Source organism: Adiantum capillus-veneris, chromosome 21 (genome assembly GCF_014529385.1).
Source record: "Adiantum capillus-veneris isolate H3 chromosome 21, ASM1452938v2, whole genome shotgun sequence".
In the NCBI taxonomy this organism is placed as follows: domain Eukaryota; kingdom Viridiplantae; phylum Streptophyta; class Polypodiopsida; order Polypodiales; family Pteridaceae; genus Adiantum; species Adiantum capillus-veneris.
The window spans coordinates 2150694-2222782 of NC_140951.1; the positions used below are offsets into that span (position 1 = coordinate 2150694).

The following is a 72089-nucleotide window of genomic DNA, read 5'->3' on the forward strand; positions in this document are numbered from 1 at the left end:
ATCTCTTCACATAGCACTAATATTAGCATAGCTTAGCTTAGTAATTAGCATGGTAGAGGAGATGAGCATGCATTGAAGGTTGGCTCTTGGTTGGATTTGCATCTCAAAGCCAAGAGTTGTTGGTGTAGTTCTTCCTTCTCACAAGCTTGGAGTAGGTGATAAGCTTTCGATTAAAGCTTGAGAAGGAGAGAGAGCCTTCTTACTCCACACATGAGCTAGTGTAAGTGTGTAGTGATAATGCCTTTGAAAAATCAGCCCCTTCTCTCTCTTGGTCGACCCCTCTTGCTATTTGATCTTGCTAGCATCCTATTGGACCTCCCCAGGCTTAGCCTTCTGACATGTGTCCCCCTTTCCCCTTTTGTGAGAGCTTTAGGTAATTAATAAATGCAACTAAACTCTCATTGGACCCCTTTTCCTCCTGGCCAAAAAGAATCAGGCAAGCCATTGGGCTACTGAATGCTCATTGGACCCCTTGGGAGACAGTCCAACAGTCTACTAGAGAGCTTAATTCTTATTGGTTCTTTTATTAAGTGTTTTTAAATTAATTAAACTAGATTTACTCTAGCCTAATTCTCATTGGTCCACCTCCAAAGCCATCCAATAGAATTGGGGTACACCTTGTGGGCATCTGGGCTAGGGAGCTGACATGCGTCTCTCATTCCCTTTGTGTAAAGGGAGCTTGTGTGTGTGTGTGTGTGTATGTGTGTGTGTGTGAGAGAGAGAGAGAGAGAGAGAGAGTTTCTCTCTCATCCCCTACTTGCAAGGCTCGACCCTCCTATGTAGGGATGGATGAAGACTTTTGGGGAACACACAAAGCATCCAATTTCCCTAATGTTTGACCTTTGGACACAACCTTTGAATTTTGGAACCTTAGCATTTTGGAAGTTTTAACGGGCTGAACTTCAGGGTCTTTTAAGCCCATTGGTGCACATAGCTCTTCTGCAGATAGCCCCCCCTTTGGATCCCTATTTTCCCTCTTTTGGATCCCTACTGTGATCGGTCTGCTAACTTAACCAATATTCTAGCTTTTTCTCCCTTGGCACTTGCCCATATTAAATGATCAGTTTAACATAAGAAAATCATTTAGGAGAATTAGATATTGATTATATATATATATATATTGTGGACGCTCTATTATGTGCTCTGGGTTAATTGTTATTTGGATGACTCGAAAGAAGAAAGGGAGGCGGGGGGACGGGGGGGTTAACTCGAAAACAAAACAGTTACCCCCTCCTCGTGAGGTCCCCTCATATTGCAACTTCCATTGTTTTGAGTTATTAGGCCTCCCCAATCTCAAAAAATTAAGAACCTTTCAAAACATCTTAAGTGCATAAGTGAAGGGTGAGTTCAAGAAATGAAGACACATGAAGGTGGAAAATCAAAAAGACTTTTTATGAGGCACTCGAGTTCACATTGATACAATTGTGTTTTTCTTATTCTTTAATTTTTCCTTTAGTGTTTACTTGCACTATGTCACTTCGAAAAAAAAAATTGAAGCCATTAGGAATAATACCTTGCGTTTAGAATTTTAAAAAAAAATTATTTATCATATCTTCTCCTCCTTTAACTAGTTTGAGCCCTTCATATCGAGTTCACATAAATCATAATTTGTGTACGCGGACGGGTGTACGAGTGAGCTCATTGTTGCAAGAGGTTCGAAAGTCCAAGAGTCGTCTTTTGAAAGCACCATCTCTGAGTCGTCTCTCTGTGGAATGGAAGTCACCATCTCTCAAAGGTACTATTATTTTCTGTGCAAGCGCATATCCACACGAAACAAATGCGAGTAAGAATCCAGCGTTGTCATTTGAGCAATTACATAAGAACTGCCATCATAAGAAATGCATGACACCACAAAGAAACGTAGAGTTTCACATCATTTCGGATGACTTCCTGTCTAGGGCTCCATTTACAAATTCCAAGGCATCTTTATACAAGCAAAATTCTTATCTCGTGTGATCTCTGAACACAATTGTCGAATGTGAGGGCGCAGCATCTCAAAACTGATGTCATACTCATGGCAGTGGTGCGAAACACCTTACAACCTATGGGAAGGATCCATTAACACACACAAGGTCGTTTGTTTTGACACTGAAATTGCACAATAAATACAAGACAGATGCATAGCAGCAACTACAAGGTCGTTTGTTTTGACACTGAAATTGCACAATAAATACAAGACAGATGCGTAGCAGCAACAATGGCGAGTCACGAGCAATATCAAGCAAAGAAAGAATGAATGTATTCAACAAAGAGCCAGTGACATCAAAAATTTCTTTTCCTCGAACCCAAAAATTAGCAGTAAACACCGACTCGCAGCAGTATTCACTGATACCTTGTGGCATAGAGACCTTCCGACCAGTACTTCTTAATGTACAAAAATTGGGATGTGTATCAACCTCTGCCTTTTCTGTACAACTCGAGGTTAAATTTTACTTATACAAAATATTGGGGTGTGATTCCACTAACTCATAAACACCCAATTGGCCTTTTTATGGCTAGAGCTCTACATCCAGCCATGGCTGCATCATTGGTGCCAGCCACTAAAAATACAATAATGACTCTGCATGCGAAACACATGGCATGGGTATTGGGTTCATCATCATGTATCTTTCAGTACCGATGCTTCGCTTAGGATCGGCTTCCCCTTCGGCAGCGTACCCACAGGGACATAGGCATAACCTTTCGGAAGCCTTTGATTCTGTACAGATGCCTCTGTTGGTGTCATAACCACTTCAGTATGTAAAGTTTCCGCCTGGCAATAGACGAACAAGGCAATTCAGTCGCAAGCTAAAAGAGGTGTTTTTGGTCGAAGAAATGATTTTTACCTTCTGATGCTTTCCCAGCCTCTTCTGTTCACAGTTCTTTGCCACCGCGCCGACAAACATGTTGAGTCTACCTTGTGCGTGAAAAGCATCAGTCAGCTGTGACCTAGCGGGAGTCTCCCTCGATGGCTCTGAACAGCTGATTTGCGTTTGATACACTGAATCACCAGATAATGAATCTTGGTACTTAATCCCTTCTCCCGCAACACTGTTCCAGCTGAGGGACTCGCTCTCAAGGCCATGATGATGAGGTCTTTCCGCCAGCGAATCGCTGTGTGGAGTATGCAAAGCCGACATCTTTCGAATCGCCACAGTGGTACCAAAGGTATTGGAAGTTGAAGAGAGATCGTTGGAGGCCATGGCTGAGGAAGACAGAGATGATAAATGTGCTGTGTATAGATCCAACGTGCAGAAAAGCCTGTCACGCTACGAAAACCAACACTCAAATGTTAGGAGAATTTTCATGGGAAAGTAGCACTAACCCTCGGACATTTAACAATACGACTCAAAGTTCAAACTACTTATAGAAGTCTGCTTTAAGATGTTAGGGAAAGGCACCAAGACTAAAGACGAGGGGTCCAGACACATTAGGCAGGTTGATTGCTCAAAGAAATAAAGCCGATCCTTATCCCAAGCGAAATGAGTAATACACAGAAAACCGAATTCCATAGCATAGTAATCCATACTTTCAAAGCTCAGTCACTAGTGTCTGGGCAATGAGGCAGCCAATAATGCAGAATCATCTTCCTTGCTAAAAGCTCCAGAAAATCAAGCCCAGCTACCAGATTTAAGTAGCGAATTCCTCCCAGATAATGCTACAATCTCACAATTAATACGTCCATTAGCTTACCAAGAGGCATGCCAAGGACAAGTGCTCGCAAAGGAATGCTTACACCATTTTTTTGTTTGGCGGAAAATTGCACGTCTTAAAGCTTCTAAATGTAGGTAAGCTCACAAGCAATTTCAGCCAAGTATCCTCACTGGGGCTCATGCCAAAGTGATTCCTAACAGCAATATCATTCTTTCTATACTTAGGTAAGCTCAAAAGAAATTTGAGGGAAGTACACCAGAGTGATCCCTAACATCGAACCTTCACGACACATCTTTCTGGTGAATGCTAGCTCACTGGGCACTATTTTATTATAATTTGCAGCCATTTTTTCTTTTGGTCAACTCCAAAGAGCATCGTGACCGGGTATCTATCAAAACTGATGTTAGGATTTTTGCCGTGTAACGACACTTGCAGTTAGCCCACACAAATAAACCACATATTGAAACCCAGATCAATGAAATAATCATAACAAAAGGTTGTATTCACAATAGCACATGAGAGCGAACCTTTAGACGTTCACGCTTGCAAACACGCTCACACAGAATTCGCACTCTCTCTAGCTCAGCCTGGGAGCACCAAAAACACGGGGCATCACAACATGTGACTTTTGATTGATAAAAATGTTGTACAGAACACAAAGCTCTTTACCCGCATTTGCAATAGGACATTTAACTCATCAGAACTTCCATATATCCTGGATGCTGCCTGTTAAAATCAAGGGAGAAAAAATGTAAGAGTTATCCTTTAAGACAAAGATATTTGATAACAACAGAGGAAGCAATATGGCAGTTCTTGTAGTCCTTTTCTAAAGATCTGGAAAGCCTCTATTTAATCCTGATGACTAATTTATTGTAACAAAACTGCGAGACGAGTTCAAAATAATAGATGCAACATGTACCTTTTGCCTTTGCTGAGCACTATGTTTTTCACAATACGCTCGATGCTGAATCCGTCCTCCACTACTTCGTTTTACACTCATGTATAGACCTGAATCTCGAGCACAGAGTGGGTGAAAAGTGCCGTGGCAATGCCCAAAACTGCACTGCAAGAAGTAGAGGGAAATGACAAACAAAGTTCAGGAACAGAAACCACCAGGTAAAGACAATATTAGCAACGAATTGACACCAGGTAATCTACAAATATACCCTCAAACGAGCCCCCTGCTTCATATGACAAACACTGCATTCTTGTACAATCTTCTCCTGTGCTGCGATTTTCTGCAAGGCACACAGACCAATGATGAGAATTTTTAAGCTCCAGTGAGCAAAATTGGCATAATAAAAATCAGGCAATGGTTTCCCAATCAATTATAGAATCGACATCACACTTCGACCCAGGCACCAAGAAGGAAATGCTTCTAGACTATTAACCATCACCTACAGCAATCAAAACAAATGCGTGTGTCACAAACATCCTCTTACTCAGAGATAGCCCAGGCAGAAGGACATATGTGAGAAGCACTTCAAACTCAAAAAGACCCTAATGTGGCAGCCCCGCTATACATTGTGAAGCAACAGACTGGGCGGTACTGGTATGGAAGACACTAATGTCAAAAGCTGAATGACCTGAACATACAGAAACCTTTCTCACAAGCTCTAACAACTTGAGTGACGCGCCCAGAATCATTTCTCAAAATTTCCCCAGACAAGATGAAGAACTCCATTTTGCAACTTCAAGCTGATTGAAGACTTCACATTTTTTTGTTGTACATAGCACACACATAAAGAACTATTAGCAAGCTATACGCACTCTCAAAAAACCCTGTGTTTTTTTGTGAGCACTAACAGGCCTTTGTACTTCTGCATACAACCATCGCCCTGATGTTTCCTATCAGCTATCGAAACTTCTGCCAGAAGCACTCCGGTCAGGACCCAGTTAAAATCTACCGTAAACTCTCACAGTGATTCTCCATCATCTCTGTAAAGCATGTTACTTAAGACACTATCTTTTACTATGTACTTGAACCTTACAACATCCTCTTTTTATGTCTGAAAAAGACAAAATTGAGCTTCCATTGAATAGCTTTTCATTTGCGAGTAAGTGTGCTTCCTTGTTATGAGTTCTCACAATGTATTGTACCTGTGTTGCTTTAAAACCCTTCATCAAAGCTCTTACACTACTAAGACACTCAAACAATGTACGATTCTTGCACCTCCAAGTCCCTTGGATTTGCCTGACCACTAGCAAAGAATCACCTTTTATAATAAGTCTTTGTATGCCTAATTCTTTGCATTCTTCTAACCCAAGGGTTAGAGCAGCATACTCAGCCTCATTGTTAGAGTGAACACTGGGTAGAGTGATACCTTTTCTAACCATTACCTCCTTTTGTGGGTTCAAAATGATGATCCCCCCTGCTGCTTTGTCTTGCTGGCATTGATAAGCTCCGTCAAAGCATAAAGTATGGACATTCTCAATCTCCTTCACTTTGAACTGTTTTGAGCCTTCCTCTCTTTGTAGTCGTGATCCTTCCCTTTCTCTCACTTTGTAGGTGAGAATGTCTGCAAGTCCTGCTCTTATGCTATCTTCTACAAGGAAAGTGTATTCAAATTCTTGGAGTTCAAGCACCCACTTTGCTATTCTAGATGAGAGGCTCATGTGTTGTACTACATATGGTAGATTGTGCTCTAAGGTGAGAAAAACAAAAGGCACAGGAAGAAGATACGATCGAAACTTCCTTACCGCAAACAAGATTGCAAAGACCACTTTCTCCATTTTAGTGTATCCCTTCTCTGCCGGAGTCATCACCTTGCTTGCAAAATAGATCGGCCTCATGTATGATGTTTTAGGATTTTTTGCATCAAAACAACACCAATTGCTTCGAAACCTACACTTGGAGTGACATAGTAGGTCTCCTTTCGATTTGGTGGCATTAGGATTGGGAGAGAGCTAAGAATGCCCTTCAAATCAAGGAAGGTAGGTCTCACTGCTAATACAGTCTACTTCATGTGTGAATACATGTGGGTCCTATCATACTAGGACTGACGCTAGATTGTAGCAAAAGCTTGTCCACGTGGCGCAAGTGTAGTGCGCACGTGACGGGTTCTTAGCCAGCTGCTGAAATTTTCCATGCAGCTAAATAGTTGAGCTTTGAACAGCCTGTCCTCTTCTTGAAGAGTTGTAGGAACTTTCTTTGTGCCATGTGAGGAAGATCCCTATTCAATTATCTCGTCTCTCATCTTTGCCCATAATGGTATGCTCTGTGTTGCTTTCACCCACAACAATCCACGCTGCACTCTTTGAAGAAAAAGTGACTTTCCCATCGATGGAATCATTGAACCGGCCAATACACAGTAGAGGGGGGGTCAGAAAATAACCTGTTAATTTTCACACAGAGGATTGAGAAGAAGGAGAGAGCACGGATGCGTCCAACAACTAGAATGTCACTGCGCACACGAAGACCGACACCCAGACTTGGCGCCCCTTTCAATATTTCTTTATTCAATTGAACAAACATTCTGGACACTTAGACCAACGGCTGTCCAAAACTTTCAAGGGCTGAAATTGCAAGTTTTCGACCCAATTTCAACAACGTTACCGCGCCAAAATCTCTGTGGGTCAAAAGTACAAGTCTATGACGGATTCCCTTGCATTTTAGAAGTTTTCCAATGAGCTGTACATGAATTTCAGCATGCTGCAATTTTCTGTTTTGGTCACTAACAGGTGTTCAAACTCTTGTATAACCACCCCAAGGCTTTCTTGAGGCTTCCCTAGTGTATCTTGCAATTTAGGTGCAAAACGCTAAACCTACAAATAAAAGAAGCAAGCTGTTATTCTATGTTTTGGATCGTTTTGAGCAGAGCAAACACATCTATGCGTGTCTCACTGAGTTTTCACGAGAGAAAATTCTCATATTTTGCCATCTGTTGCAATGGAGCTATGCGTACCTTTGGGGGATTAGCAATTAGCTGATCCAGTTCCTATTCAGAAGGCTCTTGCCTTGGCAAACGTGCATAAAAACCCACAAGAATATACATTGTCATTTGAAGGGCCCAGCTAGTAGGGCATTACCATATGTGTAAGGGGGAGAGAGATGCACGTGAGTGGAATCATCGCGCTACATGAGACAAGGGAGACGGCAAGCTTCCCATTAAAGCTATGAACCTAAAAATCCACTAACAAAATGAAAATCAGCCCCCACTCTCATTTGGGTTCCCCCAAGCTTGGCTTGAGCTTCTAGTGTGTGTTGACCAGCAGTTTGATCTCCTACTAACATGTGTCCACTATGCCACTTATGGTTCAATTTCCTAACCCCTCCCAACTTATAAAGTTGTTCAGTGACTTGCCGCAACAAGCCAAAATTCTATTTAGGCGCACACATGCTTCCACACTCATCAAAATTCAATGCTAACTCGCTCAACCACTCCCCAACTGACCGACCTAGAGTCCCAATGTGAGAAACCCATTTGGCTGCAGCCGTTTCACACTCGCCATGCAATGTACACTTGCACCTTTTCAAGGATTTCAGGGAAAACAAGTAAAAATATGTAATACATATTTACAGAAAGCAACAGGAAAAATACCTCCTGGTGATAGGTGATGGTTCAGCTTTCATGTTGCATGCAGGTTGCCGGAAAAACATTGAGAACAGAACAATTCGAAAAAAACAGAATAGCTTCACAATTGAATTGTGGAGACCAGGGGAATTCCCCTTCACAAAATGTTGGCCCCCAAATAGGTGGCCTTGGTAGTATTCTTTTATCAGGCAACATTTGGTGCAACCGTCAAGTGAGACCACTCACCATACAATTGGCACCCTTGCCATGAATTTTATGGACTCTTGGGCCCAAAATGCAGCTAGAAGATTTTGATATTTATAGCTAAGCTTCAAAAAGCATCTGGAACTTACAAATCGATCCAAAAAGAGATTGGGTTCAATAATCCTTGCTGGAAATTGCTAAAGAGATCCTCTTGTTGTACTAATGACAAAGTTCGAGGTGAACTTTCCGCTCTTGTTTCTGATCAGATCGTAGAAGTTAGGAGATCAAGGACGCCTGATGGTTTATCCCATATTTGTACCCTCTAGATAGTTCTGATAGAGATGAGATTCCTTGCTTTATTGATAGCACAATACAAGGATTTATCTTGGGAAATGTGCCCTCAAGATGTTTGATTAATAGAAGATATTTCTCTTTTTTCTTTTGAAAAAGAGTAACTTAGAAATCTTCCACTGAGCTTAACTGTTCACAAATTCAAACATCTACCAGGAAGGAAGTCCTCGCATTATCATTCATGTCTGAGAGGGGTATACTGAGCTCTTAAAAACTTTCAATCTTCGACTCCAGTAATACAATAATCACAATGTTATTGATGAACAAATGGTAAAAAAGAGACAGCTCCATGCTTTGTATAAGACTGCGTGGAAAATGAAATTACCGTAGAGTCGTGTAGACCCGCCTCATCTTTATCAGAAAATTCAGGGAACCACTGCAGTAAACACTCAAAAAATCAGTTCACCTGCATTACAACTAAACCTCCTCCTGATGCTGACAGTTGGCAAGAGAATAGCAGGCTTTGGTCCAAAAACAAAAGTTCAAATTTTGCTGCACAGAGCAAACACTAATCATTTAAGGAAGAGATAGCATCAAGCATTAAAGCCTACATATTTTCCCATTCACGGCTCTAAAACGAACCTCCCTATTATAAAATAGCTCCAGAGATATATGAAGTACATGCAAGCAGTTACAAGGAACTCTGCTTTCTTCTTAACGAGAAAAATCACTTTTTAAATAAAATTACTGGACATCTTCATTCAGGGATATACCTGAACACAAAAGACATGTGCCCATTTGCCCTCCACAGACCTCTTGAAAGCTCCTGACAGCCCAAAACACAAGAAACAAAGTATGCCATGTCCTGGAGAAGCCCGCTCAATAGCATCCGGGGCATTCAAGCCTTGAGACTGGTGTATAATTTCCAGACAGGGCTGGCAAAGCCAATCACTTGTCAGAACTGAATTCAGACCGTAACACTGTTGGTGGACAACAACCTGCAAAGCATCCCAGAATGCAGCATTGGAATACTTCAAAAAGTTCAATGCAGTGACCTTCATAAAAATGTTGGATTCATGAACGCCTACCTTGCACCTTTGGCAAATGGTGGTAGGACTCGGAACGGAAGAATCTTTGCAAATGTCGCAAAGAACAAGCTCTTCCCTTGATTCTCCAGAATTAAATTCAACAGCATGGTTTGTAGAGTCAAAAGCCTTGATGTCCTGATCAAGTGAGCTGGCCTTCCCACAAGAAGATGTTTGTGACGAAGTTGTCCAGCCATAACTTGTAGGTTTGCGCAAGGTTGATCGCACTGTATTATATCCACCCAAAGATTGTGAAGTTTCAGTTGTTGGGATACGGAACGAATCCCTTGCTGCTAAGCTATGTTTCTCATCATTGATAGCTGGAGCATCTTTTCTCACAGCACCTAGTCTTGATGATGCAGCTGCAACAGCAGCTGCAGCAGCCAAGTTCGCTTGAGCCTCCTTGCTCCTCCTCTCCTTTCTACCTTGCTTCTTAGCTTCTCGCAACATGCTCAGGTATTGACTTACTAAAGCCAAATCCCTGGATTTTTTCCACGAAGCCCTTAATTCCTTTGATAAGTTGGGGATTATCTTAAGGACCAGTTGCTCTGTTCAGAATGACAAAAGGTTAGCCATATACGATATCATTTTACTGTGAACTCCAAAAAAATAGCACCGACCAAACAACGCTCTACATACCGCACTGATGACGATTTCTTTGAGCCTGTACGACAAGGTTCAACTGCGCCGCAAGAATTGCTTCCTCGAGATCATTCTCTGGTGCCATATCTAGTACCCCAATCTTTTTTGCACACTCTAACTGTTTTAGCTGAGCCTCAAAAGACTCGCCTGAAACATTCTTCGCAGACTTTGATGTTGGGCTTCGCTTATGAGTAGAACTTTGAGATTGGCACCGCTTGCTTCGAGAAACTTTTACTTGAGGCCCTTCTACATGGAGGGACACAGAACCTAGGCCATCAGGGAACGAAGACAAATCTGTCGTTTTCCCAGTTTCAATTTCAGAATCTCTTACAGCAATGCTGCTCTGAACATTAAGTAGTCTTGTTAACAAGAATGGATGTATTTTTGCTCGATCCTCTAGTCTGTTCAAAAGTAACTCGTCATTGTTAACAACAGCAGCCTTACTCCAAATTTGAAGTGTAAAACAGAAACAAGTATTTACCTACAAGCCTTTCCCTCCAACACAGAGATGGGCCCTATATCTCCTTGATCCTGCATAGAAATACCAATACACAATTTGAGAATAGAATGGCTGCAGAATCAAAACTACTGAGTAAAGAGAAGCTATGACAACCAGGAAAAATAAAAAGGATCATTCAGCTGTCAATTTCAACAATAATAAAGGTTGACAATAAGAAAGTGGGTAAAAATTGTGATCCAAAGGAGATTGCAACAATTCCTTGATGATGATCCAAAAGAAATTCCTTGATGCTGTGATATTCAGAGCACAAAGTTCGGAAATAGGGTATACAAACATCGATTGAAGGCATTGATGAAACTCTTCAGTTGAGGAGGCTGAATGAAAATTACGTAGTTCAAACAAATAAAATCCAGTCGGCTTATGCCATGCAGAACGGGCAATAGGCAACCGTTGCCACATCTCAATATCGAACTCCCACGGAATGGCACAATAGCGTTCTATGTCAAATACTCAAGCCCACTATTTGAGAAGGTAGCTCGCTTGTTCTTCTTTTATTTTCACTTCTTTTCATTGTGTACATGCACACGTGCACACGCATGTGTTAGTGAGAGCTTTACAATATCCTTCGTTACAAGAGATGCATATACGATTTTCCCGCTCTATCTAAAAGGGTAAGGAAGCACTCATTTGTGCAATAGCTCCTATGCCTACTAACAAGGGGTTCCCACAGGGTGTGTGACTACCCTATGATGCAACTTGAAATTAGTTCTAACCAAGTACTAGACACCCAGGGGCAAGCTGAATCTTTTCAAGTCCATGTTTAGAAGCGTTATGATGAAACGAGTTATGATGGACAAAAGGCTTGTGCATCTTCACTGGGCAAGCTGAGTCTTCTTAAGTCCATGTTAAGGAGCATTATGATGAAATGACTAATGATGGACAAAAGGCTATGTATCTTTGGCAAGTGCTCATTGCCACAAACTGAACAGCTTAACACATTGCCAGAGACCAGTCGCAAGGTACAGCTAAGACACAAAAGGACGGCCATGAAAATTAGTGACCTCATCATTTATGCACACTACCACTAGTAGGTAGCATATGTCATGCAGAACTGTAGGAGTGTGCTTACTGCTGGTGCATATCAACAAATTGCGGATACATCCATACCAACCAATGTCCAAGTCGTTGTCCAAAAGCCATACCTCTATTATCCACATCCCAATGTTTTACAACTTTGGGGGGGATTTAAATATAGGCAAGTAAGCAACCTCTTTATGGTCTTCATCGGCCAACCTCGCTCTGGAGTCATCTTGATTTGTCTGTCCAACAAGGAATACGTTTATAAGGACATATTTTTCAAAGCTTGTGTGCAAAAGATAGCACTTTCCACTGTCAAGCTCCCCTATGTTTCAGCTAAGGGGTTGCTATCCTGCAGCTCCCTCAGCAAACTACAGAAATAAAACATTGAAAGTAGGCCAGCTTGTCATCAGCTTGACCAAGCTTTACACAGTGCATCCCATTACAACTGCTGCTGCTCACTGGGTGACAGAAGAGGAATGAACTTAATGAAATTTCTGGCGTTCCCATGATTCAAGCAGCAATCAAATATGTAACCACTTCAGAATTACAGTCGTGCAAGCAACCGGCCATATGTAAGCCAGAGGCCACACAACAAGTTGTACTTTCTGCTCACACTTTACCTTATGAGCATTCAGCAGTTTATGAAGCTGTGCAGTCCTTTGAGATGTAAAAACATGGTCTTGGCTGGTACTTGCCTCCCCATTGATCCCTCTCAGACGCCGGTCCTCGTCATTATTTGACCCCTCCTCAACGTACTGATCCCACGGCATGCTTATTGTAGGCTGCTAAATGAAAATCAATGTTAATCCTTGCCAAACAATAGTAAAGGCAGACAAAAAAAAGCAGACTGACCTGCAAGTACTCATTTCCAAGTCTGCCAGGAGAATCACATTGAGTTTCTGTATGTTCAACCGGGCTGCTTCTCAGGCTGTCATTGTCAGGAACTTCAGCATCCTGCTCCAACCGCATCTGAGACATGAGAGCTTGCTGCTCCAACCTGCGCCTCTTGTTGCGATATGATCTACATGAACTCTCTTTCCTATTACTAAGATTGCTTTCCTTTCGCTCATCATCAGAGGACTTCATGGCATTTTTTCCCATTAGAGGAGGTGTTAGTTTTTGTAGGTTTGGAAAGCAGCTCAGACCAGGATTCTGGTCGTGCACTCTCTCCTGCACCTCTTTGTCAGAGAGAATATTTCCCTGTAAATCACGAAAACATATCATATACTTTTTAATTTTTTAAGCCATGTGTGTTACACATTGTCAAGGTAAGAATGCTGTGCGAGTAAAAATGTGTCCGGTTTCTCAAGAAGGAGCTGTGTATTTGTAAAATGTGTGCGTGCGTGTGCACACCCCATGTGTGTTGGCCAAAGTTTTGATGGCTTTAGCTAACTTCAACAATTACTTCTAAGGTCTATTTACCTTAGTTCGCTAGACCCTTGGTTAGATGTGTTTATGCATTGTGTGTGTGTGTGTGTGTGTGTGGGTGTGTGGGTGTGAACATCCAGCTTCAATGAAGACTCTCCAATCGAATGGAGTTCACATCGTGTTGATGTCAACCGCTCGCCTCGCCAGGCCTACTTTCTCTCGTGTCGTGGCATTCGATTGGTTGGTGACGTGGTTGATGATGCGGGGTGCACTTTCCAGCTTCCCTTTGTGCTCGTTGGTTTGGATTGGGTATGCATTACCGTCAGTGTTGGAAAGGGCTTCAGCACATGTTGGCTGGCTTTTTGCCTGTTCCACCTATACTGGTTGGGGATCGCATGTCAGACTAGTGTTTGCAGGACAAGCCCTTTGATACTATGGCAGCCAGTAAGATTTATGCTCTTCTTCTACCTCAGCCCTGGATCGCTGATCATTGTAATGCCCTGTGGTCAATGCACAACCCTGACATTTGGTGGAAGAAAGCGCTCTCTGCCCTTTGGAAGAGTCATTTGCCTTTGAAGGAGCGATTGTTTCTATGGCGATGCTTGCCTGGAGTTCTTCCACTGGGTTCTTTTCTCAGTGCGCGTCATATCTGCTCCTCCCGTTGTGTTCGTCAGCTCCAAAGGAGACTGTCAGTCGCCTCCTTTGGAATTGCTGCATTACTAGAGAATTTCTTCGTGATATAGCAGTTAGCATGCGGCTCTGATTCTGCTCGATGGTTTTCCATAAAAGGTTTTGGGCTTTCGGCATTCTCCCGCCTTCTGCTCGACAGTTTGCAGCTTTCTTTATGCGGGTCAGATTTTGGGCATATTGGACCCTATGGCGTCAACGCAACAGCTACATGTTCGCTCGTGCTGATGCAAATCCACTTCAATTTTTCAAGATTTCCCTTAGGCAATCCTTACGTTTTGCCTAGGAAGTGGTTGATATCACTTCAGACATGCATCAGCTTGCCTATGTATGCTTTTAGCCCTTTCCAGATGAACACTCCAATGTTCATGCCTTTGTATTTGCTCTTTTCTGTGGGTTTTCCTCGCCTTGAGATTTCCCGCTTGTAAATTAATCCCAAAGATTTACAAAAAAGTGTGTGTGTAAATTGGCGCAAAAAAAGGGGGGGGGGGGAGAGAGAGAAATGTATGAAATGAAATGAAATGTTATATACTGAACGTCTTCAAAAGGCCAAAATGACCTATGAGACCAAACTGGTACAATCCTGATGAATCTGATACAAATAAAATGAAATGAAATAAAATAAAGACTAAACTATTGTCATGAATCTAAGCAGCTTAGAGCAATGTAGCACTATAAAGTGTATGACGGTGAAACAATGCGTAGTACAATCTCAGTGTCTGAACATCAATGTGAGAGAGAGAGAGAGAGAGAGAGAGAGAGAGAGAGAGAGAGATTTTTAACGTCTATGTGAGGCGAAGTCAGCCTATGAGACAAATCAAGTGTATGTCCTCCATCTATCGGAAAAGACAAAACAGTCCAAACTGGTAGAGGATAAGGATAAGGATAAAAACCTTGGTTTGTAATGGGATCTATGGGGGGGAATGGAACTCTAGTACTAGGAGTATGTTCATATCTATATGCTCACGTAGTACAACCATGCAAATGCATCAAGCTAGCTATCTCCATCTTGTGTCAATAGGAGGGTGTAAACTGTGGTGTATGGGAGGATCGTGAGCAAGGGCTGCTCGGATGAGCGTGGCTGGGTGAGCCATCATCATCTGGGCTCATCTCTCCTCAGCAGCTTGACGTGCTCGAGGAGGGTGTAAAATGTGGTGCATGGGAGGATCATGAGCAAGGGCTGCTCGGATGAACGCGGCTAGGTGAGCCATCATCATCTGCGCTCATCTCTCCTCAGCAGCTCGACGTGCTCGGGTCTAGATCTCCTCAATCTATCAACGATGGAGTCATGGGGCCCGGCATCCAGTAACACGTGGGCATCGTCTGGCCTGGCTGGTCTCAGCCTGCTAGAGAGTCACTCCCATCAGTGGATCTAGGAGTGGAGGGGATGTGGTCCTCTGGAAAAAATATGTAAGCTATGACTAATATCCCCCCCTCCCCCCCGGTATCTCTGTAGGTGGTTGTACATGTGTATCTTTGTGCCTCTGTATCTCCACTAGGTAGCACCCCAATTGTCTCTCACTCGGAACTACCTCTAATATCATCGTAAGCTCTGCATCTGCAAACAGTGCTCCTCACTCTCCACCTCCTCTCTGCATACTCAGCAACCTCTCCTCCCTGGGAATGTCAAGAGCACACCCCACCTCTATCTCTAGCATGTGTAATGGTACTCAAAGCTGGTCAATCGCCAATAGCGAGCTGTGTTGTAAGGTGCAGCGGAATGAATGTTTGACTTGTCTCAAGATGAGTGCTCCGAACTATGCTCAAGGTTCCTTTTACTTATGGAAGGGAGAGCCTTACGTTCTTGATGAGAGAGTGCAATGGACACAAACAAAGTGAATGAACACTGTGAATGGACGTGCATGACACTGAGAGATAGAGAAGAGAAATACGACACCAAAGACATTGTAAAACCCTCCTCCGAAGGCCCCACTCTCTATGGCGAGAGCAGTTTACTTATGATTGCACAAATCTCTACAATGCTTGAACTTGCCGACGATGTCGACGACAATGAGGACGACGACGAGACAGGCTGAAATCTGAGAATGCTAATGGCTGAAATCTGCAAATCTTTATCTGCTGAATTCTGACTCTATGTCGATGACGATGTCGATGGCAACGATGGGACGACGACGTGCTGAAAACGCAATCTGCGTTTTCCGGGCTGAAACTGCAAATTTCGATGGATCTAACCGTGCGGCGAGGATCTGCTGCGGGAAGGTGAGATCTGCGAGGTTCGGGAATTCTTCTGCAAGTGCTAACTGCTGAAAACTGAAAACGCTGAAGCTAACCTCATTGCAGATTCGATCAATCACGAAGAACCGATCTTGGCTCTCGAGTCGAGGTCCAAAGAACCCACAAAGGAAGATTCGACCAATCAAGAAGAACCGATCTTGGCTCTTGAGCCTAGGTCCAAAGAACCCCCACAGGAAGTACTATGTGTTTGCATGATTAGTCAGCACGCATTGTTCGAGTGTTTCATCCGTGATCGTTTCCTGTATTTTAGTCAGCGTCTTTATGTGATCCCTTTTCCTAGGAATGACATATTGTATGTTGAGCACGATTCACTCATGAATGAGCACGGACGTATACGGATTATTCATGAAAAGCTAAAAAGTATGCATTCAAGGAAGTCACATTCCATGTCTCTTTCTTGGCACGACACAGTTTCAGAAAGAGCACAAGAAAGATTGAGCATCAAGCATAGGCGTTTCCATTGTGTTTTGCCACACTTGATTGATTTAGATCATAAAGACAAAATTCATTCTCATTGTTTGCATGCCTTGGATGAATGGGTTGGCACTCAGTCTAGTTGTTCATCTACATTGCACACACACTCTTTTAGGAAGACGAAGATTTTCTCCACTCACTTTACATGGAATAGGTATGTTCATGTTTTTGTGTTCGAAGTGGTTTCAGGAATTTTCAGCCTTGGAGATTCTTGAAGAAGCTGGACCTACGTCCATAGACAATGTTGAAGCACTGAAGGAGCTACAGATGACTTTGTGTCGCTTTCGGCACGGCCCAAAGAAGCAAGCGTTGCAGACCTTTATGAAGTTCAAGTATCGCACGACCTACACCTCAACGTGGGCCGGCGAAGAGTCCTTTCGAGGATTCCGGATGCTATTGGCGATCTCCCTCGACGCCATACAGTTCGGTACCAGTATCTCACTTCGGAAAGGAGGGGATGACACGTGACACATCCAACCCTATGTGTCCGTGGACAAGATACAACATGACCAGGGTTCAGTTCAATTGAATCAGTCTAGAATAGGAAGTGATCTGGCACTTTTGTGAGTCTGTTCGCAGACCGTGCATGTCCAGACACTTAGATTAGATGCATATCCTCTGGTTGCACACAGCATGATCATCAGATTTCCATCAGAATCGATCAAGGGAATTTTCCAGTGCATTAAACCTATTTTTCCTATTTTTGACATTTTTCACTTATTTATTAAGTGACTTTTGTTGGAAAGTAGGTAGGGCAATTTTGCCAAGTTTATATACAAGCAAACCTAGCGCTACACTTTCTGGCAGAAGAGGCAGCAAGAGCACACACTCAACAGGCAACTTCTCATCAGAATCCCCAAGAGGCCTAGCGTTTTTGCTCCACAGCATAAACCTAGCGTTGTTTGGACCAGATCAGCCAGCGTTTTTGGATCTTGCAGATTCCTCGCGACAACAAGAAGCAGAAGCCCCAACGTTAGCAGATTCACCGCAGCAAGACCATTTTCAGCCTAGCGTTTTTGCCTCAAGCTGAAGCCATCAGCGTTTTTGCAAACCTTCGCGAGAGAACCTCCATTAGACTCAGCGTTTTCAGTTTTCAGCAATCGGTAACCGCAGAAGAACCCCGAACCTCGCAGATCTCACCTCCCCGCAGCAAATCCTCACCGCACGGTCAAATCCTGCGAAGTTTGCAGATTCAGCCCGGAAAACGCAGATTTCAGCATCTGCGTTTTCAGTGCGTCGTCATCGACATCGTCACCGACACAGAGTCAGAATTCAGCAGATAAAGATTTGCAGATTTCAGCCCTTAGCAATTTCAGTTTCATCGTCGTCGACATCGTCGGCAAGTCCAAAGCAGTGTAGAGATTTGTGCAATCATAAGTGGACCGCTCTCGCCATCGAGAGTGGGGCCTTCGGAGGAGGGTTTTACAACATTCTAGTGTCGTATTCTTCTCTCTCTATCTCTCAGTCTCATGCACCTTCATTCACAGTGTTCACCACTTTGTTTGTGTCCATTGCACTCTCTCACTAAAGGAACGGAAGGCTCTCCCTTCCGTAAGTAAAAGGAACCCTTGAGCACACTTCGGAGCCCTCATCTTCATCAAAGTTCAACATTCATTCCGTTGCACCTTACATTGGTATCAAAGCTTTGCCAGTATTATGTATCACTCAAGGAAAGAACAACAAAAACCACCAAAAAAAAAAAAAAAATTGCTTGTTGCGGTCACACGAACCCAAGTTCACTTGGGCGTGTCAATTCCTAATCGTGTTTTTGAAGAGTGACAGGAAACCCAAGAAAGAAGGGCTTGTCCAGCCTCCCCTTGTTCTCTTTTCACTCATTGAGAGCGGACCGTGCACTTAGCGGCCGGCCAATCGACGTGAGGTGGGAAAAAGCAACCTTGGTGTGAGCGCAAGGCCGCCAAGGGGTGCGCCCGTGGAAAAGAGCAGAACTCGGGTGAAAAGAAGATCCTTCTCCAGCACAAATTGCAAGTGAAAGAAGAACCTCAAGAACTCAAGAACCGCAAGAACCTCAAGAACCTCAAGACCTTCAAGAACCCCAAGAACCCAAGTTCCTTGTGAACTTAAGAACCCGAGAACCCAAGACCCACAAGAACCCAAGACTGCAGTGGATGGTCATCACTCGAAGCGGAATGGATACTTCGCTTGGAGGTGATGAGCATGAGAGAGGCGAAGAAGGATTTTCCCCACCAGGAGGTTTTTCCGACCCTCCCCTTTCCCCATCTACGCCAAGGATTGCACTAACTCCTATGGAGGCTTTGGACTAGATGTTTATGGAAAGGAAGTTAGAACGCGAAGCAAGAAATGCACAAAGAAAAGTAGAAATTGATCGTAAGTACGAAGAAAGAAAGGCAGCCATAGCACGTAAACACGACGAAAGAGAAGCAGAATTTGATCGCGTGAACAAAGCAAGACAAGCAATGGACGACCGACACATGAAAGAGATGTTGCGACTCTTTTCTCAAGAGCAGGCACAGATGCAAGAGTTCGGGAAAAGGAGACTCTCTCCATCTCTTCTTCTCCAAAGCATGACACACAGAATTTGCATGATGATTTGCATGATGATCAAGATGTGATTTCTCACAAGCATGATGATTTGCAAGATAAAGATGATGTGATTGTTCACAAGGATGATGTGTTAGTTGATACTTTCTTAAGTGAAGCTAACCTCATTGCAGATTTGATCAATCACGAAGAACCGATATTGGCTCTCAAGTCGAGGTCCAAAGAACCCACATAGGAAGACTCGACCAATCAAGAAGGACCGATCTTCGCTCTTGAGCCTAGGTCCAAAGAACCCCCACAGGAAGTACTATGTGTTTGCATGATTAGTCAGCACGCATTGTTCGAGTGTTTCATTCATGATCGTTTCCTGTATTTTAGTGAGCGTCTTTATGTGATTCCTTTTCCTAGGAATGACATATTGTACGTAGAGCACGATTCACTCATGAATGAGCATGGATGTATGCGGATTATTCATAAAGTATGCATTCAAGGAAGTCACATTCAATGTCTCTTCCTTGGCACCACACAGTTTCAGAAATAGCACAAGAAAGATTGAGCATCAAGCATAGGCATTTCCGTTGTGTTTTGCCACAGTTGATTGATTTAGATCAAAAAGACAAGATTTGATCTCATTGTTGCATGTCTTGGATGAATGGGTTGGCACTCCGTCTAGTTGTTTATCTACATTGCATACGCAGTCTTTTAGGAAGACGAGATTTTCTCCACTCACTTTACATGGAATAGGTAAGTTCATGATTTTGTGTTGGAAGTGGTTTCAGGAATTTTCAGCCTTGGAGATTCTTGAAGAAGCTAGACCTACGTCCATAGACAATGTTGAAGCATTGAAGGAGCTACAGATGACTTTGTGTCGCTTTCGGTGCGGCCCAAAGAAGCAAGAGTTGCAGACCTTTATGAAGTTCAAATATCGCACGACCTACACCTCAGCGTGGGCCGGCGAAGAGTCCTTTCGAGATTCCGAATGCTATTGGCGATCTCCCTCGACGCCATACAGTTCGGTACCAGTATCTCACTTTGAAAAGGAGGGGATGTCACGTGACACATCCAATCCTATGTGTCCGTGGACAAGATAGAGCATGACCAGGGTTTAGTTCAGTCAAGTTAGGAAGTGATCTGGCACTTTTGTGAGTCTGTTCACAGACCGTGCATGTCCAGACACTTAGATTAGATGCATATCCTCTGGTTGCACACAGCATGATCATCAGATTTCCATCAGAATCCATCAAGGGAATTTTCGAGTGCATTAAACCTATTTTCCCTATTTTTGACATTTTTCACTTATTTATTAAGTGACTTTTGTTGGAAAGTAGGTAGGGCAATTTTGCTAAGTTTGTATATAAGCAAACCTAGCGCTAGCACTTTCTGGCAGAAGAGGCAACAGGAGCACACACTCAACAGGCAACTTCTCAGTAGAACCCCCAAGAGGCCTAGCGTTTTTGCTCCACAGCATAAACCTAGCGTTTTTGGACCAGATCAGCCAGTGTTTTTGGATCTTGCAGATTACTGGCGATAGCAAGAAGCAGAAGCCCCAGCATTAGGAGATTCACCGCAGCAAGACCATTTTCAGCCTAGCGTTTTTGCCTCAAGCTAAAGCCATCAGCGTTTTTGTAAACCTTCGCGACAGAACCTCCATTAGACTCAACGTTTTCAGTTTTCAGCAATCAGTAACCGCAGTAGAACCCTGAACCTCGCAGATCTCACCTTCTCGCAGCACATCCTCGCCGCACAGTCAAAGACATATGGGAGTTCTCTAGAGATGGTGACATCATCATTCTAAGGGATTTCAATGCTAGGACTGCCCATCATCAAACAGTATTTTATGATACTTCAGAGGAAATGCTGAGAGAGTTGGATGTTGCAAGACGGGCCTATCCAGACTATCACAGGATGGGGAACACACTGAGTATGGACGACACTTGATAGACATGGGGACTGCATATGGATTGGCCATCTTGAATGGCCTACAAAGATTTCCCGCTCCGGGGGGTTTTACATGCTTTCCACACAGACATGGAGCCAGTACAGTGAATTATGTCATGGCACAGCCGAGCCTCATCTGGATCTCACGGTTGGACCCAGACCTATTGGTGTGGCAGTGGATCATGCTCTTGTGTCGATGACCATCTCTTTTCAGTTTAGTGTAGCATACAAGCCACGGGCAGCAGCCCCTACCCGCTACACCTTCACGCGGGAGACGGACTCTGTATACATAGATGGGATCTACAGACGCCTGTGCAAAGAGGATCTTGGGCGACCTCTGGAGGAGCTTACTACTATACTGACACAGACACTACATGATGCAGTAGCAGAGGCATACCCACATACCCAGCCTAAGTAGAGACGTTGTTCGGAGAGCATGCCCCAGAACAAGTGGTATGATGAGGAACGCCGGGACACTAGAGCTAGACTTCAGAGAGAGCTACTTTTGGGGGACGTGTAACCGGCCCGTAGGGCGGTAGGCGTTGGCTTTCACCCGAAATTCTTTACTTTAAACACACACACAGAGCACTTTGCAAAGGAGACCTGTAACGAGAATTAACACTTCATCACACACACAGCTCGGAAGATAGAATGCTCCGAGCAGACGCCGACAACCTGTAGGCCCCAAAATTGGCGCCCCTTTCGGTATTTCTTTATTCTTTAGGAGGGTAAATTACAAGGTAAGGTCCTGGGAATCCTTCACGTGTATCAACCTAGATACCATTTGATTTGGCCAAATTTCGGCAGCATAACAGCCCCAAAACTTGCTCGAAACCAATTCCCCTGCTGGAACTCGCTTGCACTGTCGTATACCCTCTGATTCCTATCCAAAAACAGTAAATTCAGCACGCTGTATTTACTGGTTTTTGCCCTGTTTTCAGCCCCAAACAGTTCCCTAACTGTCCTTTGCCACTGGGGCACGATTCCCAATGATCCTGGCGTCCGTATGGCTGAAAAACAGTCAAATTACAGCGCATACACAGCGCTGATTTTGCACCTGTACGGTGAGGTTATGACCCTCACCAGTGCCTGCTTTGGAGCAGCAGTTAGCTACCCCTATTCCTCCTCAAGGAGGCTCTTGCCTCAGCACAAAAGCATGAACCCACACAACTGTACATCAGTCAAATGAGTAGCCCTCTTGTGGGGCATCACATAACTGCACGTAGGGGAGAGAGAGAGAGCAGTATGTAGCGTGCGGGGCATCACTCCCGTCACCATACTGTACATAGAGGGAAAGAAAGCACTCCATAGCTCTTAACCTGTGACAGGCTCTCAATGAAGCATCCTCCCAGCATAAATCGAGCGCCCCCTCTTCTGCCCTTGACCTGTAATGCATCTGTGAACAAATAGATGCAAAAAGAGGAAGATTTCCATGGCTGCCAAAACCTGCGTATCGCTGAAAACGCAGCAAAACAGCCCTGTAAACACGCATCTGATGCCTTCCAATGCTGAAAATGAGCTCCTTGGACCTAGGCAAAGTCATGGGAAGCTCAAAAATGGAGAGAAATGGCTGAAAATCCAAGTTAACAGCCTCCAAAACTGCTCCAGAAAGTCAGTTACGGGTTCTGTTCTCCCAAACTTGGTAAATTGACCACACAGTGCCACTTGGCACTCATACATGCAATTTCCCCGCATTGGGTTTCCTGCTTAAAAATCTCTCAACTGGTGCATCAGTTGACTTTGCAGCAGAGTACTAAAATGTTCCCTTGGTCATACCGAAGGTAATGACGCGAACACATTTCACGGCCCAAAATAGCAGTTCCCTAATTTTTAGGAGATGCTTCCGTCGGGCTCCCGCCGGTCTTCTGACCATCTATCCTCATTGGGACCGCATCCAAAAGTGCAATGTGGCCCAACTGTCGGATACTTTCTGTTGGTGATCCCACCTTGACTTTATGCCTTTATTGAGTTCACTTCCTAGTATCCACCAACTTGCTAAGTGCGACGGGGGGGACCTGTATGATCTTGCTATGAGCCTAGACATCCTCTTACTGTACGAATTCCAGTGCCGACCAACTTCCTGTCTGCGGGTGAAACTACCGTTCACATTGGCCATACAATGTCCGGCCATTTGCAACTTCAAAAAGAGGGTCTCAAAAATAAAACAAAAATCATTGGAAAGAAACCAACAACTAAGGTTAGCAATTGCCACGTCCTCGTGACATACCCCCCTCTTGAAATCGCAAACGTCCTCGATTGCATACCATAAATACATGCCATAGATGATCTTGTGTTGTTAGCACTCTTTTATCATCGCATGTATCCGCAAGAAAGACTGTCAAAACATATGTACAAATGACTTAATGAGACCTTCATACTTTTGTCAAACTGTACACTGCTGTTGCACTGAATCCATGAGTACATTTGATGTGCTAGCTCTATCATTACCCCTCCTTTGCAAACATTGGGTTGGGGCATACGTAGGCTGTAACCCAAAGGCCTCAAGGTAAAGCTGCAATACATTTGGTGACTCTGACAGTTCATGCTCTTCCATCCACTTTGCATCCATAGGTGGATAGTTCTTGAACTTCACCATAGCATCTTGCAACCTGTCCCTTAACTTTTACGTATGCAAAAGGCTCTTGCCTCTGCAAACGAGCATAATTCCACCAACACTGTGGCGTACTACCCACGACCAAGCAAGCTCAAATTTCAAGATGATTTACCAATGCGTCATAGAATCCAAGCAATCGCCTCAGAGAATCGACAAGCAGCATGTCACCTGGCAGACCCACATCACTCCCGCAGGAGATCTAGTGGCCAATCTACCACCGTGAGACCTCTCCCTATCTCATCTTGGTTCATACTTGCAAACCCTAAAACGCAGCAGCAAATCAGCCCTAATTTGACCACTTTTTGGCAGGGCGAACATGCGGAATTTCTTGTCTGTCCTGTGAAGAGGAACCCTCTTCCATAATTCCCTTCCCTTGTCGGCCATAGTGTAATCCCGTATTCCTGCACTGTGTGTCTTTACCCTGAACAATCCAGGCTCACTCTTTGAGGAAAAAGTGATTGATGTCCCGGCAACGGAACCATGGAACCGGCCCGTAGGGCGGTAGGCGTTGGCTTTCACCCGAAATTCTTTACTTTAAACACACACACAGAGCACTTTGCAAAGGAGACCTGTAACGAGAATTAACACTTCATCACACACACAGCTCGGAAGATAGAATGCTCCGAGCAGACGCCGACAACCTGTAGGCCCCAAAATTGGCGCCCCTTTCGGTATTTCTTTATTCTTTAGGAGGGTAAATTACAAGGTAAGGTCCTGGGAATCCTTCACGTGTATCAACCTAGATACCATTTGATTTGGCCAAATTTCGGCAGCATAACAGCCCCAAAACTTGCTCGAAACCAATTCCCCTGCTGGAACTCGCTTGCACTGTCGTATACCCTCTGATTCCTATCCAAAAACAGTAAATTCAGCACGCTGTATTTACTGGTTTTTGCCCTGTTTTCAGCCCCAAACAGTTCCCTAACTGTCCTTTGCCACTGGGGCACGATTCCCAATGATCCTGGCGTCCGTATGGCTGAAAAACAGTCAAATTACAGCGCATACACAGCGCTGATTTTGCACCTGTACGGTGAGGTTATGACCCTCACCAGTGCCTGCTTTGGAGCAGCAGTTAGCTACCCCTATTCCTCCTCAAGGAGGCTCTTGCCTCAGCACAAAAGCATGAACCCACACAACTGTACATCAGTCAAATGAGTAGCCCTCTTGTGGGGCATCACATAACTGCACGTAGGGGAGAGAGAGAGAGCAGTATGTAGCGTGCGGGGCATCACTCCCGTCACCATACTGTACATAGAGGGAAAGAAAGCACTCCATAGCTCTTAACCTGTGACAGGCTCTCAATGAAGCATCCTCCCAGCATAAATCGAGCGCCCCCTCTTCTGCCCTTGACCTGTAATGCATCTGTGAACAAATAGATGCAAAAAGAGGAAGATTTCCATGGCTGCCAAAACCTGCGTATCGCTGAAAACGCAGCAAAACAGCCCTGTAAACACGCATCTGATGCCTTCCAATGCTGAAAATGAGCTCCTTGGACCTAGGCAAAGTCATGGGAAGCTCAAAAATGGAGAGAAATGGCTGAAAATCCAAGTTAACAGCCTCCAAAACTGCTCCAGAAAGTCAGTTACGGGTTCTGTTCTCCCAAACTTGGTAAATTGACCACACAGTGCCACTTGGCACTCATACATGCAATTTCCCCGCATTGGGTTTCCTGCTTAAAAATCTCTCAACTGGTGCATCAGTTGACTTTGCAGCAGAGTACTAAAATGTTCCCTTGGTCATACCGAAGGTAATGACGCGAACACATTTCACGGCCCAAAATAGCAGTTCCCTAATTTTTAGGAGATGCTTCCGTCGGGCTCCCGCCGGTCTTCTGACCATCTATCCTCATTGGGACCGCATCCAAAAGTGCAATGTGGCCCAACTGTCGGATACTTTCTGTTGGTGATCCCACCTTGACTTTATGCCTTTATTGAGTTCACTTCCTAGTATCCACCAACTTGCTAAGTGCGACGGGGGGGACCTGTATGATCTTGCTATGAGCCTAGACATCCTCTTACTGTACGAATTCCAGTGCCGACCAACTTCCTGTCTGCGGGTGAAACTACCGTTCACATTGGCCATACAATGTCCGGCCATTTGCAACTTCAAAAAGAGGGTCTCAAAAATAAAACAAAAATCATTGGAAAGAAACCAACAACTAAGGTTAGCAATTGCCACGTCCTCGTGACATACCCCCCTCTTGAAATCGCAAACGTCCTCGATTGCATACCATAAATACATGCCATAGATGATCTTGTGTTGTTAGCACTCTTTTATCATCGCATGTATCCGCAAGAAAGACTGTCAAAACATATGTACAAATGACTTAATGAGACCTTCATACTTTTGTCAAACTGTACACTGCTGTTGCACTGAATCCATGAGTACATTTGATGTGCTAGCTCTATCATTACCCCTCCTTTGCAAACATTGGGTTGGGGCATACGTAGGCTGTAACCCAAAGGCCTCAAGGTAAAGCTGCAATACATTTGGTGACTCTGACAGTTCATGCTCTTCCATCCACTTTGCATCCATAGGTGGATAGTTCTTGAACTTCACCATAGCATCTTGCAACCTGTCCCTTAACTTTTACGTATGCAAAAGGCTCTTGCCTCTGCAAACGAGCATAATTCCACCAACACTGTGGCGTACTACCCACGACCAAGCAAGCTCAAATTTCAAGATGATTTACCAATGCGTCATAGAATCCAAGCAATCGCCTCAGAGAATCGACAAGCAGCATGTCACCTGGCAGACCCACATCACTCCCGCAGGAGATCTAGTGGCCAATCTACCACCGTGAGACCTCTCCCTATCTCATCTTGGTTCATACTTGCAAACCCTAAAACGCAGCAGCAAATCAGCCCTAATTTGACCACTTTTTGGCAGGGCGAACATGCGGAATTTCTTGTCTGTCCTGTGAAGAGGAACCCTCTTCCATAATTCCCTTCCCTTGTCGGCCATAGTGTAATCCCGTATTCCTGCACTGTGTGTCTTTACCCTGAACAATCCAGGCTCACTCTTTGAGGAAAAAGTGATTGATGTCCCGGCAACGGAACCATGGAACCGGCCCGTAGGGCGGTAGGCGTTGGCTTTCACCCGAAATTCTTTACTTTAAACACACACACAGAGCACTTTGCAAAGGAGACCTGTAACGAGAATTAACACTTCATCACACACACGGCTCGGAAGCTAGAATGCTCCGAGCAGACGCCGACAACCTGTAGGCCCCAAAATTGGCGCCCCTTTCGGTATTTCTTTATTCTTTAGGAGAGTAAATTACAAGGTAAGGTCCTGGGAATCCTTCACGTGTATCCACCTAGATACCATTTGATTTGGCCAAATTCCGGCAACATAACAGCCCCAAAACTTGCGCGAAACCAATTCCCCTGCTGGAACTCGCTTGCACTGTCGTATACCCTCTGATTCCTGTCCAAAAACAGTAAATTCAGCACGCTGTATTTACTGGTTTTTGCCCTGTTTTCAGCCCCAAACAGTCCCCTAGCTGTCCTTTGCCAGTGGGGCACGATTCCCAATGATCCTGGCGTCCGTATGGCTGAAAAACAGTCAAATTACAACGCATACACAGCGCTGATTTTGCACCTGTACGGTGAGGTTATGACCCTCACCAGTGCCTGCTTTGGAGCAGCAGTTAGCTACCCCTGTTCCTCCTCAAGGAGGCTCTTGCCTCAGCACAAAAGCATGAACCCACACAACTGTACATCAGTCAAATGAGTAGCCCTCTTGTGGGGCATCACATAACTGCACGTAGGGGAGAGAGAGAGAGCAGTATGTAGCGTGCGGGGCATCACTCCCGTCACCATACTGTACATCGAGGAAAAGAAAGCACTCCATAGCTCTTAACCTGTGACAGGCTGTCAATGAAGCATCCTCCCAGCATAAATCGAGCGCCCCCTCTTCTGCCCTTGACCTGTAATGCATCTGTGAACAAATAGATGCAAAAAGAGGAAGATTTCCATGGCTGCCAAAACCTGCGTATCGCTGAAAACGCAGCAAAACAGCCCTGTAAACACGCATCTGATGCCTTCCAATGCTGAAAATGAGCTCCTTGGACCTAGGCAAAGTCATGGGAAGCTCAAAAATGGAGAGAAATGGCTGAAAATCCAAGTTAACAGCCTCCAAAACTGCTCCAGAAAGTCAGTTACGGGTTCTGTTCTCCCAAACTTGGTAAATTGACCACACAGTGCCACTTGGCACTCATACATGCAATTTCCCCGCATTGGGTTTCCTGCTTAAAAATCTCTCAACTGGTGCATCAGTTGACTTTGCAGCAGAGTACTAAAATGTTCCCTTGGTCATACCGAAGGTAATGACGCGAACACATTTCACGGCCCAAAATAGCAGTTCCCTAATTTTTAGGAGATGCTTCCGTCGGGCTCCCGCTGGTCTTCTGGCCATCTATCCTCATTGGGACCGCATCCAAAAGTGCAATGTGGCCCAACTGTCGGATACTTTCTGTTGGTGATCCCACCTTGACTTTATGCCTTTATTGAGTTCACTTCCTAGTATCCACCAACTTGCTAAGTGCGACGGGGGGGACCTGTATGATCTTGCTATGAGCCTAGACATCCTCTTACTGTACGAATTCCAGTGCCGACCAACTTCCTGTCTGCGGGTGAAACTACCGTTCACATTGGCCATACAATGTCCGACCATTTGCAACTTCAAAAAGAGGGTCTCAAAAATAAAACAAAAATCATTGGAAAGAAACCAACAACTAAGGTTAGCAATTGCCACGTCCTCGTGACAGACGTCACTCACAGACAGTCAGAGATTGACTTATGACGCCTAGTGCGGCGGAAGAAGAGGGCATTTTTGGCTCGCCTAGAGCAGGATCTATACCAGCTATTCTTGAGTCAAGACTCGCATGAGGCATGGCGGCTCTTTCATGAGCACTCCCCCCCCCCCCCCCCCCCCTGCCATCACTTCTACAGAGGCCTGGGGCCAGTACGCATCATCTCTGTACACAATTCCTGAGCAGCCCCCCCTTCCCGACCCCCCACCCCCCCGATCAATGCCCACACACATGTGCTTTTTTCACCGCTGAGATGTTGAGGAAGGCAATTGACAGGATGAGAACTAGGAGAGCATATGATCATGATGGCTTACTGGCTGAGCATTTCACACATGCGAGAGATCTACTAGCAGAGCTTCTAGCAGTTATGTTTAACCGTGCCATGTATGAGGGCTTGCCTGATACTTGGAGCCTATCTACTTTTGTACCTATCTTCAAGTCGGGAGACCCTATGGAGCCTATTATCGCACTATCATGATTGGACACACATTGGCACGGTTGTACACATCTATTCTTGAGCAGCAACTGAGTAGATGGGCAGAGAGGAAGGGGATACGCGCAATCGGGCAGGCAGGGTTCAGGAGGGGTTTTTCTACTCTTGACCATATCTTGACACTCAGAACCATCATTGAGGAGGGCAGATCACGTGGGAGATGGATCTATTGTAGCTTTGTGGATTTCTGCAAAGCATTTGACACAGTGCCCAGAGCTAGATTGATGCGCAAATTACAGCAAATGGGAGTACCCACAGAGCTCATTTGGGGGGTCATCACATTATACAGGTCAATAGTGGGGCATGTACGCACCTCAGAGGGTCTATCCACACCAGTCCACTCCACTATTGGGGTGAAGCAGGGTTGCCCGCTCTCTCCTACTCTATTTGGTATATATGTGGATGAGGTTTCTGACTACATTGAGAGAGATGGTGATAGAGGTGCACAGCTGGTAGGGACATGGATTCCACTATTGTTATATGCTGATGATATTGTGTTGATTTTTTTTTTTTGTTATATGTTGATGATATTGTGTTGATCTCGGACTCTCCTAAGGGGATGCAACGTCACTTGGATGCTTTGCACGAGTTTGCCCAGGAGAGTGGTTTGTCCATCAACCTTGGTAAAACCCAAGGTCATGGTATTTAATACCACCCGGATCAAGAGGTCAGCGCCTGCATTCACATACCGCCAGGAGACAGTGGAGTATACAGATGCTTACACCTACCTTGGAGTGGTTTTTAGTGGGCCAGCATTTTCATTGAGGAGGGCAGCAGAGACTAGATTGACCAGAGCCAATGCAGCATTGGGTAGATTGGAAAGGATGTGTTCACAGGTACAGTTTCAGGAGCCTCGGACGAAGATGTGGCTCTTTGACACTTTGGTAGCCTCTTCATTGCTTTATGGAGCTGAGATTTGGGGACCTTCATTGGATCATAACAGGAGGACAGGCCGCGCTGATGGATGGGGGGACATGGAGAAGCCTCTGGTCTCTATGATCTCACGGCTCATTAGAGCCAAGGCTTCAGTACCACGTGCTATTGTCCGAGAAGAGCTAGCTACCCCCCCACTAGTGGTTGAGGCGCTCACCAGATCTGTCTCCTTCATACACCGCATGTGGACACTTTCCAGAGACAAATATGCCCGCCTTGCACTTGAGTCCTCTCGACAGTTAGCCATGCAGGGAGATACAGCATGTTGGTATGGGGAGATGACGTCATGGTTTCAGGCACATGGGTTCAGCATAGATAGATTGCCTCCCTTCCAGTACTCACTGGATGCACCCTCTCTAACTCTTACACAGTCCGAGATCACCAGGCTCATCCGCCAGGACCTGACTCAGCTAGACACAAGGAGGACATGGATACAGCCAGCACAGGAGCTGGGCACGAAGATGGCTTTCTACAGAGAGCATCTTCTCCAGCTTACAGAGGATGGTTTTGTGACGAGGCCCAGATACATAGACACCCACTTGTCTCATGTAAGGTGCAACGGACTAAATGTTTGCGCTTTGCTCAAGATGAGTGCTCCAAACTGTGCTCAAGGTTCCTTTTGTTCTTATGGAAGGTAGAGCCTTCCGTTCTTAATGAGAATGCTATGATCACAAACAAGTGAATGGACATTGTGCGTGAAAGTGTATGAGACTGAGAGATAGAGAGAGAAGACAGATACGACACTAGAGACGTTGTAAAACCCTCCTCCGAAGGCCCCACTCTCGTCGGCGAGAGTGGTCTACTTATGATTGCACAATCTGGTACAAACTGAATGCATGGGACTGATGCAAGTCTAGGCTATGTCGACGATGACGACCGGGATGACGACACCGACCTAAGGGCTGAAATCTGAAATCTTGTATCTGCTGTCCAAAAACGCTATGGGCTGAAAACTGCTACGAGTCCAAAAATGCTGATTTTGGGGCTGTTTTCTGATGATCTTTGTCGCTGAAAATCAGCAAGTCTTAGGGCTGAAAACTGAGGTTCTTAAAGCTGAAACTGATGGTCTTTCCGGGCTGAATTTGCTACTCCTTAGGGCTGAATATGCAGGTGCTTCAATGCTGAAAACGCCATGCTGAAAACTGTAAAAAACGCTAGGTGCTGGGTCTCCAAAAACGCTAGGTGTTGAAGCTTCTGGCGGTGAAGATCTGGGATCAAAACGCTAGGCTTGTGGTCTTGCTGTCGCCGGAATCTGCAAAGCAAATCGTTGGCTCATCTTGATGGGAAAAACGCTAGGTCCTGCAATCTGCAAAACGCTAGGCCTTTTGATGGGTTCTGCTGAGAAGTTGCCTGTTGAGCAAGGTGCTCCTGCTGCCTCTTCTACCATTTAGTGCTAGTCTAGGTTTGCTTATATACAAACTTACTCAATTTGCCCTACCTACTTTCCAACAAAAGTCACTTAAAAATAATAAGTGAAAACTGTCAAAAATAGGTAAAATAGGCTAAATGCACTGGAAAATTCCCCTAAAGGATACTGATGGATTCTGATGGGAATGCTTATGATCATGCTGTGTGCAACCAGAGGATATGCATCTACACTAAGTGATTGGGCATGCACGGTCTACAAATAGACTCACAAAAGTGCCAGATCACTTCTATTCTAGACTGACTTGACTGAACTGAACCCTGGTCATGCTGTAGCTTGTCCACGGACACATCGGGTTGGATGTTTCACGTGACATCTCATGGGATACGATGTGCTATTGGCCAGATACGCACATCTTCACACAAGCTGCGGATCGAACTGGGAGATACAGCAGAGTACCAGCAGATGCCAGGACATGTCCCCTTTGTGACATCGAGCCTGAGACAGAGTTGCACTACACATACCACTGCCCCGTCTACTACGAGATACGAGGTCGCTTCCATTGCTTGTTCAGAGAGGGCTTTGGACCACTCTCCAGAGTCATGCGTTACCAGGATCAGAGATGCTTGGGTTTGTTTTTGCTCGAGCTACGCAGACACGGAGAGAGCTTAATGAGAGGAGAGGCTAGCCAGTCTCAGAGACAGATCACAAACTTCTTTAGAGCTGCCACTGGACACCCGGAGGAGCTACTACCACAGCAGAGCTCGTCGCCTCACACCGGAGGCACACTGATCGACCAAGCAACGGAGCTTGGGAGATCCAGACGCCCACGACTGCGAAGGACTACACAGCATCGACGAAGACTGCATCAAAGGATTCGGATCACTTTGGCCCGACATGCACGACGCTCGGTCAGACTACTGACCATGGAGGAGATTGATGAGATCCGCCAGTAACCGATGTTGGATCTCTTGTGATCTAGCTATCCCAGCTAGCAGCTTAGTTCACATCTAGCAGTTTAGGATTCCATAGTATAGTATTTTATTTTGTCATTCTGTCATTTTTCATCTTGTTACTCTGACTTTGTATCAGATCCACCACATTGTAACTTTCTGGTCTCATAGGTCACTTTGGCCTTTTGAAGACGTTAATATAACATTTCATATCTCTCTCTCTCTCCTCTCTCTCTCTCTCTCTCTCTCTCTCTCTCTCTCTCTTCTCTCTCTCTCTCCTCTCTCTCTCTCTCCTCTCTCTCTCTCTATAATATATATATATATAATATATAATATATATATATCTTCAATGCAAACAACAATTCACATAAGACCCTCTTACCAACAGCAATTCTCCTTGTGAGAACCTTCATCCCGATCCACAACCCTCCCCATAAAACCTTCCATACGAAGAGCTAATGGTCGATGTCTTAAGAACGGATGTAATGTGGGAGGTGAGCACGGGAAAGAGCTAATGGCCGGTGTCTGAAAGACAAATGTGATGTGGGAGGTGAGCACAGATAGTGGTGTAGACCGGTGGAGTAAAAGGAGTCCCTTCTCGACCTCTGCCGAGTATAAGGGGGCTAGCTCATGAGTGAAATGAATCGTGGTGTGTGGGGGGGGCGTGTCGTGGGTGTGGTATTTCCAGTGAGGGAGAGTGCAAGATAGGTGTGATCGGCTCCAATAGGGATGGGGGCGGGATGGTGAAAGAGCTAAGTAGTTGGGTGGCCTCTCTAGATCACATGATGTAGTCCACACTCGCCCCCTCCCCTCCCCCTCCCCCCTCTGTAAGTCCATGTGGTATGTACGTCAACCCTCCTGAAGTGGGCCAGTGGGCCATCCCGTTAAATAACGAGACGGTGCTGAGAGCCTAATCTGAGCAAATGGTGGCCGTACTCTGTGATGTGGGCCGTGTCTGTTGAAGCTCTCATGGCAGTCTCCTTGTATGTCGCAAAAGTGCCACCGGGTCTTCTATCTCGTATGTCTCACACTGGTCATAACATGTCCTGGCATTGAAGTCTCCCATAAGGAAAACTTCTCCCAATGTAGAGTACTCCATGACCTCATCTTGTACGCATGCATATGGGGATGGTATGTCCTCCCCATGCCTCTCTGTTTCTGTAGTAGCAAATCTATAGCTTGAGGCGGAGAAGTAGCATAGGGCAATGTAAATGATCCTCTCCCATGATGGTTCAAAGCGAATCCAAAGGAAGCGGGCCTTCGGGTCCCATGCAACAATCCGTATCTTGCTCAGGAATCCCTGTCTGAAGAGTATAGCTACCCCACCCAACCCTCGTGTAGTGTGCTGACGAGTACTCCCTCGATGTGAGGACTCCCACTAAAATCCATGGATCCTCGGTAGACTCCGCTCTGGGCTCTCATGTGTCTCTCTCAGGAGAATGAGGTCACGTCCTCTCATCACCTCCTCAAGTCTCTCTGGGTGTGTTCATAGATCCCACCGCAATGTGAATCTCCTCATGTGTCTCATAGGCCACGAGTCCCTATACGATGGTCTTGCATTCGACGATGACCCTACCATCTCGGTACGACCTTCTTTCTTTGCGAGCTTTCTTGACTGGCATGCATGCACGGCGGTGGTCTTGTTGCATCTTTGTGAGGTCGTCGTCAAGGTAGATAGGTCGGCCTTCTAGCCCTCTCGAGATGGCCCTCTTTCGAATGAATGAGGTTCAGGACTCTTGGAAGGGGACTTGGAGGACGAGGGCTCGTTTTTGTAGGTATTTTCCGGCAATCCAAGCTTTGGAGAAGGGTAGCTCCTCGTCTTCCTTGTACCCGAGCTTCATACATAGAGCTTTCCCATCACTCTCGGGTGTGGACCCCTCCTCTTCTTTGATGCCTGTCACTCGTACATTGAGGCAACGGGCTTGTCACATCTTCTCTTCCTCAATGTTTGTGTACGATTAGCGCCTCATCTATTTGGGCTTCCGCTCTCGCCTCTTTTTTGTTATTCTTCTTGACTGCTTCGACCCATCCTTCCTTGGTGGCCACCAATTTGTCGTCGATGCTCGCCGTGAGCGCTTTGGTGATCTCCTCTTTGAGGGCTTCCTCGGCTTCCGCTTTGATCTCTCCTTCTTCGGGGGTGAGGGATGCGAAAGGAGTTTGATTTTCTCCTTCAGCTCTTCCTTTTCTTGCTTCCATTCCTCTTTCTCCTTCTCTCTCCTCTCCTCCCACTTCTCCTTCTTCTTCCATGCTTCCTTCTCCTTGGTCAAACCTTCGACCTCTTTCTCTAGCTTGAGTCGGCATTGGGGGTTGAGGTTTTGGGGGGGGGGTTAGGGTTTTGCTGGCACAAGAAATCAGCCGTGCGCAGGGTCAGCCCCAGCAAGCAATGAGCAGTGCAAAGAACAGTCCAGCGCGCAGGCAGACGAGCAGATGAGTGCGCAGGTAGGCAAGGCAGCGAGCACGGAGAGAGAGAGAGAGAGAGAGAGAGAGAGAGAGAGAGAGAGAGAGAGAGAGAGAGAGAGAGAGAAATGAAATGAAATGATATATTAACGTCTACAAAAGGCCAAAATGACCTATGAGACTAACTGATTACAATGATGAGTCTAGTACCAAGTCTGGGTACAAACAAAGAAAACTATAAACAAGGAAACTGATAGGAGTGCTACCGACTCCTATGGGTGGCTGGTAGGCTGATCAATGGTATCATGCCATAAAGGTACAAAGTGGGGATAAATGTCACCATGCTAAAATATAATTGTAGCATGAAGCCTATCATGATCGACACTCTGGGTGTCGTGCTAGAATCCTGTGGATCCTCTGCCGCAATCTCTGCCGGTGCTGCGTGGCTCCCCTCCTCATCAGTCGCGGCCGTCTCGATCTCCCTAGCTCTATAGATCGATCAATGAGAGTACCGCTGGTGTGTGTATGGGTGGGAACCGAGCTCTGTGATGGTGGTGTCCCCTCTGCCTCTGTGGTACTCAGACTGAAGAAATCTGAGATGCGTCTTTGGGACTGTCTCTGTCTTTGCCCACTCCATAGAGCGTCTCTATGTCTCTATATCTCAAGTAGGAATAATCCGAGACATCTTTGATCCTGATATCTCATGACTCTATCTAGCGAGTCGAAACCATCTCTGAATAAACAATGAAAGCGTCCCCGTATCTCATAGTAGACTGTGCAACGACATATGTAGTGAAACTCTGTCTCTGGCTCTGCATGGCATCACTGACATATCCTACTGTCTGCTGGTATGCCTCTGAATCTACCTGTCTCAATCCCAAGCTGGTGTGAAGATGTGCGAATCTGGCCTATAGCACATCGTAACCCATGAGATTGATGTGTGTCCATGTAACTGGGCCGTGTGACAAATCCGTCTGTCGTGAGTTGGAGAAGATGCTCTCTATAGAAAACCCTCTTCGTACCCAACTCCCGTGCTGGCTCTATCCATGTCCTCTTGCTATCAAGCTCGATAAGATCCTGCCCAATGAGTCTAGTAGTCTCCATCTGTGTAGAGCCAAAGATGGTGCATCAAGAGAATACTGGAAAGGGGGCAGCCTGTCCATGCTGAAACCGTGCCTCTAAAACCATGAGCTCATCTGTGCATACCAACATGATGTATCTCCCTGTAATGCCAGTTGTCTAGATGACTCAAGAGCAAGCCTGGCATACCTGTCCCTAGTGGTGTCCCATAAGCTGTGTACAAATGATACTGATCTAGTGAGAGCCTCAACCTCCATAGGTGGGGCAGCCAGCTCCGCTCATATGATGTCATGTGGGACTGAGGCCTTGGCTCTAATCAGCCTAGAAATCATAGATATCAAGGGTCTCTCCATATTACTCCATCCAGCACCGTCAACAGACGACCCCCAAACCTGAACCCCGTAGTGCATAACTGAAGCGACCAAAGTGTCAAAAAGCCATAGCTTTGTTCAAGGTTCCTGGAACTGAACCTGCGAACAAATCCTCTCTAAACCGCCTAGGGCTGCATAGGCACGAGTCAATCTAGTGTTTGCTGCCACTTTCAGTGTGAACCTCGGTCCACTAAAGACCACCCCAAGATATGTGTATGCATCAGTGTACTCCGTATTGTCCTGCCCATATGTGAAAGTAGGTGCTGATCTCCTAACCCACTGTGGCGTGGTATTAAATACCATGACCTTGGTTTTACCAAGGTTGACAGACAATCCACTATCCTCTGCAAAACTATGCAATGCGTCCAAATGTCTCTACATACCCTTTGGTGAGTCTGATATCAACACGATATCGTCAACATATAATAAAAGAGGGATCCATGTCCCAGCAAGCTGAGCACCTCTATCTCCTCCTCTGTCAATATAATCAGAGACCTCATCAACATACATACCAAATAAAGTAGAGGACAGTGGGCATCCCTGTTTCACTCCGATAGTGGAGTGAACTATGTCAGATATCCCCTCTGATGTGCGTACATGCCCATCACTAAACTGTACAATGCCATAATCCCCCATATCAGCTCTATGGGTACCCCCAATTCTATAAGTCGGCGCATCAATCTGGCCCTCGGTACTGTGTCAAAAGCTTTGCGAAAATCCACAAAGCTGCAGTATATCCGTCTACCATGTGCTCGACCCTCCTCAATGATAGCTCTGAGTGTAAAGACGTGATCTAGTGTGGAGAAACCCCTCCTGAAACCAACCTGCCCAGGTGCCCGTATGCCCATAATCTCTGCCCAACTGCTCAGCCTATGCTCAAGGATGGATGCATATCTGTCCTGAATCTGCATCAAGCTCTGGCATAAGCATATCAAGAAATGACTCCACAATAGCCGACATCTCAGCATCCATGTGAGTCATCTCTTTCATCACCTCTGATAACTCATCCTGCTGTGACTCACTAGAGTTGTCCCACTCTACCTATGCAATCCGTAGACATAAGATCGTCTGAAGACAAGCTAGATGTAAATGTGACATCAACGTCACAAGCATACTCAGTAACCACCGTACTGATCTCACTAGCATCTGTCATGCCCAAATCTGCATCACGCATCTGTCGCCTCCGTTGTCTCAAACGCCTGAAACATCGACACCTAATGTGCCCTCTATGTCCACAATGCCAACATGTCAAGTCTCTATGCCGTCGAGACTTGCGTGTGGGATCAATCTCTCCCATGGACATAGAAGTGGGACCAGACTCCCCTGTAGACATGGATGTCGCGTACATAGCATGTAAACTCTGCCATAAAGCATGAGTTGTAGTCTCCCTCGAGACCTGCCAGTCAACAGACTCAACCAGATGCAACGAATCGTAGACATTGCCGACTCATCAAGATCCTGCCAATCATCATCACGCATAGACTTGGGCTTCGCCGATAAACCACGCAAGGGTTTATCCTGCCCCAAATCCGTCAATGCAACAAGCATATGTTCCTTCCAAGCAACAAAATCTACACCATCAAACTGTGTCAGACCATCACGCTGGAAGTCAAATGAAAAATCAGCCATAATGCTCTCAAAAGAGCAACCAACAATGAGTAGCAAATGTCAACCAAATCAGCCCTAAACTGGCTCGAATCGCATCAACCAAAGTCTGCAAATATGGCTCAAAACCTGATGCAAAGTTGAACCAATAACCGTGCAAAACCTTGCACAAAATCACAAGTCAATATGACTTAATCGCGCATAAATATCTGACAAAATTTTGGCAAAGTCTCCTTTGTAACTGGAGCAAAATCTCAACAGTAAACCTCAAAGAGACAATAATATATGCCACGATGGCCAATCCGGGAATAAACTCGACCGGAATCACCTCACAAAGTCATACATATGAGCATACCCGCTCTTGCCGGAGTACCACTCAAATAATCTCAGCCATAAACAAATACACAAATCCATATATGGCATACATAAACCGCCAAGACCATGGCAACATAGCTCACTCTCGCATGAGTGGCTCTCTGGACAAATGCATATCCAAAAACCTGTGTACACCTATGAATTTGCTGGTTGCTGCAGAAAATACTCCGTGTGTGTGTGATATACCAAAAACAGTGTTTTTGGGACCCGAAAGTGCACAAATAAACCTGCTGCTGTACCTGCTATAATTCAAAGCATAATTTCAGCAAATAGACATCACCATCGCGTCCGGAGCGTGTCAAAACCCTGAAATAGACTCCTGGATCATGTAGATCTGACTCTGTATGACGGAACTACGCAAAAAACTGCGTTTTAGAGCCCGAAAATGGCAAAAACGAGCTGCACACAGTCTTGAACCTGCTCCTGCTCCACTCTGCGTGATGCAATGTCCTCTCAATGCAAGCTCCAACGCAAGAGTTCTGCCACAACAGCATCCAAGCACTCGAATGTCAAGCTCTCCTCCGCTGAGCACTTCTCTAACGAGCTCCACTGAGCTCAAAAGCTCCTCTCACCAAGGAAGCCACAACCGCCTCCTCGACCAAGCTTGACCACACCAAGCTCCTAAGCTCCAAAGACAATGCTCCTCAAGCTAAAATCGCTCTCCGTGAAACTCCGCGATCGAACTCCACCGTCGAGAGCGAGCGAGCTATCGCCTCGAAGCTCTCAAAGCCGTCGTGCTCTCCGCGGTCACCATAGCTCTGATACCAATTGAAGGGGATCGGGGAGCACCACAGACGGAGAGTGAGAGAGAGAAGGAGACACACGACACACAGATATGGGTGGGGAGACTCAAAGAGTGAGCAACCCCCTATACACTTATGCTATGTATAAGGTATACAAGTCAGTGGGCGCCCAGACTCTGGGCGGCCGGGCAAGGCACAGACGCCTATACCCCAACAAACGTGCCAATGTGTGTCCTACCATGATAGTACGGTAATTCCCCGGCACTGTGGGATCTCCTGTCTTGAAGATAGGTACAATAGTAGATAATCTCCAAGACTCAGGGAAGCCCTCACACATGACACGGTTGAATAACCGTGCAAGCATCTCTGCCAACAAATCCCAAGCATGTATAATGTGCTCTGCTACCAAACCCTCATGATCCTGTGCCCGTCTGATCTTCATCCTGTCAATGACCTCCTTTACCATCTCAGTGGTAAAGAAGGTGCTCGTAGCCGGACATGGCTGTGGTGGATCTGGTAGTGGTGGTTGTCCAGGTACAGTGTATAAAGATGTTGCATACTGCCCCCATATCTCTGTAGAAGTAATCACTGGTGGGGGAGACTGCTCATGGAATAGACGCCAATCCTCTCCTGAATCTCTACTAAGGAAGAGCTGATATAAATCTTGCTCCATCTGGGCCAAGAAAGCTCGCTTCTTCTGTCGCACTAGTTGTCGTGTAGCAATACGAGACTGTCTATAGGTGATCACTCCCAATGTAAGCTCGCGTTGTATCTGAGCTCTACTCTGTCGACACTCCTCATCATACCAGCTGTTCTGAGGCATGTGCCCAGAACGACGTCTCTGACCAGGCTGAGTGTGTGGGTATGCCTTTGTCGCTGCCCCATGTAATGTCACTGTCAGCATAGATGTGATCTCCTCCACTGTGTATACTGGCTCTAATGTGCATAAAAGCCTACGTATCTCCTCTGCATAGACTGAGTCAGTCTCTGGTGTAAAAGTATAGCGTGGATGTCTACCACCCCGTGAGGCCTGAGATGTACTGTACTCAAAGGAGACTGATAATGTCAAAAGTGCATGATCTACTGCTATCCCTACAAGCCTGGGCCCCACTGTGAAATCCTGAATGTGAGAGATAAAGCTCGGATGTGTCAGAACATAGTCTACAGTGTTGGACCCATGCCTGTGTGGAAAACAAGTAAAACCTGTAGACAATGGGAAAGTCGGTAAGCCTTTCAGTATGGCTAAACTGTGAGTAGTCGTCATCTCCCTCAGGTATCTCCCATACTCTGTATGCTCTCTGTCGTGTGAGCATCTCTCAAGTCCCATCTCCTCTGGCTCTAGCTCTCTAAGCATCTCCTCTGAGGTGTCATAGAAGACCGTCTGTGAGCTGTCTGTACGGGCATTGAAATCCCCCAAGAGTATGATGTCTCCATCTCTGGAGAACTCCCAGATATCATCATCAAGTACAGAGTAGGGAGACTATCCTCTAGGTGAAGCATATACTGAAGTGCTGGAAGGAAAATAGCATATGGCGATGTACAAGAAACGTCCAGTCTCTACCCTCAGCCTCACCCACAAGTATCTGGCCTTATCATCTCTCCGAACTATGTGCAGTAGTGGTTGGAGCTCCTCTCTGAAAAGAACTGCTACACCTCTTGATCCTCTAGTCGCATGCGCAGATCTGGTGCTTGTCCGGCAAGTTGTCTCCCATCTGTATCCTGATATGTGCGGCATCAACTGTCCTGGATCTGAGTAGAAAACAATGTCTCTGTCTCTAAAGCTATCCTCAAAGGCTCCCACATCAAGTCTATACGAACCATTACAGTTCCAAACCGCCATCCTGAGAGTGGTCCCATAGGTCTCGCACCGTCATGTAGAGCGGTGCTCTGTAATCACTACTCGTCCATTTCTGTAGAAAGCTAACTTTCCCTTCTCCCTTGCTGCTATAATCTCTGGCATGACCTCTCTCATATGTGCAAGCTGTGAGAGCGTAAGATCATCTCCTAAAAAGATACCTGTTTTCTTGAGGGTTGGCCTCTTCTTTAAAAAGTCTTTCTTTTCTTCCATGGAGGGAAAGCGCAAAATGAGAGCCCGTCCTTTTGAACTCTCCCCATTACCTTCACTCTTCTTGCCCACTCTCCAAGCTTGTGTGTGCGAGGGCTTCTCCACCCCCATCATGGACATGAGGCTCTTCACCTCTTGGTCCACCTTATCTGAATCTTTTAGGCCGGTCACTCTCACGTGTAGAGCGCGTACCCTTCTTCGTTGTTCCTCTTCAAGTGTCTTGTTGATGATGTCAGGTGTAGTCGGGATTTCGTTGCCCTTTCCCTTCTTGACAACTTCAATCCATTTTTCAGCCTCATCCATCTTCTTTTGCGTTTTGGAGAGAACCTCCACCCATGAGGTCTTCTTTTCTCCTTCCTTCTTTATTTCTTTGACTTGTGCTCGTATACTATTCAGCTCATCGATCATTGATGGCTGAATTTCTCCATCTTCAAGGCGTCCTCCCTCTTTGGTTTCGTCAAGTTCCTTCCTAAGGGCTGAGATGCTACCTTTTAAAGCTTGAATTTCATCCCGGAACTCCTTGCGTTCTAGTTCCCTCGCCTGTTCCTCCCTCTTTTTCCATTCAAGAATTAAATTCTTTCTCTTTCTTCCACTCATACATGTGGGCTTTGCATTCTTTCAACTCCCTTTCGATGGCTGTCATCCTCTTGCTTGTGACCATGTAGTGCGCCGCCATTTTTCTTGCGCATGATATGTATGTGTTGTGTACGTGAGCTAGTGTGTGCTTTTGCCCTCTTTCAAGGAGATTAGTTTGAAAGCTAGGGGGAGAGAGAGAGAGAGAGAGAGAGAGAGAGAAGTTTTTTGTGCGCATGATATGTATGTGTTGTGTACGTGAGCTAGTGTGTGCTTTTGCCCTCTTTCAAGGAGATTAGTTTGAAAGCTGGGGGGGGGGGGGGGGGGGGGGGGGGGGGGGGGGGGGGGAGAGAGAGAGAGAGAGAGAGAGAGAGAGAAGAATGCTGTCCAAAATGGCCAATTAGCCCAGGGGCCAGAACAAATTAGACTGGCGGTGATTAAATTTCCTTGTTTTGCGATAGGGAAAAAGCCTCACATTTTTTTTCATTTGAATGGCATCAACATCCATCACAGTACTGCTCCGTCTCCCCATCAAACCTGCACGCATTACCAACTAGCATGAATTGCTGATCACGAGAAAATCCACAAGTAACTTATCCCTATACATAAATTAGTTCCTCTATGAAAACCACCTTTCATGGCATTAATGCTCAGTCCTCCGTTCATTATTATTCCCCTCTTCTGCGTAGGTCCGTCACTGTCAGCTACAGCACCCGCCAAGACACAGTCATCTTCACGTCTGCTAATAGCTACCTTCAATTTCTTGCCAGCCTTGTTTGAGCAACTCTTATTTACAGTACCCCCATTGGCATCAACTGTGTCATAATCAATTTCACCATCTGACCGAGTGCTGAGTACTGGTTTGCCATTCAGAGATGTATGCTTGGAGCAAAAAGCACGCAAATCGATCTGAAAAAGAACCAGGCAGTTAATAGGTACTGCTAATAAGGTCTAGGGTATAATAGAGACTAGTGCACACATAGATACAGGGACCACAGATTCCTCACCTCATTGCCATTTGCCTTGCTAGACACTTCCATTCTAAGGTTTGATTGCCTGGCACAGAGAGGATGAAAAGCTGTTGCACACATACCTGCAAGTGTAAATGAAAGAACAAGGTGAGTAGCTACAGAGTCACACAGTAGTTACTAATACATAGCTACTGCCACACGGCACGTTAGTTACATTTGAAATAAGTATGAAAAATTAACAACTGATATTTGTCACATGAAGAGAAGAAAAACGAGGTACAGAATTCGCAAAACAAGGTACAGAACTCGCAAAGGCCTAAACCATTTTCAGCCCATGTGAGAATCAGATTGTTGGATCCTTACAGTTCCAGAAGAGGACTGAGCTATTAGTCCATTTGAAGTGATTCTACTGGCAGAAACACAAAGGATGGCCTATAATCTTCCAATGGTTACCACTTCATTTAGTAAATACAAATCTCTTCCCAAAGGCTCCAACCGGCTTCAGACCGTGTGGAGAGTGCAACAGTCTCAGATTGGTCCTCAAATCGAAGGTAGCCTTCAGCCATTGCAATTCACTCATGAATGGATTTCATACAGTGGCAAATCTTAGACCTATCCGGTGAATTTTTGAAAAGGCATCAGGTGACATGGACTTCAATTTAGAACTAAAAGCTACCTTCATAAGTTCGGAATAGTCTGAACTCACGAATAAAAAGAGGGGATAAAACACTCACAAAACTACAAAAGCAAGGGACACAAGAAAACAAGAATAAATAAATAAATAAATCACTTTATTTGCTACTAAACAAAACTAGATAAAACAAACCATTTTTCACTTAAAATATTTTAGAAAAGGCATACACAAAATAAGTTGAAGCAACTTACTTGGCTAAAACTTGGAGCAAGTACTCGAGTTTAAACTAAAAAGGATAAGACATCTCAAAGACTTAATCATAAATTCAGACTCCACACAACTTCTAAAGGAACAAATTCTTAAGTCCTAATGTAAGCTAATTACTAGAAATGAATACTACTACAAACCTACAAAGAAGAGGCTAAAAGCTATTACATGGCCACTATAGCTAAATGGCATGAAACCTTCACCTACCATGGCAAACTTTTCACAGCATTCAACAGCCTCAAAACCACAGGCCTTCACCAGCATTTGGCCAACTATGATGAAACCTTCACCTACCATGGCAAACTTTTCACAGCATTCAACAGCCTCAAAACCCACACATTCCGCATAAAGTGCCCCATAGGCCTTCACCAGCATTTGGCCAACTATGATCGTCCTATAGTTGGTCCACGCAGTCCCTTGCCTTGTGTAAAGGCACTATAGTATGCATAATCCGAGTGTCAGGGAAACCCTGAACCAAGCCCCTGTTGAAGAATTGAGCAATGAGGGTACTGGCTGTAAAATAAGCACACAACAAAAAAAAAAAAAATTGGTAGTGGTGGTGCTGAGGGTTTTCTTTTTTTTTTTGGCCGCAAGGAGGGGGGGGAGGGGGGGATTGAAATTGAAATTGAAATGTTAATGTTATATTAACATCTTCTAAAGGTCAAAATGACCTATTAGACCAAAGAGTTACATCATAGTGAATCTGATACAAGGTTTGGATAAAAAGAAAGAAACTAACTAAATGGAAACACTTTTAGAGTTGTAAAAGGTGGGTATCAAGAGCCTGAGGGGTACATATACAAAATGTGGGTGTGTATCTCAAAGAACAGATACAAAATGGTGGATATGTGTGTATCAAAATCCGGAGAGGGCTCGCATCGGCCACTGCATGATCGTGTCATTGTCCTCCATGGTGAGAGTTTGCACAGGGCGTCTCCCATGTCTCACCAATATAGATCTAATCCTCTGGTGCAACCTCCTCCGGCGATGGGAGCTGAAACCGGCCAGTAGACTCACGAAAGGGCAGTAGACTTTGGTTTACACCCAATCTTTACTTTGATTAACTTTACCTGTACTTCACAACACATAGGAACTTCCGAATAAACTTGAGACGGGAATTCAACACTTCAAAAAAACCACGACTTGGCAGCTAGAGTGCCCCCAAGTAGACAGTGACATCGCGTTGGCCCCAAAGGTTGGCGCCCCTTTCGGTATTTCTTTATTCTAATTAAGCTTTGGAGTAAACCTGTAAACTCCTACGTGATGTCCCACTTTTCTTGGGCTGAAAATGGAAAACTCTAGCCCAATTTTGGTAGCATAACGATAGTAGAAGGCTTCAGAAACAAAATCCCCATGAAATAGATGACTTCCCCAGCGCATTAGAGCAGTTTCCTAAACCTGGCAAGAAATTACAGCACGCTGAAATGATACCCGATGGGATCCCAACTAACCCTCTCAAGGGGCCCCCACACCGTTGCCGATGTGGTATTTGCTTTTGATTGCGTAAATGCAATGTACACACATGCAGACTCTACTGACTCGAATGATGATTGTCGCTACGGTAACTCCTCAAGACGAAGCACCTTCGGGGCTGATTTCATGCACCTTTGGATCCTTCTCAACGCGGGATTGCGGATGGTCATCATGTCACGTGCGCATTGCACTTGCGCCACGTCGACAAGCTTCTGCTACAGTCTAGCGTCAGTCTTAGCGTAGGACCTAGCCTGGCACCCTTGTGAACCTCTAGTAAGCAGGATGTGCATGTCACGTGACACATCCAACCCTATGTGTCCGTGGACAAGCTACAGCACGACAAGGGTTCAGTCAGTCCAGTCAGTCTAGATTTAGAAGTGTTCTGGCACTTTTGTGAGTCTGTTCGCAAACCCTGCATGTCCAGACACTTGATTTAGATGCATATCCTCTGGTTGCACACAGCATGACCATCAGATTCCAATCAAATCCCATCAGTAGCATTTTTACAGTGCATAGACCTATTTTCCCTATTTTTGACATTTTCACTTATTATTTTTAAGTGACTTTTGTTGGAAAGTAGATAGGGCAATTTTGCTAAGTTTGTATATAAGCAAACCTAGCGCTAGCACTTTCTGGCAGAAGAGGCAGCAGGAGCATTCGCTCAACAGGCAACTTCTCAGCAGAACCCCAAGCCCTAGCGTTTTTGCTCCACAGCAACCACCTAGCGTTTTTGGACCAGATCAGCCAACGTTTTTGGACCAGATTCCTGGCGACAGAAGACTCAACAAGAAGCCTAGCGTTTTGCATTTGCAGAACAACCGGCGACATATTTGCAGATTTTCAGCCCTAGCGTTTTTGCATCTGTATCACACCCTAGCGTTTTGCAGATTCTCCACGATCGAACCTCAAGAACCATTAGCGTTTTCAGTTTTCAGCCCTTAGACACCACAGATCAAGTCCCAAACCTCGCAGATCTCACCTTCCCGCAATAGTTCCTCGCCGCACGGTCAGTTTCCGCAAGGTTTACAGTTTCAGCCCGGAAAACGCAGATTTCAACAACTACCTTTTCAGCGCGTCGTCGTCGCCATCGACATCGTCACCGACATAGAGCCAAAATTCAGCAGATAAAGATTTGCAGATTTCAGCCATTGGCAGTTCCAAATTTCAACCCGTCTCATCGTCGTCCTCATCGTCGGCAAGTCCAAGCATTGTAGAGATTTATGCAATCATAAGTAGACTGCTCTCGACATAGAGAGTGGGGCCTTCGAAGAAGGGTTTTACAACGTCTCTGGTGTCGTATTCTCTTCTCTCTCTCTGAATCTCATGCATTTCCATTCACTTTGTTTGTGATCATTGCACTCTCTCACTAAAGGAACGGAAGGCTCTCCCTTCCATAAGAAAAAGGAACCTTGAGCACAATTCGGAGCACTCATCTTGAGCAAAGTTCAAACATTCATTCCACTGCACCTAACAATGCATGTCCAAGTCGGTCATAGTTGCATACCCTCACTTGCACAGTTAAGTCACTTAGGCATATAGGCGTACGAACAGTCACTTAAGTCATTTATTAATAAGTGAAATTGACATGACATTTATTAAAAGAAGGTAGGGCAAATGGCTAAAGGACCTATAAAGAAGCCCCTTGGGCGCCAGCAGAAGGCACAGGAGCAATAGAAGAGCCTCTCAGCATTAGCGTTCTCTCCAGCATCCATCAGCGTTTTCAGCCCTATGATCGCCATCAGAGTTCAACCCTCAACGTTTTCAGCATAGCCTCATCGCGGCTACAATCCTTGCCACATTACCACAAGCGTTTTCAGATTTCAGTCGTCTTCATATACCCCAGCATCTAGCACCCCTTGTGTTTTGGCTTGGCTCCTACCTAGCTCAACGTAGGGATCATCAGGACCTCCTTGTCCTTAGCATCCAAGTACCTTCAGTACCCAGTAGTACCCGAAGTACCAAGCACCAGGTACCCGTAGTACCCTTCAGTATCTCAACAGCACCAAGCATCAACATCAAGTTCCCATCCGCATCTCATCATTTAGCATCATTGTATCAGCATTGTGCAAGAAATAAAGAAAGTACTTGCTCAACAGAGTAAGGGGACCCTTGAGGGTTTGGAACCTGACATGCCGTGTCGTCTCTTTCTCTCTCCCTCTTTGCGTCTCTCGCTTTCATTCTATTCAATTTGGTTTAGTTCTTTTCAAGTGAAGTGAAGTAACCTTGTGTTTGTGTGCAGAGTACTGGATTCGAGCTACACACTTCCGTTGCACCTGACACACCAACGGGGAGATCTAGGGCTGAAATTCTGAATTGCGCTCCCGATGTGAGAGGAATGAAGGCGTTGCTAAATGGACTATTTTCTCATTTTATTTATATGTGTGCACTTGAACCGTAAGGTTAGGGACTGTAGATCTATGGGAATTATTAAAAGCCTTCAAGAACGGACAACTCTGATGTGTCATATGATGGGTGACATTAAGCATCGCGAAGGGGTTGTATCGTTAGTTCGGTAGGAAAGACGAGGAATCGGATATTCCTAGTGCGTCACGTGATGGGTGACGGGAGCATCGGAAAGGGAATATTTTGTTGGTCTGGCAGGAAACCCAAACTGGAAAAAGGAATACGCGTAAGGACGCAAGCACAAGAATAAAAATGGGTTCTGAGAAGCTTTTTCTAAAAAGCGGAATATTTTTTAATTTTTTCCAAGAAAAGCTGACGCTTTCCCGCGAGGAATCTATGTTTGCATTGCATCTGTACCTGAGTACTGCATCCGGGGAAGCCTCGAATGTGTTTGTGTAGCACCAATTTTCAGCTCACTCAGTATTTTTAAGTTTTGACCAGGTTCACACTTTTTAAAACAAGTGACGGCTACAGCCCACTTAAAATAAAGCAAGGCCTATTACAAAAAAAGAAAGCTCACGCTCGCTTGTACGGCAAAAACAAAAACACTAGAAGCGATCTCCTCTCTCTCTCTCTCCTCTCTCTAAATCTGCCCCTAGCTTCTCTCAGCTCCCCCTCGTCTCACACCAGTGACCAGAGGCACACTGATCGACCGAGCGACTGAACTGGGGAAATCCACGCGCCCACGACTGCGGAGGACTACACAGCATCGACGGAGGCTACGTCAGAAGATTCGGAGCACGCTGGCCAGGCATGCACGACGCCCGGTCAGACTACTAACCATGGAGGAGATTGATGAGATCCGCCAACAACCGATGCTAGATCTCCTGTGATTCAACTATCCCAGCAAGCCGCCCATTTTTGCTTAGTTCACATCGACCAGTCTAGGATCCCATAGTATATATCTTTGTTTTGTACTGTTGTTATTTTGTTACTCTGACTTTGTATCATATCCACCACCTTGCAACTTTCTGGTCTCATAGATCACTATGGCCTTTTGAAGACGTTGATATAACATTTCATTTCATTTCTCTCTCTCTCTCTCTCTCTCTCTCTCTCTCTCTCTCTCTCTCTCTCTCTCTCTCTCTCTCTCTCTCTCTCTCTCTCTCTCTCTCTCTCTCTCTCTCTCTCTCTCTCTCTCATCGACCAGTCTAGGATCCCATAGTATATATCTTTGTTTTGTACTGTTGTTATTTTGTTACTCTGACTTTTTGTATCATATCCACCACCTTGTAACTTTCTGGTCTCATAGATCACTATGGCCTTTTGAAGACGTGATATAACATTTCATTTCAATCATCTCTCTTCTCTCTATCTCTCTCATCTCTCTCTCTCTCTCTCTCTCTCTCTCTCTCTCTCTCTCTCTCTCTCTCTCTCTCTCTCTCTCTCTCTCTCTCTCTCTCTCTCTCTCTCACTCTCACTCTCACTCTCTCTCTCTAACTCGAATGACTCACAAAAGAGCACGACGCAGATCACAGATTTCTTCGGATTCAGAGAAGCAGGAGTGGAAGGGGAAGCAAGAGGCCAGCAGCCAACACAAAGGAGTACCCACATCCATACCAAAGGCACCCTAATTGACAGAGCGATTGAGCTTAGGAAATCGAGACAACCACGACCAAGATGCAGAAGCACACTTCACTAGAGGAGACTACAACAAAGGATTAGAAGCATTCTAGCCAGACACCCAGAATGCTCCTAAGAAGTTTATTCAATACTTTGTGTTTAGTTTTTCACATTTACCTTCACACTTTCACACTTAGTACTTTAGTACTAAGGTACCCAAACATTGTAACAGATTCACCACTTTTGTATCAGTTTGGTCTCATAGGTCATTCTGGCCTTTTGAAGACGTTAATATAACATTTCATTTCATTTCATTTCTCTCTCTCTCTCTCTCTCTCTCTCTCTCTCTCTCTCTTCTCTCTCTCTCTCTCTCTCTCTCTCTCTCTCTCTCTCTCTCTCTCTCTCTCTCTCTCTCTCTCTCTCTCTCTCTCTCTCTCTCTCTCTCTCTCTCTCTCCTTGCGTCCCAAGCCTAGCTAATTGTGCGGGTAGCCCTCAGCTATTCCAACCAGCTCCCAGGGGCTTATAATATGCAGCCAGTGTTCTCTTTTACACACACACACACACACACACACACACACACACACATATGCCAGTGTTGGGAACTGGGAGGAGACTACCGCCGGGAATCTACAAGTGCTCACGTGAAGACAACGTACGAAGGCCGTTTTTCGGTGCAAGGTGCGACACGTAAAGCTTGTGAATACGCTCTACGAGTTGTTGCTTTGTGTGTGTGCTTTTTGCAGGTACTCCCTCGCAGAGGAGAAGAAGCGAAAAAGCCTCGACCTACGCTTGGGAATTCAAGGAATGGAATTCAGAACTTGCATGCGGATCCTCGGCTCTTAGTACATGCAGAAAAAGGAATTGAGAGTTTGCCTCTCTGAAATTTCCCTCACGTGAAGGAACGACCATTGAGTCGAAGATCTAGAACGGAGGGGTTTCTTCGGTTCTTGTGCTTGTAAAAAGATTCTCCCTAATAAAGACTCTCTTCAAAGGGGGGGGGGACCAATCCATCTTCTTCTGGTCCCGAATACTGTGTCGATCTTCTCCTTCATCTCTTTGAGTTGAAAGTCTATTTATTGTCAGCTTGTTAATTATTCGTGTGCGTTCCCGTTTGTGGCAGTGGTATCAGAACTCGGATTCCTCTTTCTCTGCAAAGGAGGACGATTTTGGGAAGGAACGTGAAAAACCATGACGAGCCACGGAAGAACCGTTGAAGACGAACTTCAGCGGAATTGCAGCAACTTATTTTGTTGCCGGTTGTCCAAAAGGTTTTGGACGGAATCAAGAAGCCGAAGGAACAGATGCCGATGGGAGTCTGGAAAATCTTGCCGATGGAAGCAACCCACAGGAGGATGGTGCAGAAAGAGGTGCTGAAGCGCACAAGGGATCTCCGGATCAAGACAAACGGCCTTCCAAGAGCAAGGGCCAAGCAAAAGAACTTTCTCTGCTTAACAAAAGCAAGGATGTCTCTATCTCTTTACATCGTACTCTCCTCGCTATACTACTACATCTACTTCTCATACAGTATCTAAATCTTCTCCAAAGAATAAAACTCCTACTACTTCCCTACGTAATACTAAAGAAAAGCCCCGGTTCAAGAAGGATAACCGCACGCGCCACGACAAGATGCGGGTTTTCAAATCCGCTGACAAGGATGTGAAGTTCGACAACTACACGGGACGGAGAGATATCTCTAAGGCACTGTCTTTCATCAAGCAATTTGAAGTTGCTTTTGCCAGCAAGAACTTCACCGAAAAATCCAAGTTGCGTCATGTTGGGATGCATCTCAATTAGATAGCAAGCAACTGGTGGTTAGCCAAGATTCTGGAAGGTACTCAAGCGAGAACATGGGCTCAATTCAAAGCTGAATTTTATTCAAAGCTGAATTTTATGAACAATTTCTTCCACCTGACTTTGAGAAGAACATTCAGAAGAAATGGGACTGGCTCGCCTAGAAGAAACATGAGAAACTCACGTCCTTTCTTGTCCTCTTTGTCATTTGAGTCGGTTGGCTTTTCTTCTTTGAACAATCCGCAGCCAAGTGATCAGGCTGCTTGCACATGAAACATTTACTCTCAGCCATTAAAGCCTTCTTTTTCTCATAGGACTTCTGCACAAAAGGCTTTCTTTGTTTGTTGGCCTGTCCTCCAGAAGTCTCGGCTGAGTCCTTAGCTTTCCTTGCTTTTTCTAGTCTCGCAAGACGTATGAGTCGCTTTCACAAAGGAATTCTTCGTTGAATTCTTCTTTGATTGACCTCCTTTTACGCTACCCTTGAATCCATTATCTTCTCCTTTCAACAAGGAATTACCAGTGTTCGCAACATACTTATGTTGACAAGTTTTGGTCGGGTCTTCTGAAAGTTACGCCTTTCATGAAGATTTCCGACAAGGAAAAGATGCAAAAGTTTGAAGCAGGCCTTCAACCACCGCTTCGGAAGAGAATGAAGGTGTACCCACACGACACCCTTCAGCGGATGATGGAGTCGGCAATCATTGTCGAGGATCTACATTCCACTGGTACCTCCCGATGGATGGAACATAGCATGTACCGTGCAAGGCAAAGAGCGGTTTATGGCAACCAAGGCAAAAAGCGACCCCCAGAGTGTAAGGGGCAGCGGAAGTGAAAGTTCAACTTTGATCAAGATGATTGCTCCGAACTGTGCTCAAGGGTTCCTTTTAATTTCGGAAGGGAGAGCCTTCCGTTCCTTTAGTGAGAGAGTGCAAATGATCACAAACAAAGTGGTAAACACTGTGAATGAAGGTGCTGAGACTGAGAGATAGAGAGAGAAGAATACAACACCATAATTTTGTCAAACCCTCCTCCAAAGGCCCCACTCTCTATGGCGAGAGCAATCTGCTATTGATTGCACAAATCTCTACAATGCAATGGACTTGCCGACAATGAGGAGGACGACGAGACGGGCTGAAAACTGAAAACGCTACAGGCTGAAGTCTGCAAATCTTTGAATCTGCTCAATTCTGACTTTATGTTGATGACGACACGCTGAAAATGCAGATGCTGAAATCTGCGAATAGCGGGCTGAATCTGCAAACGCTGGCTGATCTAACCGTGCGGCGAGGATTTGCTACGGGAAGGTGAGATCTACGAGGTTTGGGGGTTGCAGTACGGAGGCTAGCTGCTGAAAATGCAAAATGCTGATGCAAATGTGAGAACCTGTCGCCGAAAACTGCAAGCGCTAGGATTGGTCTGCTATTCCCACAACGCTAGGGCTGAAAATGTGTCTGCTGTAAAAAACGCTAGGAGATCTACAAACGCCATGCTGATCTACAAGTGGCAAAATGCAGGGGCAGATCTGCACTTGATGAAAACGCCAGGCTGATTTTGATGGCTGAAAATGCTAGGTGTTCCGCCCGGGGGTCTTGCTGAGAAGGTGCACTGTCAGACTTGTGGTCTCTGCTGCCTCTTTTGCCAGAAAGTGCTAGCGCTAGCTTTTTATATATAGATCCTTAGCCAGATTGCCCTAACCAGTTTCCCAACAAAGTCACATATTAATAATAAGTGAAAAATGGCTAAAATAGGAAAAATAGATTTTTTGCACTGTAAAATGCTCCTGATGGAATCTGATGGTACTACTGATGATCATGTTGTGTGCAACCAGAGGATATGCATCTACTCTAAGTGCCTGGGCATGCACGGTCTGCGAACAGACTCACAAAAGAGCCAGAACACTTCCTAAGCTAAGCTAACTGAACCCTTGTCATGAAGTAGCTTGTCTACATGCACACAAGGTTAGATGTGCACATGACATCCCCTCCTTTTTAAAGTGAGGTACTGGTACCGATCTGCATGGCTTCCTTACAGGCTGCCAACATTTCGGGATAATCTTTGAAAAACTCTTCATCAACCCACATTGCCTCATGGGTTCCTCGATCCTTGAACTTCAAAAAGTACTGTCTCACTTGCTTCTTTGAACCATGGCAAAACCAATGCAACAACACTTGCTCCGTTTCCATGACTTCAGCTTCATCGATGATCTCCAATTCCTCTTCTTCCGAAATATCCTTTCAAGGTGTTCCCTGAAACACTTTCAACCAAGAAACATGTGCCACCCATTTGTACGTCTATGCGTCCATGCTGATGACAATAATGATCTACTGAGGGCCTCGTATATGCACCCCATATAGCATAGCTGAGGCAACCAAAGTATCAAAAGGCCATAGCGAGGTTCCTGAAACTGAACTTCTAAACACATCCTCTCCAAACCTCCCAAAGCTGCATATGCTCTAGTCAGTCTAGTCACTCCCGCTCTCCTCATGGAGAAAATCGGGCCACTAAAAACGACCCAAGGTAAGTGTACATACTCCACTCGGTCCTGTCCATAAGTAAAACTAGGTGCTGATTGCCTGACCCATTGCGCTATAGTATTCAATACCATAGCCTTGGTCTTCCGAAGGTTAACAGACATACCAATATCCTATGCAAATGAGTGTAAAGCATCAAGATGGCGCTGCATCCCCTCAGGTGAATCAAAAATAAGCGCAATATCAACAGCATACAACAATTGGGGTATCCATATGCCAACTGTGCTCCTTTCTCACCCTCCCTCTCTATGAGTCTGAACCTCATCCACATACATCACACACACACACACAGAAATGTACTAACAAAACGCCAAAATGACCTGTGCAACCAAAGTTACAACCATCCTATGTTTGGTACAACCGTCTGGAACAAGATTGAATAAAATTGGCCTAACATTAGGAAAATGATATATATGCAACCATGTAACAATGGAATCAAATTGTAACAAGAGGGTACAAAGCAAGTAATCAAACTGAGAGAGAGAGAGAGAGAGAGAGAGAAATGAAATGTAATGAAATGTTATATTAAAGTCTTCAAAACTGAGAGAGAGAGAGAGAGAGAGAGAGAGGTTCCAAAAGGTCAAACTATCATATAAGACCATGTGAAATACATTGATAACATCAAAGGATCAGACATCCCAAAATCGCAGGGAAAAGGCAAGCCGCTGCTATGGACTGAGGCAAGTGAGTGCACAAAACTTCCTTCACAGACTCATCCATACATCCGGTTGCTAATGTAATCCCAGTTCTTGTAACAAGTTCTGCAACAGGGTCACTTTGAGATCCGGGAAACCCAGCCAGAAAAATGATTGGCAATTTTGCAAGGTAATGGAATACACCACCATGATGGGGCTCGTTCATAACATGCTATCACATGATTTGCCTGTTTGACTCAAGCGTGTTGAGACATTGGAAGCAACCATATTGTACTTGGCACCATTCCACAAACCGTTTGCTGCACTTCACAATCAATGACACTCTGGAGCAAAAGGCACAACACAGAACCTCTGCTATTAGATTCATAATTGAAAACCACGAGAGGTTACTCATGGTTACCTTCTCACCAAGAATAGGACCAACATGCCTTGTTTAAAACAGTGGTATTGCCTCGTACAAAAAATGTTGAGCTCAGCTACATTAAACACCATGAGATGGTTTCTCAAAAAACATAAAACAAGGGGGTCTACTCCTTTAATCCAAGTAATTTACGGTGGAAGGAATAGGTCCAAGGCATAATGCTGAAAACAAAGACTAATTAGCAGTTTTAACAGCAGATCACCTAGCTGGTTAAGAAAAGCTTCCAATATAGAGAACAAAAAGCTTTAGCATGTCAGCAGACAGAATTTTAAATACTAGCAACTACAGCACCAAATGCAGAAATGCCACATACCAAAGTGTCACAGCTAATTCAGATAAGTGAGCTTATGACATAAAGCAAACTCCTTACGTTTTCAAGTGAGTGAAAGGACAGCCCAACGAAGATACCCTCTTCAAATTGCAATTGACAGAAAAGAGAAATTTAACTAAGGAGCAAAGATCAGTTTTCACATCAAATGTCATCCATCTTCAAAACAAGAGGTACCCTCTCTTTTCAAAGAAAAACCTCTCCTTCCAAGAATATTTAACAGTTGTAGTGGAGTTAGTAGTTACCGAATCTAGAACTTGAACGCACTTCATCAACCTCTTAACATACTACACACATCATAAGGAAATGCATACCAGTAGAAATAAAGAGTCCATTTTCCTGAACTAGTGGAGAGAGAGAGAGAGAGAGAGAGAGAGGTGATCTGTTAAGAAGGTCTTTCTTCTTTTTGTTTGAATTTGGGTTTTGGGGTTGGTGGTGGTAGTTATTTTTTTCTTCTTTTTTTTGGGGGGGCGGGGGAGCGGGGGGACCACGATGGGATTGCAACTAACCAACTCAAGGTTCTCCCACTCCATCACCAAAGTGGTATTTGCTTGTGTTTGCACCCTCCCTTAAATTTCTACATGGGGAGGACAATCCAAGGGAATTCAGGGAGTAAATTTCCTAGGTCCATCAATCTCGCCTTAAGTCTTTCTCCCAGCAACGCTAAACTGATGGTACCCCTATCCATGCCCGCTGCATATCCAATCTGAGTGCAGTGAATTTTCAACAATCACTAATGAACCGTGCAATGAGTTCACAATGCTAGGCAAGTGGATGAGAGAGTAGCAGTTATCATCCCCTTTTCAAGAGCCTGCCGTTAACTCGTAACATAAGAAGAGAGTAAAGGAAAAACTGAAGAGAGACAACGAGAAAGATACAAGATGCGCAAGGCCAATGACCTTAAATACTCTTCTGAATTTCTAAAGGCAATGGTAAAGGATAAGGAATGTTACCCCTAATTATTCATGATTGCGCTTTATCTCAAGACTGAGACATAAGAGACCTATAAAGCAAAGTATAATAGACTAACAGACACTGTTGATTAAAATGCATGGCTTGACACTGCGTTAGAACGCCTCCTGCTCTTCGAAGGTGAGAGATTACAATGAATGGCATGCCCCATAGTCTCTTTAGTGAATAGACAGATCAAGGGGAAGAGCAGCTTCCATTTGGTGCAAATCTGCAATCTTTCCATATAAAGTCACAACTATTCGATGAAGAGCTGCATCCTTTGATAGTAAGTCTTTCTTCAATAGTGACTCATCACATCTTGGGGGAGGGCGGGAAGGGTAAGGAAAAACTGAAGAGAGACAACAAGAAAGATACGCAAGGCCAATGACCTGAAGTACTCTTCTAAATTTCTCGACGGCAATGGTAAAGGGCAAGGAATGTCACCCCAAATTACTCATAATTGCGCTTTATCCCAAGACTGACATAATAGTCTTATAGAGCAAAACATAATAGGCTAACAGACACTGTTGATTGAAATGAATTGCTTGACACTGTGTTACAATGCCTCCTTTACTTCAGAGGTGAAAGATTACAATGAATGGGCATATCCCATAGTCAAGTCTTATGTGAATAGACAAATCAAGGGGAAGAGCAGCTTCCATTTAGTGCAAATCTGCAATCTTTCCATGAAAAGCCACAACTATTTAATGAAGAGCTGATTCCTTTGATAGTAAACCCCGTTTCTTCACTGGTGACTCATCACATCTACATAAAAATAGCTTGCGACTAATAATGAACATAGACGCAATCCTGAAAACACCACCAGCATCAAGGACAAGAAGCGCTAACTGAAGGTAGGTGAACGGTCCCCCCCCCCCCCCCCCCCCCCCCCCCCCCCCCCCCCCGTCATGCCCATAACACCAAATAGTCAGCCACTCTCACACACCCAAACCAATGCAAACTCCTCCAAAAGATCTCTCCTGCAAACAAACTTGACATGCAATCATTCCAGGAGCAAAGCACATACAAAACGTGAGCACAAACAGAGCGCCACTTCAAAATTAGGAGCAATTTGGCAGGATAAGAATGGAATAAAGTTTGCTACTGCTAAATTTACCAAATCCGGGCCTGCCTTAGGAACAGAAAAACTGAGAAATACATAATCCTACAATCATGAAGGAGGGGGTCCTGCAGTTCACAAAAAGAATTGTCTTCAACTCAGTTGTAATGTACATTTAAACCATATGTGTGCAATCTCCTTCCAAAGACCCAATTCGATAGACGGGGAGGTGCAAAGCGAACACCAGACCTTATCAAGATACAACTAGACCAACAACCCAGCATACAAGGTAGCTACAGCTAAGGCAGCTCAAGAAATTGTCTTGGAAGGAACCACTGTGAAGACAAAATTGAAAACAGCCAACCCATGGCAGGCTAAGTGTATGGAAGCCAATACATTAATTTCTAATATAGCTCGTCTCAAAAAGCAACATGTTAGTACTACAGAATGATAATTGAATAGGGACCCAGACTTCACCATCAACAGCTTAGATCAGCAACCAATAAACAACCTGATGACCGAAGCTAGGGCCGTGTACCATCAAACACATTCAGAAAAAAGGAAACAAATTATTCTTGAACAGTATCAGCATCAAAAGTTCTTTACTAAAAATACGACTCAGTTGAAATATTTACCGTGACTGCACTGTATGCAGGCCCCATGTTTCTCCTTGCATATACTGCACAAGAGCTTCCATCTCTCTTCTCTCACACCTTCAACATTCATTATCGGCTCCATGAATTCCACGTCGCCAATGTATGTTTCTGGTATCCACTGGCAGCAAAATAAATGTGCAAAGGCAGCAGCTGTTGGTGCATCACAAGCCTGCTCTTTGTAGGGGGCTATCAATTTTAGAGCACCACCTTTCACTGGGCACAATACACAATCATGTGAATCTCTGCATTGAGTATTCCCGAACATGTCACTTCTATGTCTGCACATACAGCAGAGCCACTGGTCTTCAGGAACAGCCTTGATTCCATAACACTCCTGATGAACTGCAACATTACAAGAATTGCAAAACAAGATCTGATTCTTCTCGTCACACTCTCCTCCATAGCAGACATGGCACAGATCTTCATCACCATTTTCGGGCGGAGATATAACTGCTGTCACAGCATCAGTCGAAGACATCAGCCTCCTCCTCTTATTTGAGGAACCTGATGCAACTAGCTTCCTCTTTGTAGTCTTATCCTGCTGCTCAAGCATCTTGAGAGAAGCTATCTGTCCAAGTGAGACAGCCTGCAAACTTTCATCATCAAGACAAAGGGAATACAGTTGCATCAGGTTCAGAGCTGAAGGCCTTTGGGTCTCCTTTGAAAGCTCCCGCTTTATGACCTCATTATCAGCAATCCCTGATACCGGCATCTGCAGCAAAGAATCCGGCGAGCTACAGAGAGACCACATGTCTAGCTTTGTTCTTGGTACAAGAAGTTGGATATCTTGTGGTGTGGGCTCACGAAAATACTCTCCCATATGCAGCCAAAATGGCCCCCCGTTCAAGTCTTTGTACCAGGCATTCTCAAAGGAATCCCTCAGCGAGGTTCCATTGACATCATTTTTCTTGGTTCTTTGCTTTCGCTTGTTCTCACTTGATATGGGCGTGTTCAACGAGCTGTTTGATGCAGCAGTGCCAAGCTCTCCAAAAGCTGGTTTGACAGCAAGAGATTTTAAGGCCTGTGAGAATACGTCCAAACTTCTCCACTCCTGCCCCATGTTGCCTCTCATTCTGCTCACTGAGCCAGAGTTTACCAGACCCTTAGAAAGAGGCAGAATGCCAGCACTTGAACCTCCATTACAACCATTTCTTGTGCATCCCCCTTCTGCACCCTTGCCCATCATCTTCTGCTTGGCTCAAGCTTATAGAGCATCAGAAGCTTGAACGAAATCTCACAACCTTGGAAATATGATACTCTTCCAACCATGTAGCACCGTTCAACCACACCAACATCTGCAAAAATACCACATGGAAGTGTCAAAAGTGTCCATGATGCTCATGAAAGCATCCAGAGTGAAGTTCACAACTCCCTACGAACCCAACAGAAAATCAACATAACACATGTCCAGACACCTCCCAGCATGTGGAAGCACTGCAGAACCCAACTTGGCATTCGCAACTTACACACGATGATGGAAGAAAAGTGACGCAAACACAGAATCGATGACAAACATGAACCCTAAATTGTGAAAACGGCCGTATGTACCTGTGAGAGAGGTCACCCTTTTGGAAGGGTCAGAAGCCCTAATGCAGAAAAATCTGATGCAGAAACGCTAGAAACAGCCGGGCGGAAGCCCCTTCCAAACGAGACCACGAGAATCTCCTGCGCAAGAACTGTCAGACCCAAAACCCAGATTCCGTTTGCACAGTAGCACATCTGCACCTCCACCAAGGAGAAGTCGTACACCATGAGAACCCACCAGGAATGCCCTATTCTTTGCTCAACGCTCAAGAAGAGACGCGTTAGACCGTTCCGTGGTGAGATCGACAGCACGTTGAGGCGTCGTACAACTTGTAAAACCGACCTTCTGCCGATGTGCGTGTAAACGATGGCAGGCCAGGTAAGGCGGCTGCGGAGAGGAGACAGGAAACGCGAATTAGGGTTAGCAGGAGTTAGCCCTAATTTTTTACAGGTGAAGTTTTTGCCGCCATAGCCATGGCGGACGTAGTTGGGAAAGGTGTCAGCAGACGTGGCGTGCCACGTAGGCCCCAAGATCGTTATGCCATCCTACGTGGCCTCAATGACGAGGCAATTAGAACTTGGAATTCAGTGACTAGGCAAAGGAGCTGCACCAAAAAATACTCTAGGTCAGGAGGAGGGAAGGGTGGCGAATGCATGAATGAAGATTTCTTCCCACACTCTCTATGTAACCCCCTCTTTTCCCTACTTTTGCTCATTAGGCTGCGTTCACACGACTCTCTAGTACATCATCCTAGCTTTCGGTGTTCTATTTAAGTGATGCATCATTGGGCCAGGGCATTCATATTTACGTAGCACAAGTTAGATTTACCTCGTTCATGTGCACTCGCAGCACGGAACATTATTGAAAAAGGGGAGGTAATGCTTCAACAAGGAAATTTTAGGAGCAATGATACTTTGTTATGTTTCATCTTGCTTTTGCAAATTTTGTAAAACCTTTGTGACATGTTGAATCAAGTGAAGACTTTCTGACAATAGGTGTATCTTTCAAAAGTGAGCACTCGCCACACGTGCTGCTAGATATCTACAAGCTGCCTTACCCAATTTTACCTTGCATAAGACCATGTATAAAGTCTTTCGGCTTCTATGTGTAACACTTTGCCCCCCTTTCCTCACTAGGTTGCATCCGCACAACGACCTCTTTAGCACTTGTCCCTATGGAAAGCTCCTCTTGCTTTTATACATTTGAAGCTACCAATATACGTCATGGAGCAAGGAGTCTTTTTTTAGACATGCAAATAGCATGAATCTGCTAATCCCTTTCAAAAAGCACACAACTTCTATGAATACAGTAAGAAATGATGCTTCAAGTGATAATACAATTATGCTTTTGGCTTTGTTTTGAAAGTCTCACTGAAAGCTTGTACCATTTTGAATCAAGTGAAACCTTTGATGAGCATTTGAAAAAAGGTGTACATGGTTTCAAAAGAGAACCTTTGCAACCTTGTAGACTAGGAGCACCCCTTTTTTTTGCAAAAGTAATTTAAAATTACTAGTACTAATGTCTTCTAGTGAGGAGGCAATGGTCTACCAGTGTCAGTACGAGGCTTCCATAGGTTCAGGGTGATGTGCATGCAATACAAAGTTTGGCTTTAAGGATAGGAAATCATATGGATGCACTTCTTATCGTTGATGTGTTAATTGAAAAGAAGATGCAGGTATAGGCATACATTGATGGTGGGGCCCAGTTTTGTGTCTTGACAGAGGCTACTATGAAGGACATAGGTATCAAAGTCATGGTCAAGTCCAATATGCGAATGAGGATGGCCAACCATGCCAAGGCGAGGTGTTCGCGGGTGGCTCGAGATATGAAGGTAAAGGTAATGGGATTTGAGTGCCTCATTTACTTTTTTGTGATGAAAGCAAGTGAGAATGCTTACCTTGTTATTCTGGGGAGGCCATGGCTGCTTGCAATTGGAGCTAAGCAGGATTGGGAGAGTGGAGTTTTCACTCTGCCAAACAAAGGAAGACCATGGAAAGCCACTTTCATTCTATGGCAAGAGCTGGTGGAGGTGATTCGAGCACCAGTTATGAGTACGAGTCAGAGTCGACATATGATGAGGGCTCTACCAGTACAAAGGAGGAAGAAAGTGACGAGGACCTGTTGAGTTGATATGAATTCGTTTGGAGTCACCATAGACTCCCCCGGTTCTAAAGAAGGTATCCAATCTCAAGTTGGTGGTGTGGATGCAATAGAAGTAGAGACTAAGTTGGGTGAAGACTTGACCAAGCAGGAAAAGAAGGGCTATGTGGAGTTGTGTGCCTCGTATCCCAATGTGTTTGCTACCGAGTACAAAGATCTATGGGGAGCCAAAGGGGTGGAGCATCGTATTTTACTCAAAGACGGATACAAGCCAAGGGCACAAAAGCTAAGAAGGTTGGGGGAGATTCAAAAGGAGTGTAGATGGCGGAGACAGTTTCACTAGGTGGGAGCTAGCTCTTGGAAAACCAAGCAGCGGATCATTCAGTAATTACCATGACGGTTACCACAGTAACTCCAGGAAGCTATAAATAGGACCCATTACATTGTAATCGGGTTGGCAATTGTTGGTTGTACTTTTGGGTTGTTTTATCTTTTGACTTCCTACTCTTAGTGTGTGATTGTAGTCCTGAAGTTGTTCCTAGGCTACATTATCCCCACTTGTACTCTTACTCTGTAATTCCTAATACAGTAGTTAAGTACAATTCAGCCAAATATGCTTTGTATCCATTTCTTCTGAATCTGAACACTAATTCCAGTCATTCAGCTTGTCTAATTCTCAGTAGATGTATTCCAGTTCATATAACTGTTCTAGCTCAGTTTCTATCTTTTCTCCAGTCCTACTGATTGAACTAATGAATCACCAGTAGCTGTGAACTCTAACACTGGAATCAGCTATCTAAAGAGATCAGCTCCAATTCCATTTTGGCGATCACGGTGGCTAGAGCTGTTTCTCGTTGACCAGCAGACTCCTCTACCAATTTGAGTTTCAGCTGCAGTAATGGCACCCAAACCCAGTCGTGGCCGGAAACCATCCTACCGTGTCGACCCTATTCCTGAGGAGTCAGAAAGAGACTTTGATCCCAAGGATGAACAAGTATGACACTGAGGCTCAGGAGAAGCACAGTCATGCTAAAGAGGCACATGACTCTCAGCATTCCAGTCAGTCCAGACGATGCAGAGCTGAAAGGGAAGAACGCAAGGCCAAGAGTTCTCGGACCAAACAGGGAGACAAAGGTGCCAAAGGCAGTACAGGAAGTCGTCATAGTTCCAATAGAAGAGCTAGAGAGGAGACAACAACTGAGACGGAGGCAGAAATTAATTGGGATGCAGACACAGACTATTGTAAGAAGGCTGCAAAAAGGAGTCAGGATTCCAAGGTGAGGAGAGGAAGAAATGAAGCTGATAGACATGATTACACATCTTCATTGAAAATTTATTTTCTCATGTTCAAAGGGGGAAAGAAGGAGGACCTGGATGTTCATATCCAAGCCTTTGAGCAATATGCTGAGTTAAAAAATATTGATGAAGATGATTGGGGTGACTACTTTCCGCAAACATGAAAGGAGGCTGCAAGGAAATGGTACTACCATTATCCGGCTTGTCAACTCAGATCATACAATAAACTACTTAAAGCTTTCCGATTGGAATATTCAGACAACAAAGGGGATGAGGATATACTCTGTGAGGTGGATAAGATAAGGCAGGGAAAATTGTCAGTTAGAAGCTATGTTGAGAAAATCAAGGAACTAACTAGACAACTGCAGGAACCACCATCCGAAAAGCGGCTGCGAGCATGGTTTTTGAATGGGTTTCGCAATAAGAAGCTTAGGGAACAAGAGGTGTCGGCACCAACCAAGAAATTCAATGATTTGGTGCAGCGGGCCCCAAAGCTCGAACAGCAAGCTAAGAAGGAAAAGAGTAATAAGAAGAGGAGGTCCAGTAGTAGCAGTACTTCTACTGAAGATTCCGAGTCCAGTAGAGCCTCCAGTAGCTCTGAAAGCAGTTCAGATGAAAGAACCAAAGACAAGACTAAGAAAGGATCTTGGTCTAGGAAGATTGAAGAGATGGTCCGACAAATTGCTGAAAGTAGCCAGACCAGACAGCCGATAAGAAGAATGAAAACTTGGTGTTCAAAGCGTAAATCTAAAGACCATGTTTCAAATGAATGTCCACAGTGTACTTATTGCAAAGCCTATGGCCATTTATAGAACAATTGTGGTACTCGAATTCATCATTTTAAGAAGGGAAAAAATTTGTCAGTGGTAGCATTCACCAATGCTGAACCAGTAAGAGTGGAAACTACCAATGTTTCTCAAGAGGAGAAACCAGGTGCAAGTGGTATTGGAGCAGGGCGCGGTAGATACCAAGCGGGTACCAGCTGAGGCCGAGGTTGTGGTAATTTTCAAAATCGAAGCCTGAATTGCTATACATGTGGTAAGTATGGGCATTTCGCGGCTCAATGTCCAGAAACACCTGGAGCTGCGGATACTGAGGCGAAGGTTCCAGAACCAGTTCCTATATGAGCAGTTACACGAAGTAAAGGGGTGATGATTGAGGAAATTCCAGAAAGTCCAGCGAAACCGGTCATTCCTGAAAGTAGCAAATGGGCTCAATAGAGAGAGGTATGGAAGGCCAAGGGTAAAGAAAACGTGGTTGGTGAAATGGCAGGAGCAAAGAGAACTAGTGGCGAAAATCATTGAGGATCTAGCCAAGAAGCTGCCAGAGCAACCAGAGAATTCTGATGCCCGGGTCATTCATAAGATACCTACCCAGTTGTCTGAAACGGCACAACCAAATCAGTCGAAGCCTGGGATGCCTGAGACCATGTTGGCTGCAGTACAAGGGTTGACGGAAGAGTTGGAAACTGCTAAAGGAGCTGAAAGCACTGAACCAAAGGAATGGTATGGTGAAGATAATGCCAGATCTTCAAGTTTTGACGACAACTCTGATCACGAGAAAGAAGGAAATTCATGTCAAAATTTGTGACAGAATTCAGAAACTCACTGTGGAGTTAGAGGACATCTACCTGAAGTAGCGAAATTCATCAGGCAGCGAATGAAGGCTGAGGCGGAGGCTAGATCAGTGGACTTGATAGCTGTCAGAGATGATGAAGTGACCGAAGTGGACTACAAAGTGAGGAAATAGTGGGAACCACTCTCAAGCGTCATACTAAATGGAGGAGCAGGGGTAAACATTTTGGGAGTACATCTTCAGCAAAGGATGGGAATTACTAACCTGAAACTAGTACCTTTCAAAGTCTGAATGGCGGATCATCGAATGATACAGGCAACTGGAATGGTAGAGAATATGCAAATACTAGTGGGCAAAGCAAAGTTCAAAGCCAATTTCCTAGTACTGGATGTGCAAGGAGCATATGGGATGCTACTGGGATGCCCATGGCTACGAACGGCACAGGCTATTCACGACTATGCTAACCAAACTTTGACAATACAAGGGGCCGATAGCAAAATCCAGATTTAGACGAATAATACCAGAAGTTGGAGAAAGGAACTGAGACCCAAAGAGCTCTGCCAGAAGTACGAGGTAAAGAAAATTAAGAAAATGTTGGCAGCTATGAATATTTTTCCATTAACAGAGATAGATCTCAATGCAGTTTTAATAAACAAAGATGAAGCTGAAAAACAAAAGAAACAATTTCCACAATAGTTCATTGAATTGAATTCACGAGAACGTCCAGTGAGGTTAATTGGAAGGCCTTAAGAACCAGTTGAGTTCATCACACCAGTAGAACTGGCATGCTCTGGAGGAGCTACTGGAAATCAGAATGGTAATTTAGAGCTCACAGGATCGTCCTGGGATTATGCTGAAGAGTCAACCAAGAGAAAGGGTGGAGGGCCTAACTGGTTGCTTCCAGATGATCAGGAGATAGAGGAATGGAATTTAGGGTCTGAATAAAACCCTAGAATGATCAAGGTAAATAAACATCTGAATCCTACTGATAGCCGACTTTCGGAAATCAAGTAGAAAAAAAAAGAAAAAAACTCATTACACCCCCCCCCACTCTCAGTACCCCCCCACCGTAACTTATTTTTTCCCCCTCCCGCACTACGGGCATCGGATAAAACCCTCGCACTCTCTCCCCCCCCATTTTCCCTACATACCCCCTTCCCTAATATCTCTCTCCTCCCGATTCACCCTCCCTCGGCTCATTCACACCCCCCCCCCCGGCTTCATTCCCCCCCCCCTCTTTGGCCCGTAGATATATTCCCTTACACCCCCCTCCCCCCCATTGACTTATTTCCCCTTCGTCCTCAAGCCCCATGCAAGACAACACAATCCCCCCCTCTCCCTCTCACCCACACATCTCCCATACCCCCCATTCCCCCTCTCCCCTCACTCTCCCTCACACACTCTCTCTATCTCTTATCCCCTCACCCCTATCCCCTCCCCCTCTCCCTCTCACGGCCATGCCATTCTCCCTCTCACGGCCACGCCAAGCTCCCTCTCTCTCTCTCTCTCTCTCTCTCTCTCTCTCTCTCTCTCTCTCTCTCTCTCTCTCTCTCTCTCTCTCTCTCTCTCTCTCTCGGGCAGCGCTGCAGTCCCACACTCACACACACACCCCACAACACCCCCCCCCCCCCCCTCTCCTCTCTCTCCCCATGCGCTGTGCGTCGCGCGCTGCATTCGATACACACACACGCCATGCGGACAACAGCAAATACACCAACACAACACACACACACACACACTCACACCCCCTATCCTACCCCCCCCCCCCCCCCCCCCCCCCCCCCTCCCTTTCCGCCTTGCGCAGAAGAGTAAGCCGCCGGCCATCCGCAGAAGGAAAAATAAAAAATAATAAAATTATATATATACATTATATATATATATATATATATATATATATATATATAGCCCCCCTTCCCCGCACGCTTTTGCACACACATACCTATACAAAACACACACACACACACACACACCCGTCTCATGCAAAAATACATACACACACGTATATACGCACCGCACCGCAATACGAAGGAAAAGGCTACGACATCAACAAACAAAAAGAAGAAAGATCCAAAGCACGCGCCGCCAACAACAAAAAACAGAAATGCACCGAAGGCATGCCCCGGCCAACTCCGAAAAGAAGTACTCTCGACACCGACGCACCGACAGCACGCCATTCGTTGGCAACACGCAACCACGACGCCATCCCATTAATTTTTAGGTTATTTTACCATTATCTTCAGTTTTTCACCCGAGCCATTGTAAATTTCCATTTTGTAAATATCCTCTCTCTAGGTGATGGTGACAAAAGCCCACCTAGAGATTCCCATCTTTTAATAACCTTCCCCAAAACAAAGCAAGGGTCAACCACACCGGGCCCACCACTTGCTTTGTCTCCCCGATTAAGATTACCCTAACCACATTGGGATTACCATAATCCAAGCAGCCAACACCTATAAATTGGCACTCAGAGGTCACTATCGGGGGGGGGGGGGGGGGGGGGGGGGGGGGGGGGCAACTTATGTGGAACCAAGCATTGGGTAGAGTGTAGTAGGAGGGATTGACACCATCACCATCACGGGGAGGGGGTCTTGTGTGTTGGGTTTGCCTTAGAAATTGCACCATGCGAAGGGAACCACATCCACCTCTCGACTCCAATGGTCGATGCACACACGTATGCACGCTCTTGGCAATGAGTATTCACCGTCATTGAGTCGCCCTAGAGAACGCACCAAGTAGGTTGCACCATCTCCTCTCCCTACCTCTCTACCATCACGGCATGCCACCTTTTAAATATTGCAGAAATAACTCACCCTCACACCCCCGAGGTTGTTTTCATCAATTGCAAGTATTCTCTCTCTCTCTCTCTCTCTCTCTCTCTCTCTCTCCCCTTTTCTCTCTCTCGGTGTGTAGGCTTGCGGTGTTCATATCACCGTGGGCTTTGCGTCCTAGCCGCTCAAAGCTAGGTGGTGCCCCTTGTTCGCTTTACCGTGGCAGGCTCGAGGCGAGCCATTCGGCCCCCGGCGTTTTAGAGGCCGTCGGGGTTCGGGGTTCGCTTTGCGTCCGTCATTTGGTGCCCCCACTGAGGAGGGCTTTTCTAAGACCCTTCAGTTTACAATGCTGAAAGTGATGCCCACTATCAATCATGGACGAGTGGCTAAAGGAATTTTCTAACTGGAGGACGGAAGAAGAAGAGACGAAGGAGGCCCTAGCCGCCTTCATTGAGGTGCTACTACCAGGCTGCAGTGTCATCAACATTCAAGAGGTAAATTCTCCATCTCGTGTCGCTCGTTCTAACTATAAATCGAAAGCATCAGGTGGGAGATTGGTGAGGTGCCATCACTGTTGTCAACCAAGGCACACGGTCGATGAGTGCCAGCAACGAAGGCTGCGGAAGGGCTGAAGTCTTCTACATTGACATTCATTGCAAGGAGGTCATTCACGTCAAGGAAGGAAAGCAGACGGTGAGGCCTCTTTTCCCTAAAGAAACTGCAGTCAAAGATAAAACCCCAAAGTGGCCTAAAGGGGCTGCTCGAGCCAAGGGCAAGGAGAAGATAGGCTAGCCTGGAAACACATGACCCCGAAGGGAGAAGCATCTGGCCAAGCAAGTGCTTCAAGCTCAGAGAGCCGGGTTGTACCCACTTTGTCAAAGAAGAAGTCATCCGAAGCTAAGCGGCGAAAGTTCGCCTACCGATTTGCACGACGCATGCGAGTGCTACCAATCCACTTCGACAATCCACAAGAAAAAGTGGTGAGAAGATTCCCATGTCCTAGAGAAGAGTGGTTCGGGTACTGCTCTCGCTGTTTTGGGAAGCGAGTGGAGGACCTTCCTCCCCTCCCTGTACAACTTATCCTGAAGAAGCTCTCTACCACGGGAGAGACCCAGTGGGCTGGAGATGAGCTGCAGCTGAATGGAGTAGAATTCATGCAACACGCCGATTACGGAAATTACCTACAATTGCTGTTAGCCAAGAGACTGGGAGTGGTCAGACGCGTCGCCATCACCCCGTACGTGCTAAGCAACGAAGGAAGGGTAGAGCCCATGAAAGGTGACGACCTCTTGTGGATGTGCCGACTCATCAACACTCGCACGGTAAGAGTATAAGTAAGTATTTCACCTTTTGTGCATGATGGAAAACGGGCCGACGACATTCCCGTTCAAATTCCTGCAGCATATGCATGTGAATATCTACGTAGATAGGAAAGTCTTCTACCAACAGAAGATCGTTTACCTATTTGGTGTTGCAGTACTAGGAGAAATCCTCAATTCCCCGAACCCTATCATTCTCCCCATACTAGATTACCATCATTCCTTTAATGTCTCTATTTTTATCCTGTTTTAGCCTATCCGTTCGCCCCTGTAAAACCGCTATGAGCCGTTGCTGTTGATGTAAAAAAAAAAGGGTTTGTAATTTCCCGAGTCACCACCATGGCAAGTGTTTCTTTCCCCACGTTCAGTGGAAAGAAGGGTGAGGATCTCACCACTGATTTTTTGGACGATTTTGACATTGCTTGTGTCGTCTGCAACAAAGATGACGACGCTTCACGACTCAGAATTTTTCCTCTACTGATGAAAGTACAGGCCAAGTCCTGGTATAATGCATTGCCCTAGGCTACCAAGAATGCATGGGATGTGTTAAGGGCTGCTTTTGTAAAGAGGTTTGGTGGAGGCACAACCTCGGAGAAGCTATGGCAGCTATTGACAGAATTAAAGCAGGCAGGCCTGCTGGAGTATGCCACCTACGAGTCAAAGTTTGTGGACTTATGGGAGAGGTGGGTTGCCACATTGGAGGAAGGCGAAGGAGCGCCTAATTTCCTGAAGAAGGACCGTTTCATTACTGGTCTATGGTCGTCGCTTAGAGAGAAGGTGAAGGGAAGGTTTCCTGCAACATATGAGTTGGCAGTCGAAGTAGCCCGCCTTAAAGACAAGAAGCTGCGCATGCAAGCAAGAGTAAACGAGTCAGAGGAAACAAGCTCGGCCAGACCAACCCCAGTGGCTGCAACAACCAATCATAGAGTCCAACCATAGGAGACAGCAGAGGAACAGCAAGACCTACTGGGTCGCATTACCACCCAACTAGAGAGTTTATCTGTGCATCTGGTGCAGCAAGGGCATGCATTTGGCAGAAATCCAGAACAAGGAAGAGGACAACGAAGACAGAACTCAGAATACCACTGTTACAACTGCGGGGAAGACGGCCATGGAATGTACTACTGCCCACACCCAAGAAGGCAGAATTTCAATAGAGGGGGGAGACAGAATCAGATCTCTCCGCCAAGAGTAAGACCACCACCAAGGCAGCCAGGACCAATCCCAGCAATCCAAATCCTGCGACCACCTATACAACAGCAACCACCACCCCAACTTCTCATTCCGCCACTACCCCCACCACCTGCGGTGAACCAAGTGGTGAGTGTCATTAGCTTAGAGGCTAAAGGGAAGGCGAAGGTAGAAGAGTCAGCTCGAGAGAAGCACAAAGGAAAAGCGAAGGTAGAAGAAGTGGATGCTATGGGAGTGAAGCGTACGAGGCACGAGGAGGCATCTCAAAAAGAAGAGAAGATGAAAGGGAAAGCCGAGTCTAGCAAGCAAGCAGCTAAACCACGGCAGAAGATAGACATCGTAGACTTCTCACTAGGTGAGGAAGCACAACCCTATGACTTAGTTCAGGATGTGTTAATGCAGGGCCCGAAGATAACTTGGCCCCAATTACTCCACCTTGCACCCAGAATGAGGAGGCAATGGACGAAAATGGTAAGTACCAGGAAATCAAAACCACGGATAGCTAGGGCTATCTCTGGGAGGGATCTCGATGACATCTTGCCAACCATGGACGCTCACATCAAAGGGCAGCGGATTTCAAACGTCTACATAGATGGTGGCGCGCAAATATGCGTCATGAGTGAGAAGATGATGCACCACCTAGGTCTAGAGGTAAGTAGGCCGGCACCCTGCCGAGCCAAGATGGAAAACAATGTAAGAGTGAAATGCGTAGGCATTGTAAATGCGGTCTAAGTAAAAGCATTCAATATGGAAGTGGAAGTAGACATCTTTGTCATGCCACACAAAGGGGAGGGCTACCCCATCATTCTTGGAAGGCCTTGGCTTATGGCCATGGAAGCCAAACAAGACTGGAGCACCGAGATGATCCACATGAAGGATGCTAAAGGGAAGTCCATATTCTACGACATGAGGACTGGAAAGCAGCGCAATATGATCTTGGAGGCTTCAGAAGACGAGTCCACCAGCGACTCCTCGTCTACCTCAGGAGAAGACACAACCACCACCGACGGGAGTGACAGTAGCATCGAAGTAATGGGAGTCATTCTTAAAGACCCAAACAGATTAACACAATCTGAAGCAACCTCAGCAAACCAAGAGGGACCATCAGGTAAGCAGTCATTGGAGGATGCACGTAAGCTACAAAAAATGCTCTCAAATGAGTTAACCAATGAAGAAAGGAAGGAGTATGTCTCCATGTTAGGCAACTTCACTACTTTGTTCATTGATGGCTATGATAAGATCACAGGAATTACAGTAGTGCAACACCACATAAAGCTCAAGGAAGGCAGTAAACCCGTAGTAGAGAAGCTTAGAAGACTCGGAGTAATCCAACAAGAGGCATTGCTTAAAGAAGTAAGGAGTTTGCTATAAGCAGGTTTCATCTACCCTGTCAAAGACTCAGAATGGGTCTCCCCAGTAGTAGTCACACCAAAAAAAAATGGTAAATGGAGAGTCTGTGTGGATTATAAACCTCTCAATGCAGCCACGAAGAGGGACCATTTTCCCCTCCCATTCCAGGATGAAATACTCAATGAAGTGGCAGGTCATGAACGCTACACAGTATACGATGGCTACTCAGGATACTTCCAGATTAGCATTGCGGAGGAGGATCAGAAGAAGACAACCTTCATCACACCTTGGGGATGTTTTGCTTACAGAGTGATGCCATTTGGCCTCACCAACTCCCCAGCCACATTTCAACGCTATGTGACATTTGTTTTCCAACCCTACTTTGGAACATCAATACGGGTTTTCATAGATGATTTTTGCATCTATAGCTCATGATCCCTTCATCTAAGCAAAGTCTATGATAGCTTAACCAGGCTACAAACCCTGGGTGGCCAACTCAACGTGGACAAGTGTCACATTGGTGAGAGCAAGGTCACTCTCCTTGGTCATGTAATTTCAGCAAAAGGAATCGAGGCTGACCCCAACAAAATTCAGGCTCTGGTATCTTTATCATCTCCCACCACCGCCAAGCAGTTGGTTTCTTTCCTTCAGAAGGTAAGATATTTAAGCAGGTTCATTCACCTGCTATCTCAAAGTGGTCCTTCCCCTACAACAACTCACCCAAAGGGATGTTTTCTCATGGAGTGAAGAGAATGAGCAACAATTTACTGAGGTAAAGCAAGTCCTATCTAAGCTTCCCACTATTTCACCTCCTAAGTGGGACGAGCCATTCTATGTGAACCCTAGTGTGGGAAATGATACTTTGGGAGCGTGCTAATGCAAAAGGATCCCAAAACTTCTTTCATGCGCCCTATTTACTTCTCTAGTCGAGTCATGACCCCATCAGAAAAGGGATTCACCGAAGTAGAACACATGGTTCTGGCACTAATGTTTGCTACCACGAAATTCCGCTCCTATCTCTTGCCTAGACCATTTGTAATCCTGACAATGGAAGAGGTTTTCCCATATGTAATGCGACACATGAATGTCTCATCTAGGATCTCAAAGTGGTTAATTAGACTACAAGAGTTTGATTACACCATACAAGTAGAAAACTCCACCAGGGCTAGTCTAGCAGGAATTCTCACTCATCGCCACTACGAGAAGAAGCTGAAGGTCAACACGGAAGCAAAGGAAGGAATACCAGATAAAGAGAGCCCTAAGCTAGGGAGAGCTCACTCTCTTTTCTTTGACGGAGCATATAAGAGAACAAAGCGTATGCAGCCCTAATCCTTGGGCTGGAACAATGTATTTCACAAAAAATTCAGCGTTTGAATGTGTTCGGCGACTCTTTGCTTTTGATTAGGCAGATAAATGGCACCTGGGAGTGCAAAAATCAGGTTTTACTTGGTCAACTTCGCCAAGTTAAGGACCTTCTGAAGAAGTTTGAAGCAGTAAAACTCTTCCATATTCCCAGAGCAGAAAATCAGGAGGCAGATGCACTAGCTAAAGAAAGAATACAAGATGTTACCATAGGAGCAATCAAGTTAAAACTACCCCTCTTCCAAGGCAGTGACGCTATGCCTGATATCATCAGCTTTCTGAATACAGGGGAATGTCCAACAGGACACATTAAAGGCCAAAAACAATGGCTGGTAAGAAAGGCTACTAGGTACCGCCTTATA

General features: G+C 45.3%; 1 protein-coding gene across 2 annotated transcripts; it reads right to left on the reverse strand.

Moving 5' to 3' along the window:
- Window positions 1-2217: 2217 nt before the first annotated feature.
- On the reverse strand, window positions 2218-59421 carry LOC147430454 (PHD finger family protein). 2 transcript variants are annotated; one of them, XM_086493082.1, is made up of 18 exons: window positions 58790-59421; window positions 57221-58536; window positions 42544-42629; window positions 42169-42445; window positions 42012-42073; window positions 12762-13109; window positions 12605-12691; window positions 10851-10900; window positions 10367-10770; window positions 9731-10275; window positions 9416-9640; window positions 9028-9078; window positions 4800-4871; window positions 4553-4696; window positions 4303-4359; window positions 4161-4220; window positions 2826-3248; window positions 2218-2752 (listed from the first exon to the last, which is right to left on the reverse strand). In XM_086493082.1, exons 2-18 carry the CDS (start codon window positions 58425-58427, stop codon window positions 2600-2602), a joined length of 4251 nt encoding a protein of 1416 aa, XP_086349208.1. In that variant the 5' UTR covers window positions 58428-58536; window positions 58790-59421; the 3' UTR covers window positions 2218-2599. The 2 variants fall into 2 exon arrangements, with proteins under 2 accessions (XP_086349208.1, XP_086349207.1); XM_086493081.1 differs by having other exon boundaries at window positions 12530-12691.
- Between the last annotated feature and the right edge of the window lie 12668 nt (window positions 59422-72089).

What these genes read in the sequence shown, in the direction of transcription:
- LOC147430454 (XM_086493081.1), bottom strand. Translation starts at nt 58,427, where the DNA reads ATGATGGGCAAGGGTGCAGAAGGGGGATGCACAAGAAATGGTTGTAAT. An exon ending in CTGCATACAGTGCAGTCACG is followed by an intron (nt 42,630 to 57,220) that starts GTAAATATTTCA and finishes TTACACTTGCAG; the next exon opens with GTATGTGTGCAACAGCTTTT. An exon ending in CGGGTCTACACGACTCTACG is followed by an intron (nt 4,872 to 9,027) that starts GTAATTTCATTT and finishes TGTGCCTTGCAG; the next exon opens with AAAATCGCAGCACAGGAGAA.